The 72,089-nt window shown below is 40.1% G+C and overlaps 1 protein-coding gene and 1 pseudogene across 1 annotated transcript; both read left to right on the forward strand.

Annotated features, from left to right (window-relative positions):
• The first annotated feature begins 16,814 nt into the window (after window positions 1-16,814).
• On the forward strand, window positions 16,815-19,989 carry LOC120566558 (annotated as a pseudogene).
• A 5,724-nt stretch (window positions 19,990-25,713) lies between these two features.
• Window positions 25,714-28,161, forward strand: nanos1 (nanos homolog 1). Its single transcript, XM_039812847.1, has one exon. The coding sequence runs from the start codon at window positions 25,837-25,839 to the stop codon at window positions 26,542-26,544; it is 708 nt and encodes a 235-aa protein (XP_039668781.1). The 5' UTR covers window positions 25,714-25,836; the 3' UTR covers window positions 26,545-28,161.
• Window positions 28,162-72,089: the final 43,928 nt, after the last annotated feature.

Here is a 72,089-nt window from a genome sequence, read left to right on the forward strand (position 1 = left end):
ATAGCAGCCTCTCCTGCAAGCTGCACCTACAGCAGTTTCTTGGCTTTGGCAGCTGGTGGGGAGGGCGAGGGAAGCAGAGAGCCAGCAACAGATGATTAAAGCTTGACAAAAGGTTAGGAGACGTGACAACACGGCTGCAAGTCAATCAGCAGGGCGCAATATGAGCACCTTTCCCAGATTCCAGGTAATGGAGAGGAGGAGAGGGGGAGGAGGTATGGAGGGGGTGTGGGGGGAGGACGGGAGGCATTGTGGAATGATGTTGCACAAAACGATCAACTTTCAAGATCCCTTTGAAGTCCAGAGTCAAAATTTACTCCCCCAGAAAAAGAACCGTGGGCATTTTCGCTGGACAACATTGGTGATTAAATGGTATTAGAGGGTTTTCCCCCTGAAGCACTTGAATAACAACAGGTCAAATCAAGCATTCACAATGAGTAAACATGTCTGGCTAAAAACTCCCAAGGTTTGGAGGGCCTGTAGCGATGGCAGGTGGTAGTTAACATTTCAAAGTGTAAGCCCTCCTGAATTCCTACAATTTTCTTTTTTTTTTTTAAGGGGAGCATGAGTGGAAAATAAAGAAAAAGAAGAGCGCAGATAGACAAAGACTTCACCTGAATGGACAGTGTTGTGGTTACAGACGGAGGGAGAGAAGGAGGAGCTCAAAGGAAGAAGAATGTCTGAGCTGTCACATGTTACGTTAGGGTGCAAAAACAGCTCACTGTTATCACAAGGGCATTTTGTCATTGACGCATTCGCTACGGCTAGATTTATAGTGGTTGAGTCGAGAGCCAGCTATTACCATTGATAATTGATGGACTGTAGGTGTGTGTGTGTGTGTGTGTGTGTGTGTATGTATGCATGAGGGTGAAAATGGGATGGTGAATATGTGGGTGAGTGGATGTACTCATATGTGTGTTTGTGTGTGTGTGTGTGTGTGTGTGTGTGTGTGTGTGTGTGTGTGTGTGTGTGTGTGTGTGTGTGTGTGTGTGTGTGCGCTCATGTTCATGCATGTATATGAAGTGTATGTCAATGTGGCTGCATCCACCCCCAACACCTTCCCTCAGTACCAACACCCACCTCACCCTCACCCTCCCCCATCCCTGCCTGTCAGTGGTATGGGCTTCTGATTGGGGGCCCTGGGCTCAGTCGCCACGGAAACTGCACCAAAGCAAACAAAGGGGTGGAACGGAGCCGAGGGAATACGGTGACACAAAGGGGCTACCTAGCACAGTGGAAGATTTCAGGAGAGACTCACACAAAGCCGAGCCGCCGCTTAGCAGCAAAAGCTGAAGTAGACGTCGCTTGTTGTGCCTCTCATTAACAACAACGCCGCATCTTAACACTCGGGGCTGAAATCTGCAGTTTGCTGCTGTGCACGAGCTTTGAGATTTCAAATTAATTCCCTGTCTTTCTCTCTTCCCAGCTTTGGAATTGCTTTATTAACATATGCAAATGACAACATTGGAGATGTGATTAGTCAAATTGCACAAATGTTGTGATTTTCCATGCACATGCATAAATGGAGCCGGTCCAAAGTAATTTCAATTCATCCTCTGCTTATCGCTGTGCATTTTGTCAATCAAACTGCAGTGGCTGGCTATAAACCGACAACGCTTTTAAAGCGCTTTAATTCCCGTTTAAGCTGCGGTAGCGAGCGGCATTAGAAGATGAATTCACACCAGCCATAACAATAACAACAAAACAATAGATTAGCTATTGTCAATAAACATTAAACCGATTATGGCAAATTAAACTCCAGAAGCCTAGAATAATATAAAATCCATTAATAAGATGAAGGTTTTAAATATGTAACATTTAAATCATTCAATATTTCCTCAACCAAAGGGCAGTAATGCTGACTGATGAGGAAGAGAAACAGACATAGGGACATACAGGAAGTCATTGTCCTAAAGCAGGGGATTACATTTTCTTAGGGGCCTGTGGTTGGTCCTGTCCACTGAGACTCATTAAGAATGGCCTTGACATTAAGGGCCGTCTCTCTTTCAACCTGTTTGCGGCCATGATGCTGAGATCAAACGGAGTGCTATAGGTGAGGGCACTCTCAATGGCCTAAAGCTGGTCATTCATCCTTTTTAAAGACAGGAAATCAGGCTAAATGGAGGCCCGACTCCTCCTTCTCCCTGCTAAAGTGGCTTCAGAGGCTGCAGAGTCTTTGCAGTAAAGAATTTCAAGTGGCCATGGGCCTTTGAGGGGGAGTGCAGAACCAATAAAACCCAGGATTACTTGTGTCAAAGAAACACACCTGCATTTCATACATTGTCAGTGCTTTCTCCTAATCACTAACTCCAGGCAAGCTGAAATGAAATGCCTCTTTTCCAGAAGAAACCACAAAAAATGTTGTTTTAGAATATTTTTCACAAGTTTTTACTTGTCCAGTATGCATTTTCCATTGTTTATGCATCTGCGGTTGAAATACCACAGAGGAAATAAAGGCCTTTTGTTTGACTGAGTTGACACATCTTTGACTTTTTAGCCTCAAAGTCAGTGTACTGTGGTTTTCATCTTGTGTTTCTATTCTTCACTGCACATAAAAAAAACCTTTTACTTCCACAAATAATAGGCCTACCAGTGTATTACAGCTACATTGTGTTGCCATATCTTCACAATGCATTAGTTACATGAATGGGTCAGGGAATACAGTTACATTTGGAGCACTATGCCAGACAGAGATAAAGTCTGTGTTGTGGACTTTAAATTGCTTAATATGAGTAGTTGCTACCAGTGCAGATGTTTATAGAATAAGGCCATTGATTACCTTACTTTATAGCTTGTGTCAGTTTTAATGTCTTAAATTTGATTTCGTTTTCGTTTTGTGTTTTGTTGTTATTTCTTAGAATTCCTCATGGGCAGAAATTACGCACTATAGCTTTAAGACACTTAACACCCTCAACACCACTTGAGGGGAAAACATTGTAATTGGTTAAATCAATTCATTAAAATCTAGGATGATAATAAATAGTTAGATATGTTTTCTTACATGTTAGTTTGGACATTTATGAGAGGGCATGATCGGCCTCCCCTTAAACTTAAAATGATGTTACATACCTGCCTAATACTCTAGCAGTTCAGGAGGTACAACCTAACTCAGAACAGTATCAGTATCCAGTATCTGGCCTCAGGGCTCGACATTAGGAGGTTCTGCACAGCCCTCATGGCTCAGTAACTCTCTCCCTCTATTTCACTCTGTTTTTCCCCTCTCCTTCTCTCTCTGTCCAAGACAGATGTGTGATTGATACCCGTGGTGCTGGGTGATATGCTGTTTCTAATTTTAGCCTCGCTCACTTGGGGACTCTCATAGCAACAGGTAAATTGGACGCCGAACCCAGAGTCCATACTGTAAATAGGCAATGATAAATTATGTTCCATGACAGCCGTAGCTATGAATTATGTAGCATGTGCTGCTCACAGAATGGCACAAACAATCTATAAGAGCACTGTATTTATGTACGTGAGTGCTTGTACTTGTTTGCACACTCCTACACATCCTCAACAATATGTAGCGTTCTTTCCCCCCCAGTGGCATTTACATGTGTTTGTGTAATGGGAGTGGAACAATAGTATTTCTTGCAGTGATTAGCAGAGAATGAAATATCACTCATAAAAACATTTACTGGCAGCAGAAATGATCTTGAAAGGAGCACGTAACATTTGCCTGATGACCAAATAACATTAGCCTGATGTTCTGTGCAACGGGAAGACATCAAAGAAAACAAAACTAATGGCATGAAGCCTACAGCGTTTGTTATTAACAATAAAAATACAGCAATGGCAGATGGAGATCTTTAGGTTGCTCAGTATAAATTATTATTATTATTATTGAAAATGGGTCCATCTTTTTAAAATTTGTCGGTGCACTGAAATTTTACTCCAAAAAACGGTTAATTGGCTCCAAGCTCATACGTTTAACTCAACCAGTGAGATTATCTTTCCTCCAGATGGGCTCAAATATTAGTATAAAGCAACAGAAGCTTCAATGAATGAAACATCCAGTCACAGCATCACTCAATGACATTTGCTCAATAGTGAATTGCACTCGACATAACACCTGCAGCATGGTCCATGCAGCCTTTGAGCTTTTAGTTTTTGCACTGAATTATACAATCAATTACAACGATTTATTTACTTTTTACATTTCATATTGACTGCAGGGAGGTTTTTAGTATGAATAAAGCATTCCCCTCTTGTAATACGTAAAATATTCATATCTGTAAAACATTGCCTGCAGAGAGAAACAACCTCAAATCACAGGGACACAAAGTACCTTCGGGCTTTTTCACACTTCACTATCTCAAAATGTAATTTGCTTTTTTGAGAATAAACTTTCTTTTTTTTTTTTGTTCAGGTCACACAGCAACTAGGAAACTGGGTCATTTTAATCATTTGAATCTCATAAAGAAACCAGGCCAGCAATCTACCAGGTACTAGGTCAGAGTCCAACTTGGCTCCCGTGTGGTTTCTGACCGCAGCTTTCCCTCGACTGTCACTCGTGATTAATCTGTTAATGTCCACATGCAAATTTTCCAAATAGGCCTCATCGGTGTGACTGCACGCCTAATAGGTGTCATCAGAGACTGTTTTGCCATGTCATGCATATGTATGAGCTTGTATATTTAGCAGCCAAGTTGCTTTTGATCACCGTGTGGAGAATGAGTGGGCTGAGATGAATGGTGGTCCAAAGATGGGGCACATTAGCAGCTGACCACCTGCCTTTTACTGCAAGCCGAAATAACAGATGGGACCACATGTTACCACAAATGTATAGTAGGGATGCAGTTAGTTGAATGCTTAATTAAGCAAAAATACTCTATGTTATGACAAGAAAAGGGTCACATGCAATATTTCAGGATTGCAGTAGTTTAAATACATCACTCCCTCCAGGGGATTTTAGATCTTAGATTTTAGAGGAAGTGGAATGAAATACACTTGAATACACAAAATAGTTTGTTAATCGGCACTTTTGTACCAAGATGAGACTATTCTCCCAAGAAAGAAGACAGCATCCAAGTGTCTGTAAAAATGCCTCAAAAAGCCACATTTTTATTTTTATCTTGCTTGCAAGGATCACTTGGGGTCGTGTGAATTATTTTTGGAAGGCACTGACAAACTATATCAACCTACCAAAAGGGCCACCACATCACGAAACACTCATACAGTTCTTATTGTCTCATATCATACCGTTTTTGTATGCCTTCATTTAATAGTTGAAAGTAGAGAGATGACAGAAAATGGGTAAAGACAAAGGTCCACAGCTGGACACAAACTGGGGACAAAAAGCTGGAAAACGTCAGACAGCTCAGATAACAAGTCAGCTACCGCAGCTATTTGTTAAGAACTGAAATTGTATGTTCACAGTGTTCTTAACTGAGCTCGATTGATGATCCTCGTCTCAAGTAAATATTTCATAGCAAGTTTGTTTTTACAGTACCTTTCTACAACAAGGCAATTCAAAGTGCTTTACATAAGACAAAAAAGGCATTAAGAAAATACAATATAAAAAGGCACATTTAAATAGCATTTAAGAGTAAAATAAAATTAAAGATTACAAAAAGATGAGCTAAAATAGAATAAAACAGATAAAACGGGAGAATAAAAATGACAATGTTAGTAAAAAGGCAGTCTTAAGCCCTGATTTAAAAAAAACAAAAAAACAGACATGGAGCAGAGCTGCAGTTTTCTGGGATCATGTCCAGATTTGTGTTGCAAAGCATTGGTATATACTGTATGGAAGTGGGATGCACTGCTGGTTTAATCATTTCAGCTTTAACTTTATTCCTTATCATCAAGCTTTACATTCTTCCAGAAATCATTTTGTACAAGTAGATGACAGTGTTTTGTGATAGTAATTTTGCAGTAGAGGAATGAGGGAACAGAATAATTAAAAACATGAATGCATCTACACATTCATTAACTTAGAATTTAAATTTGGAACATATTCTCCATGCTTCTTTGCAAGTCTCCAAACAAAAATAAGCTTTAGTGTTTCTGGGGACGCTGGGACACATCTGGTGCTGCTGTGTGCCTGGTCTGGTATTTAGCAGATTGTGCCAATGAAGAAATCTTTCGATTAGAACTAGGAAATTGCTTCTGTCAAGACCACTCAATGAAGGAAGATAGCTCTTGCTTGAATTGTGTCTCAATTTAAAGAAAAGGAGTAATCTGATGTGGCATCTTGATAACATGTATCGTGGAAAAGAAAGAAAGGATATGTCCCGGTGCCGGAGGACTTTGTGTTTCTTTGGGCTAAGTACAGACATGTTCCTAATGTGTTTAAAGCTGCCGAAGACACCTTTTGTAGTTTCACCGTTCTGGATCATACAAAGTACGATTGCCACCAGCCACTGTTAACTCTGATTTACTAAATAAAATCAAAGCTTTCTCAGCTGCACCATTTGGGGGAAAACCCCATTATCACAGTAGAGCGGATGCAGCCTGCACAAGCTCCAATTAGGCTCCCTAAATGTCTAATAAGTACAATCAATGTGCAGAATGAAATCTGCCACATGGGGCTTCAGACTGAGTTGAAAGGAGTGTAACTCACTCTGTGGGTTACCTTTACCTTATAGAAAAAAAAATTCTTTGTAAAGGACTCAGGCATTCCTTTGGTAACCATTTTAATGGCCAAAGCCTTCTGGTCAAGAGGTGGTCACTGAATGGACTAATTCAGCAGGATTAGTCCTCTGTGGTGGTGATCCAGCCAGCCAAACAAATGTGACCTTACGGTGGAGAATCTGTGCATGCACAACTATCCATTGACTCCATAGGAGGGGGCAGCTCAGTCAAGGGATTAGTGGGAATCAACTATTCAGGCATACCCCACCGTTTTCAGATTCTTTTTCTTGACTTTGAAAGACTTTAACAAAAATTACAACGCAGAAGGGGGGAACCAGTGGCAACAGAAGCAAAAGCCAGCCAAATGAGAAGAGAGGCAATTGAAGATAAGGTAAGCCTATAGGCAGGAGAGCTAAGCAAACTCATAACATCAACAGTTTGTGCTCCGGGGATGTGTTTTCAGCCTCCAGGGGCCTAAAAGAGAGTGCTGGGGGATAAAACCACAGAGAGCTGGACATGCTAGAGCTGGAATACACAAAACACAGGCTTCACATGTGTCAGGCGACCTTTTGTTCCCAACAGAGCTCAGTTCTGCAGGACTGCACAGCCAAATAAACAGTAAATGTTCCAGAGGATGGCCTGGTCTATGGGCTTAAGTAGCATCTGACAGACGATACTCAACGGAAGATAATGTAGCTGCAATGTCTCCTGCTCTGTCTCACTGACTAACACAACATGGTAATCCATCCTGTGTCCATAAAAGACTTAAAAGTGGGGGCTGTTTCTTAACACTTTCTAGTAGACATTTCCCTGAAACATTCTCTAGTAAACAGGAAGCAGTGCCATTTGTGAAGCATTGTACATTTCTTGCAGTAACTTAAATGCCAGCCGTTTTTTTTGTAGGCGCTGGAGCGGAAAAGATGGGGGTAGGGGGTGAATGATTGGAGGTAATGAAACTACATTGATTTTGACATCTCCGCCTGGTGCATGAGTGCACATTGTATTTCCCTGCTGCAGGGTTCTGTACAACTGAACAGTGCATAGTGTGATTTCCCTGAGCAGCGTGCATGGGAAAATAAAGTATTTAAACGTAAACAAACCCACCAACCATTCAATAAACACAGCAAGCCCTGAGGTGACACTGTGCGACTAATAAACAGAGCAAAAACGAGGGAGATAGCACGAAGAGAAAAGAGCACCTCTGTCAGAATCTCAAACACTACTAACAGAAGAGCCACAGGAAGATGTCACAGAGCTGCTGTGACTGTTTTATGGATACGTCCTCTCTAAGTGCAGAACAGAGACACCACAGCAAGACTTGAAAGACATGAGGAGGTCAAGGATTAAAGCCGTTATATACTAGACGCATCCAAGGTGGCGCGCGACATCGTGACGTCAAAATGATGTAATATCCGGCCAGCGCGTCCGATTAACCCCACAGTCACATTAGCTACAAAAGAGAGCGACATGCACTCGCTTGTGGGCACTCCTGGGCGTGCCTAGCCTACTCCTGGTTGCTTGCCAACAGTAAACAGAAATTCTCCAGTGCTACCTTCAAGCACGTCTTAAAAGTTACTTCAGAGGTATTGTTAAGTCACAAGAACGATGTTTTTGGATTTAAAAGTATTTATTTCTCGATAAAAGTAACAAAATATATGAGATAAAATGCCAAACATATCAGATATGTACAGAAATACGATGTCCTAAAGCGTTTTCCGCCATCTTGAATTATTTTCTTCGACTCGAGCCACTGACCTACGTCACGCTGCCCCTTCACTCCGATTGGCTGTCGCTCTGTGGCTCTTTTTTTTTCAGCGGTGCGCGACAAAGCGGAAACAGGAGGCCTGAATGAGTTCGCCGACAACCGGATGCCAGGACTCTCTGAGTGATTGCAAGTCTCTCTGGTAAACTTACTGGGTTAAGATGAGTTCTTTTATGGTGAATGAAAGGCGTGATCCGACGAATTAGGTTATTGAATCAAATCGAAGCATTGACGGCAATGCTGCTGCCAGTTCTGCCGTTGTTTACCTTTTTCTTCTTCTTCTAGTCCGTAGAAAGGGCAACGTCGGTAGCCTTTGCTCATTAGCGCCACCGCTGTTCAGGAGAAGACTGCAGCTAGTGCCACGACCACCACGCGCAAGTATAAATAGTCACGGAGATTTCATGACGTCACATTTACATGTGCCAGCTCGGCTGCGGTTACTGTAAAACGGGCTTTACTGCTTCAGTGGACATATGATTTCACATCAGTGCTTTTACTCTAAGATTGTTATATGACACTCGTCTACAGTTCTGCTTTAATTTGGTACTTTGTACACAAAGCAAATTGCCAAAGCACTCAGATCGTGCATACCTGCACAGTCTAAATGTGTTATTTTAATGACAGAAAAACAGTTTAGGACATTTTAATCTGTATCTAGATTCGAGCATGGATCAAAACACGTTAGTTGCTGGCAAGATTTGAAAGTAACATCTCCTCGGGGCTCCATCTAACCAGTGGTGGAAGAAGTATTCAGATACTTTACTTAAGTAAAAGTACCGCACTGTAAAAATACTCTGTTACAAGTAAAAGTCCTGCATTGAAAACGTTACTTAAGTAAAAGCATGTAAGTATAATCAGGAAAATGTACTTAAAAGTATTTAACGTAAAAGTACTGAATGCAGAACAATCCTCACATTTTAGAAACTGGAAACGATCCAAACAGTTCTGTCAATCAACTAAGTGTTTAACCTGCTAATCATTTCAGCTGGACTTGTAGGCCGTTATATTGTTGGGTAGTTTATTAGCAACAAAGGGCACTGTATTATTGGATCATTATTATAGATGCATTAACATGTAAATAATATAATAGCTGATCAAGCTGGATTTTTACTGCTACTAATTAGTAGTTTACTTTAGGGGTGGCAGTAGTTCGGTCAGCAGGGAGTTGGTGGTTCAAGTCCCTATACAGACCAAAAGTACAATGGTGGACTGGTAGCTGGAGAGGTGCCAGTTCACCTCCTGGGCACTGCCAAGGTGCTCTTGAGTGGGCATCCTTTCCATGGGCAGCTCCCTCACTCAGACATCTATCATATCATATTTGAGCCCCATCATTTCTAAAGTGATCATTGTAGTCAAAATATTAATGTGTAAAGTAACCAGTAACTAAAGCTGTCAGAGGAATGTAGTGGAGTAAAAAGTATAATATTCCTCTCTGAAATGTAGTGGAGTAGAAGTAGAATGTGGCATGAACAGAAAAGACTCAAGTACAGTAGAAGTACCTCATATTTGTACTTAAGTACAGTACTTGAGTAAAGACCATGTCAAACAATATGTAAAAAAAAGTCTATATTATATATCTATAAGAAGAATTTGTGCAAAAATCCAATGACACAGTCACAATTACAATAATTTGGCAAGCAATTCTATATTCTCTGACAGTCTGACCACATGGATGCATTTGATTTACCATCAGTACCTTCAGTCTTCCTATCTGCTTAACCTTCCTTATCTCCCCTCACTTCTCATGAACCACAGGCGCTGTTAACAGTATCGGCTTTATGATCATTGGGATTCCTCTGAGCCCACATTCCTCAGGTTTAAGTCCTCTGACCATATGCTAATGCTCTCTCTATTAAAAAGCATTTACTGTATGACTGCGATGACTTGATGAACTTAACAAGTCTGTCATCGCTGTAGCTTTGTTGGCATCAGTTGAGCCAATCGAATGTGAAATGGCTTGCTGGGTGACGAAACCCCCGACGGTGAACTTTGAGGCTGAGGGATTTGGTCCGGGAGGACAGGTGGTTCCACTGGAGAGGCAGGAGCTCGGTACGGAGCCTTTGAAATCTTCTCAACTGGAAAATGTGGTCGCTTTTGAGACGACAAGAGGTCTACGCTACAAACCAAGCCATTTAATCTACTGCAGGGTCTTAAAATCATCTTTTTGTAGAACAAATAGGGTTAATTAGTGCTTTATAGTAAAAAAGAAAAAAAGTAAATCACATCCAAAACATAAAATATAAAACAAGATAAAAAAAAGAAAAAAAGAAAGAAAAAGAAAAAAGAGCAAATACCAAAGCCATAAGAGAAAACTGAGTAAACAAGTACTGTATTAAACATTGTGCAACACAATGAAATCAATTCCCTTGTTTCCCAGTATATTTTTCAATTAAATTAAATTATACTTAGTCTTTTTTTAAGACAATGTCACCTTGAAGTAAGTTTGAATGCACTTTTGAGGCAAATTAAATGATCTTAAATTCAATGCTTGTTCTTTTTTTTTTTATAATATAATGATGAAACCAGTCGCAAAGTTGCACACATGTTGCACTTTGCATTTCCTCCCAAATTACTTTGGCTTTGTTCGGCTCTGCAGTTGTTCCTTTTGTTAGAAAGTGCTGCGGTTGATTTCCAACCAATGAAATAGATTTCTAATCAAAGTTTACAGCATGATGTCTTATGATGTAGAGTACTTCCAGTTCAAACAGGGACATAAAACAACAGGGGAATTAAAAAAAAAAAACAGAAATTATGTGCATACATTCTTCAAAATGAATAAATAGCAGCCACTGGGGATGCATCCACAGTGTTTAAGAAACATGCTTTCACGCTTTCAAAAATGAACAGCCATAACAGCTGCATTTGTTCATCAATATTGGACGATTCTGCAAAATATGCTCCTTTTTATTACTAATGCCGTTGTTTTTAAAGTTAGCTTTTTAAAACATCTGCACATGACAACTGTAGTACAGTTAGCGAAAGGTTGATCTATGGCTAGAGTTAGAGTTAGAGTTAGTTAGAGTTTGGCAACTAAAACACTTAAGATTAGGCAAAGCAGGTCTGCGAAGGGACCATAGACTGTTAATATTAATGGACAAAACATCCGGTTCAGCGAAGTGCTGCAAATGCAGAAGTGCCTTAAACCTGCATTCTATCTGAATTCCAGCAGAGGGCGACATGTGCGGTTGCAAAAGGAGGTCGGTTTCTGTAGAAGTCTAGGAGAAAGTGACCTACTTCTCGCTTGATTTCTTACCTCAGTAAACATTTTCATAATGTGTTTATGGTCTCAATTTCTTTTTGAATTATGGTTTCGTTGATTTTAAAATCGACAATAAAGGAGGGGGTGTTTTAGGGCATGGCTATGATGTGATTGACAATTCGCAGCCTGTCTAATATGTAATATGACAAAGATATATTTAAAACCTAGCCAAGCTAAATCTTACCTCAAATTATCTAGGCTAGCTTTCAGCAGCAGTTGCATCCAGATTGCCAGTGAAAGTGTGTAATGTAACCTAGAGTGTAAGCAGCGTTGCCAACTCTCAGCTAACGTCACAGTCAGATATCGCACAACAGTCTATGGCTCCTCCCTCACATCTAAAATGTTCACATCCGCAACCAAGATGGCTGCGCCCGTAACGCCAAACTCGACGACTCATAGCAGATTGTTATGGAGTGACAGCACACACGCACTTGGATTATTATGACGCTACAATTTTGACAGGCAATCTGATACACATGAAGACAATCAGAAAAATACAAGAGACATCTTGGAGTCATCTCACCTCCTCCTCCCTGTATGACTTTCACCCCCCAGTTACATCTTAACTGGCATGGGAAAACATGAGATAGTTTTAGGGTGACCTTGTACCTTTATCGGTTCAGGCTAACAGTGCTCACATAATGTTCCAGACTGGGTGTCTCACAAAGTTAGAATCAAAATCTGCATGTGGGAAATGAGATAGACTCTTCCAGCATTTCTGAGAGGAGTAAAGTACGAATTAAACATAAAAATATAAGGAATTGTGCTTAAATGTAATTTTCCCATTACAAGAACTCCACAAACCAATGGGTGACGTCACATATGCTCTGTCCATTAATATTTACAGTCAATGGAAGGGACGCAAACCACCCAACCTCCACAGCCATACTACAGTTTTTAACCTCGCTACTAGTCTGGCTATCACCACACCAAGCTCAATCTTTTAAGACTGAACATTAGTGTGGGGAGTCTGCTCTGTATTTTCTACTGCACAAGAGGCGTGATCAACGGGCATAGTTCAAATGACTCTGTACGCAATTGGATAGTCCTTCAACCAATCAGACCAACGATCCGGGTAACGAAGCAGCGACAGCGGCATCAACGGGTTGCTGCGCTTTGGTGGCCGCCATGTTGAATGTAAACAAGAAGCTGCTTGGTCGCTTCTCTATCGTCATCGTGTTAAACCCGCCAATAGCGCGCCAGGTGGATAAGCCAGTTTGTGATTGGTCCCCGCAAAATTGTAACGGAAGCAGGATAGATAAATGTACAGGTTTCCAGCCTGAGCTGCAGGGCGAAATCAAATCGCCGGCAGACCGGGCTGGGTTTACCCAGTCTACCTCACTTCCTCTTGCATATATGGCCTATATGGATGTAATTCCAAAGATACTGGGCTGGTAGGTCTCAGTCAATGTAGAAAAGGGGTGAACTATTGAAATATGGTAGGATTATTAGTTGGAATCTTTATTTTTGCCTAAACTAAAACCACTGAAAACAAGCATTTTGGAAGCAAAGGTTAAATAAATACATGTGATGATATGGAAAATGAACTACAACACAAATAACAGGCAGGTTTCATTTAAATCTGACTTTAAACATTGGGTTACACCTGTCTCTCTTCTCTAGCAATACATGTGAAAAAAAATTGATTTGAGATGCCTGTATAAGCCTGCCTCTGGCTGCTGCATTGAGTGAACTCTCCAGTTATCTGACATTCACTCCTTCATGACAGCTGACAGGTGAGAGCAGAATATGTGGGGGCGAGATATCTTCCCGAGGAAATGTCAGAGAAACTGACCTCTAAGTTTCACACGGCTCAGTGAGCACGGATATTATCTACCCCACATGGGCGCGCAAACACACACTCACACGCACACACTTACCAAAAGTCATGGGCTCCCACATAACGCACACAATACGCTCTCACATACACAGAACAATCACCTTGTGAGTGCACAAATGATGTTGTTGACATTAATGAGGAAGGGGACACGCTTGTGAAGGCAGCTAACGATGCCAATCATGGAAATATCACACGGATAGCTCCCGTAACAAGGCCTCATGTCAGTGAATGAGTCATCGATTAACTTGGATCTAACGTGTTTTTTTTGTTTTTTATTTACGTGGAGCATTTCCTGATTTAAAAGTTGCTCTAAGCGATGTTGTGCATCAATGGAAAGATACCTTACAAGGCCAAATGTATGTGGACATCCTTATGTAAGAGTTCCTCCGAAAGAAGACAGCAGCCAGAAATGGCAGAAGTACTCACTTCTCGTACTCAAGTAGAAGTACAGATACTTGTGTTAAAAAATACTCTGGTAAAAGTAGAAGTACTGATTTAACTTCTTTACTCAAGTAAAAGTAACAAAGTACAGGCTTGGAAATTTACTTAAAGTATAAAAGTAAAAGTAGCCTTGCGAATGACAACCATTTCTTTATGCAAAGCTACCGGGACCACACAAATGTTACTAGGCCTGTTGCAATAGTCAATATATCGACTTATCGCACGATATATGGAAATGAGCTCGTAGCTTTGGGTGACGCAATATATTGCAATTGATAATTTTTATAATTTAAAATAAAGAGTATATTCATTATGATATACAAAAGAATGTTACCAACATTTCAGTCGATCGCGGGGCTCAGTCAGCGTCCAGACACACACACACACACACACACACAACACACACATACAGAGCGGATAGCGACAGGTTGAGAGAAGACGTGGACTCACTGCCTTATAGGCCCTATAGTGTTTCTGTGACATCTACAGCCAGTTAGGAAGAATAAGTCCCAATGGACTTCAGCTCTGGTGTGGGAACATTTGGGCTTTAAGCAGACTGAGAGAGGAGAGCCAATTAACGTGGACGAGCCGGTACGTTGACTTTGTTTAAAAACAGTGGCAGCGAAAAGAGGCAACACAACTAACCTAAAATCTCACCTAAAACATAACCATCCCACCCAGTTTTTCAACCTGGGAACAACAAGTTTTATTTATTTAGGATATGTTTTTTTTACATTCTGATTCCAATGTCTAAATATTCTTAAGAATTAAACCTTCTTTGATCTTTCAAAGAGTGTGCTTGCATTATTATGCTATAATTATGTCACATTGTCATTATGTAATCAGTGGCATAAAACGGTCTTAAAATGGCAATAATATCGTTTATCTCAACAAAAAGGAATTATCGTGACAGTCCTAGCCTATACTTTTTGAAAGACTGAACATCCAATGATCTCAAGATCTTATAAACAACCTCTAAACTCCTGCTACAGTATATCAGCCCCCACTCTTCTGGTTTCAGGCTTTTCACAAACCATGCTAGACAGCCCCAGGCCAAAAAGTACAAAAAAAAGATGAGGAATCCACATACATACATACATACATACATACATACAATAGTGTAGTGTATTTCAGATTGTGCTCTATCATGATGAGAAGACATTTATTTTGGCTGATAAATGGTGAATATCCTGAGTCGTGATAACCGAGAGGGTCTCACTATAACTAAAGAGACATACATATACATTTATATGTGAGAAGAAAAAAATGCTAATTGGAAAAAAGAGTCAAATTTATTTACATTGCTGTCTTTGGTTTCCAGCTCACTGGCAGCTTTAATTATCACTTACCATCCTCCAGCTGATTGCAAATGTGAGATCTGGTTTCCTTTCCATATCTAAATATTAATAGTCTCCATTACAAGAAAATTACTTTCATCTCCGACTCACATGGAGGGATTAGATTTTAATCAAGGCATTAAATATGGTTTTCTATTCCTGCAGATGGGAGAGGATGGCAGGCAGTCAATTAGTATCATGCTCTGTTTGCAGTCTCACAGTAAGGCCTGATAAAGTCTTTGTTATCACAGAGGCTGGAAGAGCACAAACAAAAAGACAAAATAAAGTGTGGGAATGAGGCAACATAATGATGAATGCATCAATATAACTTTAAAAAGCGCTTTTGAGAAGATATTTTTTGAATTAATTGATTGAAAGTCTCAACCTCAAAACTGCATTTACGGAGTAAATTATGCTCTTCAACTCACCCTACTAAAGATTTAAACTGGTTACATATCTGAAGCTTAGTCTTCAAATGCAGCTCCAAAATATGAATGTCCTCAGAGTCAAAAGTGTTCCATTTTGAATTCCATTGTTCATCAAAATGGAAAGATGCTTTAAAGCATATCAGTGACCAAAATGTGTTTCCTTTGCTCCACTTCACTTGGCTTGTCAAGGGAAACTTACTTTGCAGCAGCCATTAAAACTACTAACAGAAGACATGCAACATTACATGTATACACAATATTAACGATGGCCAAAAACACAGCATAATCAAAAACAACTGAAAATGAAATTCTAATTAAAAGCTTTGCAAATGTAAAAACACTAAAGCTTCAGGTCCAATTTAATCTGTTGCTGTTTTATTGGGGACAGTTTAAGCCTTCGCCTCAAACCATAACTCTTCTCTTAAAAAATGCTTTTGACTGTCTGCAATGCACCTGACTTTGCACAGCACCTGTCAAAAATGACATTGTTCAGACTCTGACCTCACTGTGTCTGGTTTAATCTGTATTTACTCAGTTATTTACCTCTTGTACAGTACTGGTTGTTTTTTTTCTTCTCTTCTCTTTCATACTTCTTTGATCTCAGTTATAAGACAATGCAGCATCTGTTGTTCGCTTTGGGTGGGATTTTTCTGTTGTATGTTTTTGTGTGTATATATATGTGTAAAGTGTATATATACCTTTTTTGTTGTTGTTGTACTTGTTAAACTCAAAATTCAATAAAAAAAAAAAAATGACATTGTTCACCCACTATCTTGCCTTTTTTACATGTAAAATGTTAAATCGAGAGATTCATTCAAGAGATTAAACGATCATATTCCTGAAAAACATAATTTAAAACAATTGTTTTCGCAGCTATGAGCTTAAGGGAACATTTCATTGTTTTACAGCATAGCGTATTGCAAGTCAAGTTTGGTCTACAAGAACAGTCAACATCAGTCATTAACGGCTAAATCAAAAGAATAGTATCTTCACTAAATCAAAGCAAATCCCAGTTGAGATCAATAAAGGCTGATTAGCTTGATAAATCGCAGCTGGTTTGCTCGCTTCCTCTGTTGGTTGGTCCAGTGGGGCTATTTATGCAAAACCAAAGTGATGTGTAGCTTGTTGGTTGATGCTCAGTGGCTCAACATGTCTCATTTTGTCTTTTTCATTTTTTATGCTCATGACACTTGCTGTTGCAGCAAAACACTTTTTTAGCGATAGTCCAAGTTGTTACCATCCAGAAAACATGATTTTGGGGTGAAGTAAGAAAACCTGAGTTTTACTTTTTGGCTGTAGCTTTCTGCGTTTCTCATCATTTCTACATCTATATCCAGCTAGCTGTGAGGTTCGTTAGGGTCTAAAGGAATAATTGTTCCAAAAAAGCCTTCTCTGTATTTGAAAGTATTTTGGAAAGTTTCCAAAAAAATCTCTTTAGATGCTTGTTCTGATGAGGATACAGCCACGTACGCTGCTGTAAATGGATTTAAAAAAAGGTTTCCAAATGATACCCAAGTTAATTCTTAATGGAGTTTTTGCCCTTTGCACAATTGATCTCAGAGTCAAGACAATGGCTGTTACCCATCAAGTTCTTGGCTCTTTCAATGTTCAATCTCTGCTTGGTTTGCCTGGAGCCTTGTTAATTATAACGGCATCAAATGATTTGGTTTGGAATGTTTGTCTGACTTTATTTAATGCCCTACCTTCAGTAGTTAGCTGAGATTCATTTTGGAGTTGGTTGAAACCTGCTTACTTGACCAAATTCCTCAGTCTCTACTGATTTGTGATGTTTGTCAAACCACAGTGTGTATGCCTGCTGTGACTTTTGCCTAACCTTTCTGCAGTGTATGATGTGTGTGTTCAGAAATCAACAGGGAGGCAGTGTCACTAAACTTGCTGCCTGGAATATCACTGCTTTATATGACAACGACAACCTTCTGTCTCTCACAGAACCACAGCTTGTCCTCATGAATTTCTGAACAACGTTCATCTGCCAAAGACCTGGGACTGGAGGAACGTAAACGGCATTAACTACGCCTCTATAACGCGTAACCAGCACATCCCTCAGTATTGTGGCTGCTGCTGGGCTCATGGCAGCACTATAGTGCAATGGCAGGTTAGATTACTTGGCTCTCAACATGCCTAGCCCTGACCTTACTGTAGTCTAAGCTGTTGCATACAGTGAACCCAAAGTTCTGGTGCAAAATCTCACGTGCTGACTTAAATTTGGCGCTTGCCCATTTGGACATGGAATCGTGGAAATCAATTTTCTCAACACAATCTTGTGAAAGAAAATAACAGATGGGATCCTCAGTCATTTCAATGAACTTAAGAGATTTGCCAAAACAAATATTGCATTTGTGGGAACCTTTTCTCTGCCTTGTTAAGATTGCATCAACATCAAGCGGAAAGGAGTGTGGCCATCTGCTTATCTGTCTGTCCAACACGTGGTCAACTGCACTGAGTCTGGCACCTGTCAGGGAGGGAACCATGGAGGGGTGTGGGACTATGCCCACAAACATGGTGTCCCTGATGAGACCTGTAACAATTACCAGGCAGAACTCGGCAGTAATGTGCACTTGGTACTATAGTTTTGTTCAGTTTTCCTCCATGAGCCTTAAAGTGCTCATTTTCAGGTTCATAATTGTATTTAGAGGTTATATCAGAACAGGTTTACATGGTTTAATTTTCAAAAAACACCATATTTTTGTTGTACTTTACATTGCTGCAGCTCCTCTTTCACCCTGTGTGTTGAGCTCTCTGTTTTAGCTACAGAGTGAGGCATCTCACTTCTATCCTAGCTAGGTAAGGACTACTAGCCAGTCAGAAGCAGAGTATGAGGGCGTGCCACGCTAGTAGCTAGGCGAGCATTATAACGTGTGTTACAAAGTGACGCACGTTTGTGACGGACGTAAAGGCTGGACTACAATAGAGCTGTTTGGTAGCCTAGAAATCTAGACGCACCCTAGTGGCAGCAAATGTAATTTGCAGCCAGGGTCAGTTTAGCAACTCTCCGTTGGCTTACGAGCTGGAAAAACCAAATTCTGGTCAGGCCAATCGCATCGTGTATAGAGTCGGTGGGCGGGCTTAACATAAGGACGGCAGAGTTGCGACGGTTCCGCGTGAATTCCCTGCTACTTGAAAACAAAGAAGATGGCTGCTGCTGCTGGCGAACAGCGGTCTTTCGAATCGGCTTTGGCCGCGACTCTGGAAGACTTGGAGTTAAGCACTGAAGTCATTCTTAAAAAAGGAAGATGTGTTCAGAGTTTTGCTGACCGGATACAGCAAAGGTTTAATCTATCAACTAGCGTTGCTCAGGTTGGCTATAAGTGCAGAGGGAATATGAAAGACAACCGTTTATCCCGCCCCTCGGTTTGAGCCCTGCCAATGGTGAGTTCCCAGACCCAACATCTTGATGTGGGACTGGCTTGTCAGGCTAGCTGTTTGGAGCAGTTTGTGAACACTGTTTTCTGTTGGAGATGGTAAGTCCCTTTGGGGTGGACTTTTGGCTTGTTCACTTTGTAAACCTATAACGTGCACAAAAAAAACAAAACACAATAAAAGGAAAGGGAAAAAGCCAAAAAGCATAATATGAGCACTTTAAGATTTTCTTTTTTTCCTCTCAGAATGCAAACCATTCAATGCATGTGGAACTTGCACAGCTTTTGGGAAGTGCAACTCTGCAGAATTACACTTTATGGAAAGTAGGGGACTTTGGAGCCATCAGTGGAAGGGATAAAATGATGGCAGAAATCTACGCTGCAGGGCCAATCAGGTTTAGTGTTTTGTACTGGTTTTACAGGAGGTTGCAAGAATGCTGCCTTTGAAATGAAATTGATTTATTTGAAAGTTCCCTGCAGTTTGATGGTATGGCTAATCACTTCAAACTTTCTACCACTTTCCTTTCTGCTCAAATCACATCAATTGAATCCCTCTTCCCTCAGCTGTGGCATTATGGCCACAGAGAAACGGGATGCGCACACCGGGGGCCTGTACACCGAGTACGTTGAGTCACCTGGCATCAACCACATCGTGTCAGTAGCAGGCTGGGGGATAGAAAATGGTATTGAATACTGGATTGTGCACAACTCCTGGAGAGAGCCACGGGTGAGTCATCACACAGTTACTTAAGAGCCTCGGTTTTTAAACTTGACATTTAAATATTGTTAGAATGAAATGCAGTGGGTGTACTTTATGTAGCCTAATATCTAAGTGACTTTAAGGGTGAGAAAGGCTGGCTCAAGATTATGAAAAGCGCCTACAAAGGAGGAAGTGGAAGCAAATACAATCTTGCTTTGGAGGAAGATTGTTGTGATTGCACCCTCAAGCTACCTGTAAAAGTTGAACCATGAGTAATTGCACTGTACAGAATATACATTAATCCTGATTCACTGTATTATGTAACATCCTGTATTGTGTATGTCTTTTTACATGTAGTCTTGTCTAGAACTATTTTTCAGTGCTGACTCAGCTCAAAACCTTGTGTTGTATGTGGGCCAAATTAGAATAACTGGAATTGTCATGTCTGATTGTTCAAGCCAGTGAAATTAAATGACTGCGTTGGCATTCCACTTTATCCAGAGTTTGTACTGTTTTGACTTTGAACTCGGAAGGTGCAGTAGAATCCATTAGCTTTGAGGGTTTCCTCTAGAACAAAGCTAAAATGCAAAAGGCTCTGACATGTTGCAGGAAGCTCCTACATGGTCAGTTTTTTGTTTGTTTGTTTTAAACGGTGAAGGGGCTTTTTGTAAAGGAGTAGTTGCATGTGTGTAGATTGCTCATAGAACATTTTGCCACCATGATTAAACACTGGCACTAAAGGGGTGATCCAGTGGTTTAGTATTGCAATTATAACATTGAGGTAATGTTAAAAATCAATGCAGTAGAGACATCACCAGTATGGGTCAAGATTTCCATAAAGTACTTAAAAGGTGCACTATGAGTTCCTGCATGGTTTCAGCACGATTTCATTTTTGTCTCAATTCGTAGGCATCTCTCCTTGATCCGCTAGCTGCCTGCCCCCTGAATACACCGTGAAAAAGCCAGGTCTCGGGAGACAACACAGGGGTCGTGAACGTCAAACAAACACTAGGGGCGCAGGCTGTACACCGAAATATAACAAACCAGCCATCGAGCAGCTACTCTCAGATACAACTCACGCTACTCAATCAACTCTGCTCACTGTCTCCCGTAAGGCTTGCTACATCTGAGACTATATGCCCAACAAACCTGCATTTATTTATTTTTGAAGTTACTGCCCTATGCACTCAGCTTCTGGTATTTGTACTGCACTTACAGTATACTGATTCAGAAATGTATTTTTCTGCAGTTGAGGCAAACCATATAGTGCAAGTAATTTGCTTCTGCCTAGGCTTGCATGTAGATTGATACAAGGTCAAGTTGTAAGGGTGTAAACACAAAATTGTCAAGGCTTAATATCTCTACTCTTGCAGCGATGGTTCCTGAGACTGTTATTACATACAACAGCTCTCCTGTCATTAACATCAGGTCACAGGGTGACTAAACCGAGCCACTCTTTCAAAAGCTGAACGACTTTGTTCTACATCTCTGAGCTTGATAAACAGATGCCACCTCCCTTATTGACTGACATGCTATATTAGTTTCAATACTGTCATGCTCCTGGAGTTACATTCCGTTTAATCACCAGTTATCTGCAGTGGTGCACACACAACAGTACAATGGCATCTTCTGAGTTTATGTGCAATTATAAAGAGCCCATTTTCTTGCTGTTCAGCTGGGGAACAAAAGAAAACTGATCACTTAGATATTTGGTTCAGGGGACGCAACAATAATAAGAATGCATAAAAACAGGCTGCTGTGCTTTGCTGCTGATATGGAAATGCTTCCCATTAACTGCAGTTTCCATTCAGCATCTCTGGGGAGAACAAAGGATAATCAAACCTTATGCAGCACTGTTAACTTGAAGCCTCCAAACCAAGGCGAACCATAAGCCTATAAAGCTGTGGCGTGTCCAAGTAGAGGCCCACTGTGAAAACAAATATTGAACATAATTTGGTTGCTCAATATTATGCTTTCAAGCTCCCACCCTCGAGCAATTTTTCACATTAAATCAAATTTGCGTTCTGATTAAATTTCCTGCATGTTTTCTCATTTGCATAATCACAAGCAGAGCTCTAATGGCTGTGAATGAAAACACATGGTAATCTTTGGGTCTGAGGCTCAAATAGAAAGAGCCGTCTTTCTGGTATGACAAAAAAAAAGGTCTGAAAAATGCAGGTTGCAAAAGCCCATGGGCTATTTTCATACTCAGTGATTCAGCATTCATCTTCATTATAGCAATCAATGGATTTTTCAGCAATTCCTGCAAACCCATTATGTATTGTTTCGTGATCAATATGTAGCTCGGTAAACACGAAATGGAGGGGGTGGTTGTTATGAGAAAAACATTATTACTGAGGCCCTTTGGTGGTGCCGAGGCCTAGATTATCAGCTTAAATAGAGTCACTTCACTATCTTTGAGCAAGGCATTGTAATGACCTATACAGGGCAGCAGAGTAGGAATACGCAGAAAGCTTTCCTGTGTGTGTTTGTGCTTTGTGTAATCCCTCCCAATGCATTCACCTATCCAAGGCCACTGCTGAAACTTGCCTCATGAAATAAGCAACAGAGAACGAAGGATAACCAGACAGCCACAAAAACACATTCTGGTATTTCACAGAAAAATGTGTTCTCTGATTTAGCCTAAGAGGTTACAGACACCATATCTGATGTTAATGATTCAAAACATGCCCAAATGAAACATTTAAATTATTACTAGCAGTATGAGCAGATGCAATAACGGTGAAAAAAAGAGATCAGATTTCTTAATGCATTCCACGATACCATCAGTCATTCATTTATCGTGTCAAATATGAATTGAGCAGAGTTTTCACCCCAAATCCCGTTCTGTTTGCCAAAACACAAGGCCTGGATCACAGCACAGAATGGTCATTATCATAATGCACGAAGCAGATTAGATCTACTGGATGCTATTAATCACACATTATCATACCCCTGACTTCAGCAAAAGGCATGTCTGAAGTGATTTGCATTGCGTAATACATCTTAAGCACAAACAGCAAAAAATTGGAGATGTCTCTTATTGCTAATGAGCTCACGCAGGAAATATGATTTGGTCATTAAAAACAAAGTGTCTTCCTCAGCCAGCCACCACTCTCCCTGATGACCTGTGTTTTTTCCCTCCTGTCAAGCAAAAAATACTTACACAACAATCACTTAGTCAGTGTGATTCCTAAATCGATTTACAGGCCACAGCCACCCCGCTGATGTTATGCATCATTCCACTGCTAATCTCACTTCCTTGTCCAATATACTCATGCAACCTCGAGGCAGCCTCAGAATTAGCTTTAGTTAATGGATGAGTATTAATCCCTCTTAGTCATAACAAAATTAAGAAATAATATGGCCATGAATATTTCAGTTGCACTGCAGCAACACAGGAATCTGCTCGCACAATCTGCCTTGGCTTGCAAAAAAAGAAATGGCGATTACATACATTATTAATGCTTCATCATAAAATTCATATTTTGCACCAGCTGAATGGGGCTATGGGGTTAAAATCCAATGAACAGTCAATACTAGTTCAAACTAACTTGCTGAACACATGGCTTCTAAAACATCAGCGCTCATTGGACCGTGCCTCTGAAGGTAGTGCATTCTCATTAGATCCCTTAAAAATAGACGTGAACCTTCCAAGTCAGTGAGTTCTTGCAGCCTCCCCCTGGAAGTTTTAATTAGAACACCAGTCACTCGTGTTATCATTGTTTCAAGAGGGCCACTTCCACATTCCTGAGCTGCCCACCTCATCACAGGATCAGAGGCTCACAGTGAGCAGACTGTTTGTGACAGCGGCCTCATATTCCCTCTGGAGAATCAGAATCTGGATCACTTCTATCACTCATGGAGAGCCAATGTGATCTAATGTGATGGACAGGAATATTATATTTCTAATGAAAACAAATGGTGCAAGAGCACAAGATGATACACATCCCTCTACATGCAATGAGCTTTGCAGATATGTGCATATAACAAGAATAGAACTGGACAAGAAGAGCCCAAATACTGTTTTGGGTGCAGAAGAACACCCTCTTCCTGCCATATTGTAGATCCATGGCACTTAGAATGACCCTCACAGTCTTCCGTGTTGTTCTTTCAGACTGATGATTACTATACCTCAAGCAACAATTTAGAGCTTTTCAAGTAAAACTATAGCTAAAGGCGACATGGTCCATTTTGTCAAAGTAACCTTCAGTAGAAGATTTTTCTTTACAAACTCTTGCAAACCCAACAGATGTGTCTGTTTACAATGTGGAAAAGTATCTTAAGATGTGGGTCTCAGACATGATCATGACCTAAATTACTGAATGAGTCAGTTCTTTGAGGATCCGACTACTTGAGAACCGACTACCAAATATCAGCCTATTTTTCGGCTTTTCATACAATACTGAAGAAAGTGATTCTTGCATCCCACCCCCTTCCCATGTTTTGGGATATAAGTGCTTTTTATTTACTATGTTACTTCTTTACTATCTTATTTAATTTTAGCTGTCAGTTTGACATAAAAAAGCAAGCAAAAATCTAGACCTCTCACTTAACAGTTTTCTTGGGAACTGCTTTCTAGCAAAGAAGTACAAACTTGACAGTGTGTTCTGTGGATTAACCAGATTAATGGGCCTGTTGCTGCTATAATTTGTCAGTACTGCAAAATTCTGGCTAGATCCCATTCAAGGTAAGTGAGAAGATATATTGTTTTGTAATTTGGGTGAACGGACCCTTTACATCACTAAATGCCCTTACACATATACTGGTGTTTTGTTATGTAGCTTCAAATTACCTGTACAGATTCCTCATAAGACCTTCACCAAGATATATATTATTCAGTTCATGAGTATGTCATTGAACTGTGCAGTTTAGTTTTGTGTTCCTCTTTGTAAATGACCATTGTTGCCTCGGTGGAATCAGAATATACTAATGACATCTGTGGAACATCGTGGGTGACTTTCATCCTCCAGCTAGTGGCCATCATTACTATAGGTTTTGTTTGGCACTCTCATTCATTCAAAGAAGAGAGGGAGGGGTCTTTTGGTTGAAATGAACTGACCTGTAACTGCACTATGCTGCCCCCTGTTGAAGAACTGTTCTGCATGTTGTGTTTACATCATGACTGAGTGGACTGATGTGGTGTTTGGTCTGGATGTTATGAGGTTTTAATGCCAGGACTGACAGCATGAGTTTAATACACACCGAGACGTCATACAGGGTTGTTTACTTCTATTAAGTTCACAATTCTGGAAGTAAACAGACCTTTGATTCTAAATATGTTATACAATTTATACAATACAGATACTCTTTTGCTTCATTGTGAAAAAATTTAAAAAAACAACAGCAACTATTTACTACCCTATCATAATCAAAGTTGGTTATTTGAAATGAAAATCACCCTGTGCAGATTAGTCTGTACAGTAAATGGATCCGTAAACCTTTTCAGGTTTGGTTAATAGGTTTGCCTCATACTGGTTCAATTTTAACATACCAGGATGCATCAACACAGGACTGAGAGAGGTTGGCTGCTACATGGAACAAAGGGTCTCTGCTCCTGGAACACAAGGGGTTAAGGTGTGTGAGTTGGCGTTGATGGTATTCCTGCACAATGATTAACGATATTGATTCACGAAACCTGCGGAATTGTAACGTTTTAGTACCAAGGGCGAACAAAGAGCCGAGCTATCCTCCTCTAATTGATCGGTACTGGCGCCGAAATAATGTCATTAACTACAGTAAGGCTTTGTGCGCGAAATTATTTCTCTGCGCACTTGCCCAAATCATTAACTATTAAAAACTTTTTTTTTCCTTCATGAAAATGCCCGAAATCTCCAAACGCCAGAACAATGATCGATGTCGACAAAGCCCCTGCCCGCAAGAAAACAAATCTGTCTAAATGTGGCTCTGAAGAAAGGGAGGCTGCTTTCAACCTGATCACAAACTTGGTTTTGAAGGGAATAGCGCCCCGCCCTCCTGGTCCTTATAACCAGAAAGCCTGTTTGCAGGACGCTCAAACATAACAGGAACACTGGAGACCACATCGCTGTGCATGAACCGTTCCTGGAGACGAACTCTGGCTACAAAGACTTTACGGATTACTCTGGTTGTTTCACCTTATGATCGCAAGCAAACGACCAGAAGTGGCCATGGATTTTCTCAATCACAACTATTTGAATGCGCGCAGCCCATATGACTATACTTTTAATTTCTGGAACGACTATCTCGGGCTGACGACGTTGGTTACCAAAAATAATAAACTCAGCATGCCCCAGAACCCCAACTCCATCACCGAGTCCCTGAAAGCGACCCTGGGCTTGGACGATTCCCCGGCGTGTCCGTGCGTAATCGCAGGCGGCGTTGGAGAGAGCGGGCATCTGGACTGCTGCTGCCCGTCCGGGAGCCCCCCGCCGGCCTCCATCCTGGACTTGAAAGAGCGTTTCTCTATACTGAGCCCTTTCCAGAACCAGCTCGGCGTCCAGCTGCCGGAGAGAGAGGTGGGCTTCGGAGGGTTCGCGGGGTTCGATCTGTTCGGCATGGAGAGGAAGATGCGCAAACCCGCTTCCAGGAGCAAGCAGGAGCCCAAAATCTGCGTCTTCTGCCGAAATAACGGAGCGCCTGAGGAGGTGTACGGCTCTCACGTCCTGAAGACTCCGGACGGCAGGGTTGTGTGCCCGATTCTGAGGGCTTACACCTGCCCTCTTTGCAGTGCCAACGGGGACAATGCCCATACGATAAAATACTGTCCACTGTCAAAAGACCAGCCATCCCAGCGACCATTAAAGGGAGGGAGGGCTGTGGGTGGTAAGAGGATGAAAATATTCTAAACAGACATGACTATAAAGTAAATTGAATTGCACTGAACAATTTCCAGATGACTGTTTTGATTTCGGCTCTAGCCTTTATCCCAGTTTCATAAACATATTGATTTTATCTTTTTTTTCCCTCTAAGATCTCTTATATTTTTATAGTTCTTTTATCCACATAGAATAATTTTATGCTTTATACATTGGATTTATTTTTCTTGCTAGTTTATAGTCATTTGAGCGTGTGCATATAAATACATGTATCAATAATCACAAAGTGTGAATACATTTTAAGAAAAGTATTTTGGTCATGTAGGGAAACACACTGACATTGGCAAAGGGGATGAATGTCATATTTCTACCAAGTATTTTTGTACGGTGAGCTAAACTCGCTGCGATTTTCTTTCTCGTCTTAGAAAACCAAAGTTATGTTTGCCATTAAAGAAGCTCAAGAATGTGTCATTAATGAGTACTTGTGTGCGTCTGACTGGAGAAGGACCTCTTTGATCCCATCTGCCTGCCTGAAAACTCCACAACATATTTTCCAAGTTGCTCTAAAAGTTGACATTCAATCTGCAAGGCAGGAAGAAAAAAAAAAAAAGACACAATGTGGCCTCTGTTTAGGGCTCATGCTCTCTGGGGAACATTATAATCAATTGTTGCCAAGCCAAACCTCTCCAATCCTATGTGATGAGAACGTTATTTGACTTCACAAGCAGTCAGAAATGAGAGATACTAGCCTACATTTCTTCATGTTTACATTCCCAAATAAGGGTGACACACTGGATTTCTTTTCTCTGCCCCGTCTCTCTTTCTCTTTGGTGTTTCTTTTTGTTTTGGTTTGCCCTGACAATGTATCCACCAGAGAGTCTCATCATGGGCAGGTCTGCTCTGTGAGTCACATTTACCTTTCACTCTAAACATGGGGTGAAAAAGAGCAAATGAATGTTAGAAAACAACATCATGTTATTCCATTATTTCTTTCCTGAAGAATCCAAAAAAAAAAAGATGCAAAAATGTTGTGAATGTATGATTGAAAGTGTCACTTGCAGGACTGCACATTTCTGACAGTTTTGTTTACCAAAGGAATACAATTGCATTGAAGAAAGAAGAGAGATTTGCTGTATTGTATATAAAGTGATGTTTATTCAGTATTTTAGCATTACAAGTGACTTCAGAGGGCGCTACCTCAACAGGATTTTGTACTTACATGTAAAATGTCAACAGCAGTTTATTGATATAGTGCTGCCATTTATAATAAGGGTTTTGATAGTATTTTTGATCTTTGTATAACATAATTGTATTTTCATTTTGTTGCATTTAACATGATGGAAGTGAATTTCCAAGAAGCTATAAGCATTGCTCACCAAAAGGTGATTGTCTGTAAATAATGATTATACCCATACTTTTTAAAGTTTAGTTGTTCAATGTTACATTCTTGAGAGTGTGTAAGAAAGTGGATATTGAAAAAGGCTGACAAAATTTGCCACTTTTAACAGAGTTTTTTTTGATTAAATGAATAATAGAAAAAGCAACACTGTTGAACTTTGTTATTTATATTTTACCACGATTTCCTGTATGCTGCTGTGCAGATTAACAACGTATGAATCCACTAGAGAAATAAAAACCTATCAAATATTTGGAGCTATGTGGTCGTGTTCTTCAGTTGGTTTACTCAACATCTGACTGAGTGGGTATATAAACCCTTTTTTAAACAGAAAAGTTGTCTAAGAGTCTAGAATTACTGGTTTACTGACTGATTTAGTCATTTGCAGATGGTCTGATTAAATCAAGCAGGAAAGTCGACTAAAAACACATTAACGAGAACGGCCCTGCTTGCCCTAATTGGCCTGTTAACTGCCTCAAACACAGATTGTATGTGGTTCCATGTAAGTGTTGAGCCCTCATGCACACACAACACATTTAACAGAAAAAACGTCCCTTTAACCTTTTCTTTTGGACAAACTCAAACTGATCTGCTGCTCTGGTATTCTAAAGATTTGTCTCTGAAGAGCAAACACAGTGCCACGGTTGTTCGCGGTTGTTTAGGGAGGTCTGCCCACACAAGAATGTCTTGGCTTATGCCTCGCCATTCAAACGGATCATGTTTGCACTGAAGTGGACTGAATAGTTGGCCCTCCCGGCCTTCTCCGCCTGCCATCTGTGGAATGGCTGCTGCAGACATATTAAGGGGCTCAAAACAGGCAGGAAGCTTTGCTGCTGCTGTTTCTTGTTTTAGTGGAAAGAGCTGGACACAGTTGTGCAGCTGGGAGTGCTTGGGTTTTTTTGGTTTCTTACAAATGTCCTATCAATGAGAGAACAATAAATAGAGTAAAGCCATAAAGGGTTCATGAATGGCTTTACAGTCTGTGGCTTGACTCACCAGCAAAACAACCTCAGACATTCATAATTGCTGCTGTCGCTGAACACACAGTAAAAAATAAAACCACATCAAGAAGACTGTACATACATTAGCCTGAGGCATCCGGCTGGTGTCATCCACACCTTGGCTGTTCCTCCCTCCCTCCTCCCTGTTCCCCCTCCTCTCCAGCTGAGGCTGCGCCATTAAAAATGGATGACTACTAAGTGCAACAGGGATTTATATCTGTGAGAACAGTGGTGAAAAAGCCTGGTGGGCTAGCATTTCATGCACACAGTAAGCTAAAAGGTCTTATTCCCTCTACGCCACAGCCTCCATTAGCCACTCAGCAGACAGGGCCCATGTAATCTATTTAATTGCGCCATTTATGAGATATGTATCTTTCATGATCATATAATATGTCTTAGATGGCTGGTTTGTATGCGATATGTGTTAGCACAGGAAATCTCTCCGCACAACATATGAGGTATATTTGTTTTAAGGTTTAAAGACAAGATGTAGTGCACCAGTTCTGCCATGTACTGAATATTCGTTTTTAAAAATGGGAGCTGAGTGTGGAAAATGTTTTAATCAAAGGGACGCGTTATCGGTCAGGTGTTGACTCAGAGTAGTTATCACCAAGAATGAGGCAACAGGATCCCCTCTGGCAGGTGATTACGATTTAGCTAATGCTCTACTGCATTAGTTAGTCTTTGCTGTTGATGCGATTTACAGGATTCATTTATTCACGCAGCTCATCATCATGGTGGCTAGATGGAATGTTTCCTGTTTAACGTGCTGTAGTTACTTTAGATTAGTGGTTCCCAACCTTTTATACTGGTGTACCAGCCCAATCAGACGGGCTCAGGCACTCCTTCATAATAACCGTGTGATAGATGGGAGGGCTTCATGGAACTGCCCGATAGAAAACACAGTGGCTGCGGTTGCCCCATGGCTGTGAATCCATTTACAATGAAGTTATCCTGGAGCTGTGGTCTCTTTTTTCTTTTCTTTTTTTCAGCAAGTTAGGTTAAGTTTGCATTTGTGTATCTTCTGGTAGTCAATTGGAATAGAAGCATTTGGATGTTTCAACCACCTATCTATTACTTTCAGCTTTTTTGTTTGTTGTATGGCTATTTGCTAGGTAGCATGATAGCATGATAGCATAGTTAATAGATTTTTGTGACAATAAATATAGTATCAGTATCACAGCAATTTTAAATCTAATCTTAAACACAAATATTTGTTTATATATATTATCAAATATTTGTTTTAACTTAGCTGAGCCAATCATTATGCCCCTGGTTGGGAATTAATGCAGTAGATTTCCAGATGAGTTTATAGTCTATTATAGTATATTATGGCTGAGACTTTCATTTATTGACCTTTTATTGAACTCAGGGGTCAACTTTTATATTTAAGAATTAAATCGTTCGCATTTCTCATACTGTGAGGTGTCGCAGTGATCTGTGTTTGCTGTATGCTTTCCTCTAGTACACTATATTGCCATCCTAAAATGACAAATTAAAAACAATGGACCATTTTATAACCGTCCTTCTTCTCCACCGACCCATATAAAAAATGTTGAAGGCAAATAATAAGTTTTAGATCTGGAGAATTCATCTATTGGTTCCATCAGCTCCCAGAACATCCTTGCCATAATAATGATGTACAGCCCTCTTTCTTGTTGCAGTAATCATAGCCTCTCAGTTGGCTGTATGCTGCCAGGTTGGCTGCAGAAATAAATAAAAATATTCTTGAATTCATTCAATTCAATTTTATTTATGGTGTCAAATTATAACAGAAGTTATCTCAGGAGACTTTATAGGTCTAGACTACACTATAATTGATATCTCCCCAAGAGCAAGCATTTGGTGCGGCAGAAACAGGCAGAAACCTCGGTCAGAACCTGGCTCTAGGTGGGCGGCCATCTGACACGACCAGTTGGGAGGGAGAGAGGGAGGTGGAGAGAGAGAGAGAGAGAGAGAGAGGAGAGAGAGAGAGAGAGACACACACACAGAGAGACAGAGACAGAGAGAGACAGAGAGACAGACACAATGTGCTTTCTAATGATGCGGACTGAAAAACTACATCAAAATACCATAGTTCACATACCAATTCTCATAACACTGGTGCAATAGAGCTGTAATATTCAAACCTAATCTGTCTGGTTCTCCAGGCAGGACAAAGCAAATACTGAAATGGCTCTGCTAAATGACCTAATGGCCCATCTGCATAGCATCCTTCTCTTTCATTGACCCTCATGACAACAGTGTGGAAGGCTGATAAGTCTCAGATCCGCAGAATTCATTTATGAGTCCCATCATTTCCCAGAATACACTTGTAATAAGGATGCTCCTGTCGCCTAGCAACTCCTAGAGATAAAATTGGACAGCAGCTGAGCATGAAAGTCATTCCATAGAGCGAGGCAAAGAGGATACCACCTTTAGCCTTCACATTGAATGGCTTATTGGTGATTTGGTGCTGGTTTGATTTTAAAATTGGAATAAAAAAATAAAAAAAAAGGTTTTGGGCTTGGACGTCCTTTCAACACATTACCACCCCCTGTGGTGATGAAAGGTATTCGAAAAAATTAATAACTGTTCTGTGACACCTTCTATATTCAGTGTTTTTTCAAAATCACTGAGGTATAGGAGATCATAATGACAAGTATAATGTTATTTAATTCTCTGTCAACATCACTGAGCTGACCATTCGCAGCACTCTGCGATAACAACTCTGTCCCTCTGAGGGCAGATTACAGCTTTGAGGCCGTAATTGAAATTTCACAAAGGATTTATTTGAAACCAAAATCCGTTGCCATTTAAGTGAGGCAGACAGGTTATTAAGTTTCTTTCACAGCATGATCAGCTTATTTCTCAGTGGTTGTTTCACTGGTACAGATGTACTGTCAGTTGAAATAATCCTCCAAGTCACTGGTGTGCCATAGAAGATCTGCACAGAAGATCTGCACAGCAAAAGTCGCATCAAGTAATCTTAACGCTTATTCAGTGAGTACTTTTTTCAGAATTTTCTTAAAAAGTTGTTCTGCATTTGAAACAAATACTCCTCTATCCTGCTTCAGTCACGGCTTGGCTCTGGGCACTTTCAGCTAATCCACTATTAATGGCATATGCATAGACAGTCAACAATAATAAAAACAAGACAGCGGGGGACTTGTTTACTGTTCTTATCTCTGCCTCATCTTCATAAATAGTTTCGAAAATCAGGAATTTAATTTCCTTCCCAGGTCTTATGTGGATGACAGCTTTCTGCAGACTGTCATGATGAATCCAACTGAAAGACGAAATTATTGTTTATTTTACTAATAGCATTCTCATTTAAAAGATGCTTGTTGCCACTCATTCAAAGTAGCAGTATTTCTATGTGCAACGCTGCCATTCAGCTTGTTCCAGTGTTACGTACGGCTGCATCCCACTAAGACCTCTTATCAGCAGAGATAATCAAGGCTTCTTAACATAACAGGAGAATCAACCCTGGTTAGAGCCTAAACTTGTCAATAAACTAGCTGACCAAGCCCATTTTTGGTACATACCAACATCTAGTATTGTTTTTGAGTTAGGTCTTCAAAGATATAATTTCCTGTTTTGTTTTTTCTTTTCCTTTTTGGTGGGATTCATTCTTAATTATGTTGCACTCATGTGTACAAACAAAATGAAAGAGAGGTTGAGAGATAAGTTTCAACCCGGTCTGCTTTTTCACTTCTGCACACCTGGCCAATCACTGCACGAAATGCCCGTGCGTGTCAGATTGTAGCGTTTGGTGTCAACTGCTCACAGCTGAAAGAAGAAAACAAAAATCCATGAAGTTTATATATAATTTTGTTTTCCCTTGGTGTGATTCATCATCTGGATGTGATGTCACTAAATGATCTCAGTATAACAGGCCAGTAGGTTTACTGGGAAGTCTACAGTGCCAGTTAGAGGTCTAGATCCTAAACATGCAAATGTGCTCCAGCTGAAATTATAAGCATTATTCTGATGATGGTAAAGATGGTATTATTTCTTGAAAATCTGATGACGATCATCTGCACAGCTGCAGCTCTGCAGAGCTTGGTTGGAGAAGAAAACATTCTGCCATTCGTCACAGAGTTTATCTTGAAATAAAAAGTGGAGATCATTGAGGAAAACATGTTTTAATTAAAGGGCAGCCTTATCAGTCAGGTGGTGCCTCGGAGAAATTATCACCAAGAAGGAGGCAGCAGGATCCCCTCTAGCAGGTGATAAAGATAAAGTGAATGCTCTGTAGCTTTGCTGTTGCTGTGACTTAGAGGATTTATTAATTCCCCAACATCATGGCTGTTATAAATACTCCCTGTTTAAACTTCCGAAGTTAGTGCACGTTAGGTGAACTAAAATAACTTGAAATTTTAACATTCAAGATTTAAGTCATCTTTCTCATCCCATCAACACACTGCTTTGTGACTGTCTGCTGTCTCATGGTATACTACTGTGCACTAAAAACGGTCCATTTTCACACCAACCCTGCGTTTTCATTGACCCATTTGATAACAACGTTGAAAGCAGATAATAAGTTACAGATCAGCAGAATTCATTTATTGGTTCCATCATTTCCCAGAATACACTTGTGCAATGAGGATGTTCCTGTCGCCTAGCAACTCCTGGAGATAAAATTGGACGGCAGCCAAGCATGAAAGTCATTCCACGAAGGAGGCAAAGAGGATAGCATTTTTAGCCATCACATTATGGCCTGGTGGGGATTTGAAGCCATTTATCAAAACAAGTTGATCTGCGTGTAAATATTATTTAGAGACTGATAATAAAGATACCAGTAAAGGACTGATATGGATATTTAGTTACAGTGTTGGAAAAAGGGTCCAAGTGTAAGAGATGGATTGCTTCTGTTATGTGAACTGAGCACAAGGTGTGAGTTCAACATCAGTTCAATGCTTTCACTCTATCCTCCACTTCTTGGACTGTGCAATAAACATATTCTTATGTTATTTTTCTTATGCACAAACAGCCATATAAGCAGCAGATAGACATAACAAATTTGTCATATGGGTGAGGTGTACTGTATTAAAGCTGTGACATAGACAGACTACACTTGACTGACATTGACATTTAAACTCACCTGTTTTGTTTGGTTTTTGGGAGATAATAGGTAGTTAGTGTGTTCGCACTGGAAAAGGGAATAAAGTAAGTATTGTCAAAAAATAAATAAAATGCTATATACTATTGTGTGAAAATGAAATGCACAAGGGAAATAGAGGAGTAACTGACAGTTGCCAACATTTTACATAATTCGTAGGTACAGAAAAATCTACAAAAACCTAAAAATTAATAAATAAATATTTTGCTCTTCTTTTGTCAGTATGCAAATTGGGACATTGTAACAGTTATTATTTGACAGCACAGACACTGCATCTTTTCCTGTTAGTACAAGAGCATAAAACAGAACACTTTACTTGAAGGTATATAAGAGTGACATGACACTGTCATGACACAGTCATGACACATGAACCCTAACTTTTCCCATTGTGCCCCTCGCAGCGCCCATCCCGGGCGTTGTGTTTTAAACCAAACCTAACCCTAACCATAACTTGTCATGACAAAAACATGTTTATGACACGTTCATGACAGTGTCATGTCACTCTTATGTAGATACCTTCAAGTAAAGTGTAACCGATTTTTGTATACTAACTGCAAATCTGTGACAATCCATGACAATTAGTATACTGTGTGGGTTGCTATCTAGTATGGAAGTGTACAATGCACATAGTGTATACTACATGACATTGGGAGAAAGATACACTTTTAAGATCCTTTTGAGCATATCGAGCTTGGTGACCTCCCAGAATAACTCAGCCAGAGTGACTGTAAACACCTGTGACAGTTCATGAGATAGTTTCAGAGGGGTAACGTACTAAATACCAGTATATTTGTTTTCAAGCACTTACTATTTAATGCACCACAATTTGTTTTCATTCATACTGTATCTACTTAATTCTAGTAGACAAAATGTTCATTAAAAATGGCCTAGGGTTGTTTTGATGTGATCGTGTTGCTACATTGATCACCGTCCAAGTGGTAAATTGATCTGTTTTCTATCTTCTCTTCTTTAATAATGCAGTGGATTAAAACCGCCAGAGGGTGGTATTTTCCGCTCATTTGAGATTGTTTCTGGGTGAAACCGATGGAAATGTTACAATATAGGTTTCAGGGAAACTTACAAGATTTATTTCTCTGTAGGTGGGAGCAATCAATAGTAGTTTGGCTTTTGGTTTTAGATTTAAACTGGACTTGATCCAGCTGTTTTTTTTTTCTTTGCAAATTATGGCTCTAATGCTTAGAAGAAGATCTATGCAATATGTCAGCACTACCAAACTATCATGATACAGGAAACGGAAGATGACACTGTTGTGAGTCACTGAGTTCTGTGACTTTCCAGGAATAAGAGAAATAACTTTTTTGTTGGATGATGGGTGGGTGATGCAATCTGGAACTTCTCTACATGCTTTTAAATGTTTTGGTATGCCCAATTTTTGCAGTATTTTCTCAAAGACTGAAGTTAAAGCTGAGTGATTAACACTGTGCATTTTCTGAGAGGAGAAACAGTGTTACCGTTGCATTATCCGTCTCTGAATTTGAACATACCGTAGATTAAGCACCACCACTGGCGGTTTGGCAAAGTGTCATAAAGTAGGCTGCAACTATAGAGCTGAGACATGAAAGACACACAAATAAAAGCCAGTACAACTCAAACATCAACAACAAGACAGAGGAACGTCTCTTGAAATACAAAATAATCAATGGGCGTTACAATTTGACATATGTAATAAAGAAGAGGGGCAGATTTGGACAGACGCTGTACTTCATTTGTTCCCATAAACACACGATAGGTGCTGGTAAGAAGAGACTCATTCATCGAAGGGATCACAGCAACAGCTCGGCCCAACGATCCACTCAGTTCTTAGCTCTGTACAGTTAATGTGTTTTGTCAGTGGGAAAATTCCAGCGCAGTACCAGGTCCCATGTGGTTGTGGTTTGGGTGAGAGGCACAGTAATGCGTTTTGTGACGCAAGAGGGAGGAAATTGCAGAAGCTTCCTGCACAACTGTGCTTTTGTACCACTTCCAGGTGGATACCGGGCCAGTCTGTGGGCAAACAAGACCTCAGCGACTTGGGACTGGAGTGAAGGAAGATGGTGCAACAGCACAACCCAAAGACTAGAAGAGGTACTTCATCTGCGAATATAAAACCTCTAATTCAACTGCACCTTTAGATGGATGTTTTGAGGTGTAGAACACACACACACAATGTTTGTGAAGCCGAAGACCGTCTGTATTCAGAGGAATGATTATGAGCAAGGAAGATCTGGGGGCGAGTATTTCAAAGTCTAAGTGAAATCTAAAGGTTATTTTGTACAACTGAGTGCTGCTGATGAGGGTTCACAAGAGACTTCGTAGCATCGGAGAATACAACAAAATGCTAAAGATACGCAGAGTCTTAAATCCTGCCACTTTGAGTAATTTCCACGCAGCTTTGTTTCAATCCTTTTTGCTGACTTTAGCTCGGTCTTCAACACAATTCCGTGCAACCAGATGATCGAGAAACTTCACCATCTCAACATCCCTCTACTCCTCATCCACAGGGTTCACAATCTCCTCGGCAACAGACTACAGGCTACAGTAAAATCACCAACCATCAACACCAACACCAGAGCGCCTCAGGGCTAGTCCATTTCTTTAAATTACGCCCTTTACACAAATGACTGCACCTTCACCCATCACCATATACTTTAAATACTTTGATGACAATGCCATACTCTCACTACTCTTTTCTACCAACAATAACTTATGCCATCAGAATAATATAAGGATACTATCACATAAAAATCCTACACATAGTGGCTTTAAGTAAAACTCTGAAACTAGTGAATTATTCGCCTGATTGTGAGAGTTTTGGCTGTCAAAGCGCAATTTCTATGATGTAGATGAACAGTGATGTTGAAATCGATCAGGGTGCAAAGAACATGCAGCTCAAATCAAATGAAGTGAAGCCTTCACATTAAAATTCTATTCACATTTTGTGATACATTTTTCTTCAGGAGAGGGAAAGTTATGCACATTAAAGACATTTCACACAAAAGAACTGAACCAATAACATTAACTTAGACTTTTTCTGTAAATGGAACCTCAACTGATTATGGAGTTTGCTGTACCTACCTCTACCTAACTATGGATACTATGTGTAATTGTAATTGAAAGAATAAAGTTGCCTGAAGTGTACGACAACAGCAGGTGACCCACATACTGTAAGGTAGATAGATTGGCTGTCTATGTAACCATGCAGGGATAAGATACTTGAAGTCATTGAACTCACTGAAGATCCATCACTAATCAAAGGGTTAGGGTTAGGGTAGGGGTATTTCCAACATTGGCCAACACTGAAATTCTAGTTTGGAATGCACTCACAGATTGGCCTTGACCAACTGCCACTTTGCTTGTTTGAAAGCCATGATGTTTCTCTCTCATGGGTGGGCCAAATTCTCTGGGCGGGCAAAGCAGAGAAAGGGGAGGTAACCTTGCTCCTTATGACCTCATAAGGAGCAAGATTCCAAATCGGCCCATCTGAGCTTTCATTTTCTCAAAGGCAGAGCAGGATACCCAGGGCTCGGTTTACACCTATCACCATTTCTAGCCACTGGGGGACCATAGGCAGGCTGGGGGAACACATATCAATGTTAAAAAACCTCATTAAGTGAAATTTTCATGCCGTGGGACCTTTAATATCCAATTATAATGCAATAGGATTTGCAATAGGATTTCTCTTGTTTCGAGTAGTTCCTCAATGGGAAACAAATGTCAAACCACTGTTAATACCATGCATTCTCCCAACCAGCAGAAAACAAAAACAAACTACAACATTCTTCTTTTCTCTTCATTTGGTTTTAATCATAGGGGAGTTTTGGTCAGTAATAATAGCCATTTACAATCTGCCATCTGCCCTATACTTTAGTGTAAATTGTGCTTTTTCTTCATAATTAACAACATTTCCCATCTGGCACAGCCACAGCAAACATCTCCCATCTGCTACAATATATTTTAAATTGTATTTGTCCACTAATATCTTGTACAAACGACCTTAATGGCCTCTCTGTGCCCATAACAGGATCTTTTCTTTGAAACTCGTTCACAGTTAACCCCTAACGTATAATGTAAATAAGATATTCAGCCAGTTTACAACATTATGATGAAGTGAAGCTTTCTCAGGTGTTTACATTAGCAAAAAAGGTGTAGAGTGTGATGCTCAATAAAATACAAAAAATTGAGAAAGTATAAAATCTAGACTGTGACTGACCTGCCGGATTAGTAATGCTGTAACCTCCCTGATTTGGTTTAACAGAACCAAGTTTCTACAAGTTACATCACCTCATATAGATGTGCTTTGCCTGAAGTGCGGACATGTTGTGTGGTGCAATAAATAAAAAATGCATTGAACACAATACAACAGTTTACAGAAGGTTATGGAGTTATTAAAACAGGCGCAAAAGTATACAATAAAAGTTCAGTTCATTGGAGAGTGATTCATAAACCCATATGGTGGGCCTGCGTTGTCATTCAAGAGGAGACAAGGTATATCTTTAACCTCTAGCACCATCTAGTGTTTCATTGTTAATTTTAATAAATTTGTGACCTTAGAGTTTGACCTCACTGCAGTATTAACAAGTTGTTTCATGAAAATTAGAATAGTTGGTTGGATTTACTGAATTTCTATTATGGCTATAAGGAAAATATGCAATATGCGATGATGTTGTTGAATATCGTGTGTGGTATCTTTAATACTTCACGTGATAACAATATTACTTGTGATAAATAAATTAAAATGTACTCAGTTCTGCATTTCTGCTGCTTTCAGTATTCTGCTTGAATACAACAAATTGCTTGTTTAATTTAAAACAAATGAAAGGAAATCATTTCCAACACTCTTTTATTGAACGTTGAATTGATAATATTGTAAGGCACCACTAAAAAAAAGAATGAGTTACATTTTTAAAGTTACATTTTCTTCCAACTAACACAAAACATCTCTGAGTGTCTTTTGCGATATGTCGCATCCTTTCGCAATGTTTATTGATATCGCCATGCCAATAAAAACACAATATATTGTGCAGCCCCAATTTCCATTGGACCAATTTTAATCATACTTTTCATCATCAACATCAATGTGTTTGTAATGGTTATGTTCCAGCCTGCAGCTCATTTGGCACTAGCAGCCATCTAGATGGGCTAGATCATCTACTGAGCTGAGCTTTTTTTAGATTTTTTGGAAAGTTGTAGTCCAGTGTTCAGTGTCACTGAGATGAGATGAGAAATCCTTATCTGAAGGGATTAGACACAGATGTCTTTGTGTTGAGTTGTAATAGACTCATGAAGGTGGATATAGTCTATAGTAAAAAAGAAAGTGAAATAGCCAAAATTATGGACAGATAAGAACTAGGCTAAGTAAAGGGTAGTCTATATCCACGACGTTGCCGTCGGAAATTCTGCCGGATTTCACTCTTTTCAGCCAGATGTCCGTTACCTTCCGCTTTGTTTGTGTTAGATTTTTAAACTCCAGTGGATTTCTGAGGACTATGGTTAACTGCTCCTCAGAGGTCTGTTCCAGGAAGGAGGTTTAACAAACTCTGAGTCTAACCCTGATCTCGGAGTTGATTTACCCTGAGATGGGAAACTCTGAGTTTTCGGTTCCAGAACAGCTGATTTGAGTTGGTTCAATCAACTCGGAGTATGTTCACTCAGGGTTACGCGCGTGCACAAGAGGCAGTATGAATGGAGCCATGATTCTACGATTCACCATGGTAACAACCACAAACAAACGGGTCGGCGGAAATACTCATGCGCAAAAAAAGCGAGTTTTAACGTTTGAACATGCATTTCGTTAAAAAAGCAAGACAGAGAGAGAATTGGTGTGGGAGAAAATTGCTGCTCGAGTCAATGCGTACGCATTAACAGTGTATTAATTTCATATTTAATCCCAGTTAACTTAAAATATTACTGGTGAAAACTGGAATTGTATTACACCTATAATTTCATTTAGGTGCAATCCTGCGGGCGAAAAAGTAAACTATAGCCTAATAATCCCATTCGGAGGCTGCAGCACCATGATCATTAACAGAACTATAATGTAATCATTCATTTCTTTTTAATGGCTCTCACTGGTTTGTGTCCAGGGAACACGTTTAAAAAACGTTTCAGAGCGAGTCACACTTTTCTGATGGCTCTAGAGTGGCTTTACTATTACAGTATGATCCGCTACACTGTTATAAAGAAAACTGCCGTTTGCGAAAAACGTAATGCGACACAAAGAATCTGCTGGGATGTTAAAACCTGTCCACGATGGTGGATGTTAGTGATATGAGGACGGATAAGGTATCTACATATCTGATAGACTGTGATAAAAAAATACCTCTCAAATCGGTTATGTGGAAATGAAAATACATCTATAGTCGGGACTCAGTATCATCTCCCGACGTAAACTCTCTGTGAATTAATACAGCTTTTTCATCAACGGGATCGTCGACAAAAGGACATGACATGTTTGAGAAAAAAACGTTTTATAGTATGCCTAACATAAACCAATACGTTTTTTTATTCATGCAGATAACAAACTGCATTAAAATGCGCCTGATACAGACTGACTGAATGAATGAATGAGGAAATGAGTTTCTCCTGCCTCTGAGAGGGAGGAGACTGAGAGAAACTCGAGGTTTCTTGAAGAAAACCTGCTCCCGACCAGGTTAGGTTCACAGGCTCAGTTACCATAGTAACTGACTCCGGGGTTAAGTTACCTCTCTTTCTGAAACGGAAAACCCAGAGTTTCCCTCATCTCAGGGTTAACAAACTCAGATTTTTCACTAAACCTGCTTTCTGGAACGGGCCTCAGATCTCTGCAGGGTAAATCCAGACAGCTAGCTAGACTATCTGTTCAATCTGAGTTTTCCGTTGCACGACTAAATCAACTTTTAAATGTACACGTTCCACCAAAACAAGTTCCTTCCAAAGGCTATTTTGCAGCGACACCGTGGCTTTTCACGTTGCTTAGCGCTGCCCAAGACGGTTGTGATTGGTTTTAAGCAATGCCAATAAACCAGAGCACCTTTGTCTCCCATCCCGGAATGGTATGTGGACTAGCCAGACGCTCCTCAGCAGCGCTGTGGATGAAGGTCTGGCAATGCGAGACTAAGTAAAGAGTGACATTTTCCCTCTCCTTCAACAAAAACACTGACAAAAGCGCGATCAGTAAGCAACTGCTGATATCCCAACCACCCCAGGTGTGAATAGGTAAAAAGAAGGCGCATGCTTAGTTGATCGGTAACTTTAAAAAAATGTCTAAGCTGAAAAATGGCTGTTAATGTAATGGCTGTTAATTAAAACCACCATCAGGGACTGTTTGAAATAAAACAGCTGTCTGGAATATACACAAGGAAGGAAATCAGACTTTCATTTGTTTCCCAGCCAAATTCTGACATCTGAAAGAAGCAGGCCAATAGCTTCCCAGCATTAATGATGTGTGTGTGTGTGTGTGTGTGTGTGTGTGTGTGTGTGTGTGTGTGTGTGTGTGTGTGTGTGTGTGTGTGTGTGTGTGTCACCATGATCACTGTGTGATTCATAAAATATTGACAATATCTTGTTACCACTGCTTTGTTGTTGCCCTTAAGCTACTGAGTGTAAACAATGGCAGTTAAATATTCAGGAATATTTTGATTTATTCATTGTACTCCTGAGCTTAACCTGCTGTTGAACTCTGTAGATATTCTCCTATAGCAACAGCTTCCAAACACCAAAAGCATGAAAACTGATGCAATATTAGCCTACAGTCATAAATCAGAACTCATCACCATACTTGTTCTACTTTTGATTAGCCATTTCTTGCTATTCCACCAGGGTTGGAAAAAGTACCTGGGACATTATACTCAAGTAAAAGTTATGTTACTTTAGTAAAGTTTAAAGTTTTTTTTGTTCAAATACAAGTATAGGCGTATTGTTAAAATGTATTTAGATAAAAGTAAAAATGAGGTCAATTAAAATCCTACTCTTAGTAAATATTAGGCTACATTTTAAAAAGGGAACATAAGGGTGGTAATAGGTATACCCTCATAAGGGAGGGTATAGAAAATTGTAGGCCTATATGATGATGATGATGATGTTATATGATAGACCTATTAGTAAAGAACACAAGGCTACACAATACAGTGTAATGCCAACGTATAGGATACATATCACACCAAAGAGCCTTCATGTCCAATTCACAGCCTGTGCTTACAACTGATTATCAGTTACACAACCACCTTTCTCAGTCGGGCCTAACTAGATTTTACCAGAAAAGAGACAAAACCAGGCAATTAAATAGGAAACCGACAATAACTAAAAAGAGGACACACTACGGTAGGTGGGTGCAACAAGGTCTATTAAACTAAAGAAACATTTCGTGTGGAATCAACAGCCAAAACAAAACAACCAAGGCAGACAACACAGACAGGTGGTAAACAATATTCATTCAACAGAGGCTGCAGCCACAAACCTATACTGTCTATGCCACAAACACATAGAGAGCTGCACAGTTTTTAAACAACTTGTAGTAGGCTAGTAGTGCCCACACATGCGCGGTGCGCACACAACGCTACGTTGCCTAGCAACATTGATGTTATCCTCAACCATCGTAGTTAGTAGCTAGCTAGGTGTGTTGCTGTTTCTGTACTCACCTTTTTTAAATGGTAGTGTGAGTCTTGTGCAAAGCGAAGTCCTCCTAATCCTGCTCCAGGAACAATGAAAATCCGACTTTTAAATGGAACGCATTCAACGCGGGTATGACGTCATTCCCAGCTCCGGCTTCCGAGGTAAATGGAACGCGGCATAACTTCTCTGTTCGTTCATTCTCACAGCACAAACCAGTCCTCTCAGCCTCTCTGTCCCAGTACAACCAGTCCCCTCAGCCTATCCGTCCCACTGAGCTTCTAAAGGTGTTCAAACATGTTGAGCTGAGGAAGACTGCAGTCACAAACAGCAGAAAGTCCTCACGCACCTCAATGAAGGTAGCTAAGAGTTCCTCAGTGAGCACTCTCTTAATACATCCATGTGAGCACTACGTAGCTTTTTTTTAGCATGCTAGCCATCTATGCTAGCCACACCCGGCATGCACCTGTTGGTGACGCAACACCGTGGGTTTGTTTGATTTGTGTCACTTATTAGCATGGTGCATTGAATCGCTGCTTAATTGAAATCACACATATATCTATAAATTGCAGGAACGTCTTTCTGTCTGTCTGCCTGTCTGCCTGTGTGGTTGTTATGCGCATATCTCTCGAACCGTTAGTCCGATGGATTTCAAACTTGACAGGTGTGCTACGGGCACGAGTAGGTGCAGTGTTTGACGTTGTTTGGATTAGAAAAGCAAAAGATATCGTTAAATATATAGGTAAAAGAAGCACACGTTGGCTTTTGCCGCTCTAGCCGCTGGCCACTCCATCTGGCTCTCACCCTGGGGACCAGAGACAGAGAGCAGCTGAGTTTTGGCAGCTAAAATGTGACATAGGCTACACCTCAGACCCACAAAAATGTGCAAAGTAGCACTACTTTGGACTGTCTTTGACTTTGAATAAACAAACGACAATTCCCGAGTTTAAGGACGTTTCAGAATCCCACACATGCAAAGCACAACCAGACAACAAGTGCAGACAGAGCGTGATGCCACTTATAGGCAGGCTATCTATCTTATAAAGCGAGACGTATCTGTATGTGTGTCGTGTTTGGGGGGAAGGTAACCTGCACATCAGTAGACACCACATACAGAATGCTTTAGAACAGCAGGGGGACTCTTTTCCTGCTATTGTATTAAATTGCTGTGAGCTGGCAGAACATTTAACGTAATCTCTGAGATTATTCCTTCAGAGCGCTGTGCAATGCGATAAAATCTCAGAGTTGAATCGGGCAGACACATCAGTTTTCATCAGACTCACCCTGGGTCGGGTTAATTAAGTCGCCAAAATACCCCCGCAAATCCCCTACTTCACCGTTAACCGTCAAGCCACTAAATCTGTATGGAAATGAACACCTTTGCTGAAATGTTCAATTTGTTAACGATCCGATACGAGACAACACCATGTCTCTCTCTCTCTCTCTCTCTCTCTCTCTCTCTCTCTCACACACACACACACACACACACACACAAACACACGGTCCGGTTCTGGTGGTTGATGAACACAGATAGGTGTTGATTAGCTCTCATAATGGGCCGGGTGGGTAGTGCACTGCCATGAGTCCTTGACGCTAATGTCTGATTACTCCACATTTTCAATGTGATATTTTGTGATTACATTCTGAATCTGCAGCATTCTCTGTCAGGTAAATACAGTAGTACAACATCTTCCTCTGATGTAGAAGTAGCCTACACTGTAAGTTAGTAGTAGGCTATAGAGTGGAGTTGCATATTCAGTGGTTTGGGGTCCTTCTGTAAGTCATTTTGGGGTACAATTTGGTTTTGATGAATTCTACAAGCAGCAATAGGCTACCACAGGCCAAGCAATCGCCCGTTCCAAACAGGCACATTTTCAACGGGCACTGCACTAGTTTATCAAATTACTAAAAAAATGTAGGCCTACATTTAACCTACACAAAAAGTACGAGTGAGGAGAGTATTATGTAATTTGTTACTTCCGCCCCTGCCGCACTGTGTTTTGAAGTATTGATTGATTTTTTTAGTTTGATTTTTTGTGTAAGGAATCACAGCAAGCTGTAATCTCACTGACTGCCACAAGATGTCAGTCTTCTACAACCTATTAAGTAAAATATTTGTCCATGACAAGACAACAATGGGTGTTCAGGAAAACAGCTGAGGAGAGGAGAGAAGAGAGCATCAGTGGGACAGCTGCAGATGTGTGTTGTCAATCTGTTACACAATAACACACACACACACACACACTCAGTTATCAGCCTGATCACCACTGCTACATATTAGATAGCATATTGGGCTGTAACTATCATTACACAATTGTTTATCCGAAACAATAATTGCAAACAATTTCACTTGGTTTTAATTTTGATTCCAGTCAATCTGTGAAAATAAATCCTCATGTTTTCTTTCTTTAAATGTTTATGAACATTTTAAAAGTGTGAATGTCATTTTTTTCGTCAGACCGAAACAAAAACTTTAGTGTAACTGTCCCGAATAAGTAAAAAAAAAGATGAATTGTTATTGACATATATAGTCCAGAGTAGGAGGAAGGTCTGGCAATGCGAGACAAAGTACAGAGAAACAAGCCGAGCTCAGAAAGAAGAACATGATGAACATATTTTTACATGTTGAAACCAGTCTGAAGTGAATTTTTGTTGCCTTGTCAGTAAAAAAAAACTAGAAAGGTATTTACACAATTATGTAATTATCCTGATAGCTAACAGTAACTATCTGCAAGCTGCCTATAATAAACCCCAATATTACCTTCCCTGAATCCATCCGGTGGTTGGATTTGTTTGTCATGTTTCCCTAACCTGATTAAACCTGATGTTTATAATTGTCTGCACTTTTCAAACGCTTCATTCAGGAAATTAACATTATGCACTGTAGATTTTACATTTATTTGTGAACTCATGGTCTCTTATACTGTTTATTTAACCATAAACCAAGGATAGCATCGGAAATATCTTCTATATAAATAAATCATTAACTCAAATTCCAATTCTTAAAAATCGGTTACTCCTCCAGCTACTCCTTTGAATTTTTGTAAAGCTTCTTATTTCCTTGTCGGATATTATTTGTTGAAATAAAGTTGACTATTTACATGCTTTTTTACAGAGAGGGGTCTACAGTACATATCATCTTTAACATATAAACCAACTGCAGTTTTATGTAAGCATATTTGCTCTAGAAATCAATAAAGTCTAATCTGTGGATATTAGTGGCAAATCTTATACTTCTGGGGAAACATATTTAGGAAATTTCCTTTCAGACATCTAGATAAAATGAACATGGACAAAAGCAAAATAGTCCACAGTGACATTCAACCAAATGCAGTGAAAATTCTTAAATATAGGCCTATTCATGTCATAGTCCTCATTATGTAATATCCAGACACATAAAGCTGCTAAATGCTGTTGGACTACATATTAATAAATGTGGATGAAGTCAAAATAAAATGTGTGAAGATCTCACTGACTGAATCCTCAGTCCAAACCAACTGTTCCCTTCTGTTTTGCTCCTCCTTTAACTCGCCACAGTTAACTCAGCGCAGCCAGGAGAATCCATATCATTTCTAAAGGAATGTAACCATTCAGACTCAAAAAACTCCACCTACCTCTAAATTATATCTCTTTTTTTTATAGCCCCACTTACTCACCCACACACACACACACACACACACACACACACACACCCTTCAATGAATCTTAATGCAATATGGTCGCAGCCTGGCCAGGGGTGGGGATTGACTTGTTTCCAAACACTTAACTCAATTTGTCATCGCCATTCAGGGAGGCTCAAGTGGTCTAATTTGTGTTAATGAGGGGTAATAAAGTCATAGTCCCCTATATTACTGCCAGGGGGGCGTAAGAGAGTGTGTGTAAAGTGTGTGTGTGTGTGTGTGTGTGTGTCTGTGTGTGTGTAGGGATGGGGGTTGTAGGTACGCTTTTGACTTGCTTTGGTCTCAGGCGGCCTGTCTGGCTGTTCTCCTTCTTGCGTGCCGTCCATCAGGACACTGCCACCCCTCCTTTCTCTCTATTGTACCCCTAATTAGATAGCCTTTGTTGAGCTAATGCTGCCGCCATCTGGTCGGCCGTCCGGGGGTGTCGGCCGCAGGGTTAAGGTGGGGGGACCCAGAAGGAAGGTTCTCTTTGGTGGGGAGGCCCTTCTCCTCCCATCCTCCTCTCTTCCCTCCCCTCATTCAATACCTCTGGCCAGGACCATCTTCCCCCTTTGGCTGACACCACAAGGACCCTTTCACACTTGAAGGAATTAGTGAAAGATTGATGTCACCCTCTGTCAGTGTGAGAGGGCGTAGAAACATAGCAGTGAGACTTTCTCCCAGCAGCCATCGTATTGTGTTCCCCCATCCAAACTGCAGGAGTGCAGGTTTCTGTGGGCAGATAAAATATCAGTCTGGAACGTTATGAGTTGTTTGAGCCGCTTGGTTGTAAAATAGCCAATAGTAGAAGGTCGGGGTCACAATGGGCATCTTCCAGGTATAAGTGAATGTGTTGCAGTTGGCGTTGAAAATGTAAAGTGAATTTTCAGGTGGTTTAAAAATGCATCAGATGTTTTTTTGGGGCTTTTATCCACATCTCATCCAACAGGAGAAACAACAAGCATCACACGGTGGCTTTAGTTAATGCTGTCACTTCAGAACATGATGGTTTTGGTGTTAGATCTCATCTGCTGTTCTAAAACAAGGCAAAGGTAAAAGACACGCATGATACTTCAGTCATTTTCATTAACCATAGCTCTGCCAACAGCACTCCTAAATGGCTGGGATAGGTTAAATGTAAAGGTTGAATTTCCCCACAATGATCAATAAAGTACTTTTACTCTAATATTTGCAGACTGGGTTTCTGCATGTGTTGCTGCAACAGAGACCTGCTGATGTTAACATCAGCAAACAAATACTAGAGCAACAGCACTTCTTGGCCTCTTTGGTTACAGGAGGACCTGTGACTCTGCGGAGGATAAGCAGGTATAGATAATGGACTGATGGATGAGTTTCAGAAGGAGAAAATTGTCCTCTTTTGCTGTGCAATACAAAAATGTGATTAGTTGGTGAAAGTGGAGAAGAAAAAGTGTCTAAAAAGTCCAGTGGGCTTGGACTTTTGGAAGACAGACTAAAGAAACACATGGTGGAACATCTTCCATCTCCTCCTTCATTGATTATTATTCTTTTGCGTGATATGTTATGGTCATTTGGCACTGTGGGACATCAAAAATACACTTTTTTTGCTGAATAATCCAAGGGGAGCGGTGACACAGAACTGTTTTGACTGACAAGTGATCTCTACTGTGCTAAACAGATAAATATAATAGAAAGAAGAAAAAAACTCAAAAAACAACAAGGCCATTTTCTCAGTGACACCCGACTTGTCTTGTCAATCAGTGTGTTTGTTTTGTTAATAATGTTTGTGTTAGGGACTATGCACGTGCGAACGTGTGTGTTTGTGTTTGTGTGTGTGTGTGTGTGTGTGTGTGATGGAGGTGGTTGTTAAGATTCTGTTTGTGATGTCTTAAGTCATCCTGCTTCTCTCTCTTTCAAGCGGAGAGCACAACCCTTACATGACCCTGAGCAGTTGGCTGACTGCGCCTCCTTCACGCCTCTTTCATCCCACCCAGAACAACATCGTCCATCTGCCCCGGACACTGTCTGCCATGTGCCTACAGAGACACATATACTCAAGTTTGTGGGTACAGGAGTTTTGGGACAGAGACTCTGGGTAGGTTATAATGTTGTTGCCTGCCACAAGTATTACAACCGTGAAAGACATTTTGCTACATGACACAGCAAAAAACACAAAATGCATCAGGATATTTCGAAGTCCGGTCGGACTTCAAGATGCATTTCAAGTTTTTTGTCTGCTTTGTAAAAGCAGTAGAAGAAGCAGTGATAGTTAGCATCGATGAACAGATAAAAGAGCTGTGTACAGAAGCTCAAATGACATGAACAGTCTAAAGTCTAAAGAAGAAGACATCACAGTACTGCTCAAACTAGTTGGCAAGTAAAAAGAAAAGTGGTAAATTCCAAAGAAAAAGGGATTTTGACAGCCATAACTGTTAATGAATGTTAAAAAAAAGCCAAACAACAAAGTATCAAATGGCTTTTAACCCAATGTTTGTCAAATATACATGCCAGCTATATATCTATATTCAGATTTTTTTTTTATCCAACACAGGTCAGATTTTGCTGTTTTTATTTGCAAAAGTCAGCATCAATTTCAACAGTCAACAGTTTGTTCTAACAAGAGTCGAAAAACATTATTGAAAAAATCTAAACATGTTAAGAACACTGCAAGCTACCAGCTACTTTTTATACATTAATATATTTGCATATGTTATTAACTTCAATAGAGGCAGAATTGCCTAAGACAATACATAACTTAGTATTCCTGTCTGGATCTACAATACATATTATAAAACAACCACAATATATGCAAGGAAAGCAGCACATTCCAAACATGCTTTGCAGACTTTGAGCCTCATTCCAGCCATATTTTTTTGGTGTGCGCCGTGTTGAAATTCACAAAACACAGCAGACTGAAGCTCCACCAGCAAGCAGCTTTGAAATGTATTATTTTAGCTGGGAAAGTTTTTCTTGGAATTATAAACTGTGCATAACTTCAGAGTGGCTCGAGCCTAAATTCTCTAATCCTGAAAGTCAAACTTCATTAAAGCATTCGATTTATCTTCCAAATGTTCGGTCAAGTTCTTTTTTTTCAGCCACATGTTGAGCACACCCTTCGTGTAATGGTCTTATTAAGAGGGAGTTGGTTTCCAGGCAAACTGGCCCGTGTCTCCGATAGCAAAATTAGGCTTGAATGAAATCAGATACAATTAAGGAACTTATTAGTTCTTGTCATGTTCTTGTGGGTGATACAATAAACACGGCTCTCCAATAATCACAACCATCAGGGCTGCAATCATACTAACAATTGAATTCCCCTGAATACCCACATCACACCCACAGTGTCTTGGCTCGGCTTGATTCAGTGTTATTTTAGGTGTCTTTAAAGCCTACACCCTTTGTTCCAAAGGTGTTAAGTAAGACATCAGCACTGTAAAAACATTTTCATAGCCTCTGTGCAAATGGCCTTTTTATATATAAACACAATGTCACTAGTGAGCAAAGAGTTGTCAACTATGCTAAATGCACACAAGTACCGTATAACAATGAGAAGAACTTTTATCAGGGTTTGGTAATATAGATTTACTGTATATAGTATTGTCTCGAGTAGTGAAAGAACCATTTAGGCGTCAGACTAAAAAGTGCCAATACTGTAGCAGTTGGCGTGCCTTTCTGTGTGACACTCTGGCTTTTGTAAAAGCAGCACTAGGTGTCGCCAAAGTCAGAAATTATTCAATCATACACAGAGGGGCTTCAAGTATCAAGTATCAAGAGGTATAGTATGTATATTACTATATACTATAGTAGGTATACCATTATAGATAAACTTTATTATAGGATTCTAATTAGACATGTATCAATGTGTAAGCAATATCACAGTGTTGTATCTGATCGACATGCCGACCATGGTCGGCGAGCTAATATGACATACTTTTGGGCTACTTTTTATTAGGGTAATTTTCTTCTGTTAATTAGTTTATGGTTTATGAAATTACCCATCACAGGTTCAAAAAATAAATGGGACTTCTTCAAAATACTTAATTTTCTTTGACCAATAGTACAAAACCCAAAGTTTTTTTTTTTTTTCATTTACAATGATAAAAACAGATCATTTTTGCTTGACAAAGACTGTAAAAGATTTAGCGATTATCTGAATGGTTGTCTATTAATTTATGTTGATGGACTAATTGGTTAACTGACTTGTTTTTGTCAGCACATTACACACTGTTCGGTACTTGTATCTGTAAAATGCAGAATGCCTTATTACAATAAATGATCATATGTTTTTTCAGCAAATTGTCAAGTAAATGTATTGAAGGAAGCGAGTACATTTACCTTTAAAATGTAGTGGTGTAGAAGTATAAAGTACCTGAGTAATTTCATTTCATAAAAAATAAAATACACATTTAATCTATGGGCCAAACACAAAAGTATAGTTACGTGTGGCATGGTTACCAAGAATCAGAACAAAAAAAGCCTTTGCCATTACACTCCATAGCGGCTTGAGCCACTACGTCCTCAGTTAAACAAGGACCTCACCCTTCCCTCACCCTTGAACACACACACACAGACACACAGATACACACACACACTCTCTATCTCCAGGCCTTTACGCTCCTGCGACGCTCGTAGGGTTAAAATAAACGTTACTGCTGAACCATATTGTGCCCTCCCTCCTCTCTCCATATCCTTTATTCACAGGCGCGTAATTGGTAGTCAATTTGAGCTCCCCCTTTGCCTATTGTGGGCACATTTTGCTCTGACAGAGTGCGGAAGATTAATGGCTACGAGCAGCCAAGGGAGGCTCGCCTCAGCAAGCATGAGCGCCCTAAATTCATTACACCAATTTCCCCCTGTCCTGCGCTCCCCTACTCGCACCCACAAGAGAGAAAAAAAGGGGGAAAACAAGAATGAAAAGGGATAAAAGCAAAATAGTCAGATGGTGGTGGTGAAAGAAAGACAGAAAGAGGTGAAGAAACAAAGGATTAAAGAGATGGCTGCACGTTAGTGGTGTTTCTGAGGTCGCACACACAGTCTGGCACAGAGGAGTCGAAAGAAAGAGCTAATGTTTTTTTGAAGGCAGAACGTCGTCCGTTTAAATTTCAGTCTGTGTTGACTGCTGGAGTAGTTACAGGGACTGGCAAGGCACCAGCTCACACATTCACACATACTCACTTAAATATACACACATGCATTGATACTGTACAGTACGCACAATATATTTTTCTCCTCACCCTATACCTATTTTTCACTTTTTATATCTTAATACACACATGCACATACACAAAGACATAAACTGCAATCCCAAACTGTACAATATTTTAAAAAGATTTTTTTTTACTGTAAATCCTACCTTTACCAGAGCATCCCAGCTAGCTTTAAACATCCACCAGCTAGGAGCTACTACAAATATCATCTAAATGTTCATATTGTTGCTATACTTCATTATTTCAACATTGCCGTATCAACACCTCTTCAACGTTAAAAAAAAAAAAAAACACCTCTTCAACGTTAAAATGCCTGCTGGGAAGTCAGGAACCAGCTTTCTGCTTGTGCCAAGCGTTTCACAAGCATCCAGGGCACATTTAGATCTCACTGGCCATGGGTCTGTTGGCAACAAGGCCTGGCTGGCTCGGATGAGCAGGAAACACCTTGAACTTGGAATGATAAGGGTGACCTGTCCCCATTTACTTGGGCCGGCCCATAATTGTGATGATTTATTTCTCCTGTCAAAGCCAAAGGGAATGCCCCCAGCCTCCCCTCTGCATTTAGTATCCCAGTTTCTCCCCTATTTTCTCCTCTCTGGCACACATTCTCCCTGTTTTTACCTCTTTGTTGTGGTGTTCGCTCTCTGGTTTGACAAATAAATTTGGAGTTTGTGTGTGCGTTTGCATATGTGACATGCATTTCTCTGTGTGTGCTTGTAAATGCTCCAGTATGCACGTGTGCAGCTTTCTGGCCTCAACAAGCTATCAACACGGCCGTGTGTTTGACAGTCAGATGCTCCGTGCCCCCGGCGATGGCTCCACGCCCCCAAAGGCCTCGCACAGACCACTTGAAGAAGATCAGTCTTGTGCCGGAGCCCAGTCCATTGTCTCACAGTGACAGGCCTCGTGGACGGTGCCATGAGGGACGCCACTGGGAGCCCGGCTAGGCCCGACTCCTGTAGCTCCACAATAAACCTGTCCGTCACACGTCGCCTCCCCCCGGCTGTCCTGCCACGCACCACAGCCAAGAATGCCCCACCCCCAAATGTTACTGACACTTCCTGTCTGTTGTTGGGACCACTAATAGATGGAAGTGCTGCAGAAGGCTTTCAAGTGGGCAAACATATACTCTCTGGAGACCTGGCCATGTTGGAGATCCTTGCCAAGAGGCAATAGACAGACAATAGCTGAAAATAGCTGACTGTGTTTCCACATGTCCAATATGAGCACTATCTGTGGTGTTTTTAAAAGGAATTGCATACTGGCACATGAATTGTATAATAGCATTGGTAAGCCAACTCGCTATCCAAATTGAATTGCACACTAGCATAACTAGTTGAGTGGGACATTTTGGGAAATATGCTTATTTGCTTTCTTTTCGAGAGTGAAATGAGAAGATTGATTCCACTTTTCATGAGGTATGTATGGAGCTGGAGCCAGAAATTGATTAGCTTAGCATAAAAGCAGGGGGAAGCAGCTTACCAATTCAATTCCATGGTGTAACTTCATGACATACAGGTACATCACTTTTTTCCATCTGCAAACAGAAGTGCCTGAGAATCCACAGGTAACTGGAATGGGGAATAAAAAGGGTGCAGACAGACAAACCGCTAGAGATAGAAGGGTTTGGGTTAAGAGTCCAAGCTACAGAGTACAGAAACAAGAAAACAAAGGCATGAAGCAACTTTGACAATCTTGAAGAGGGAAAGTGGAAACAGGTGAGGTTCTTTATCCTTGATGTTCCACTTCCGGGATTGCACTGTTGCCGTTAGCTAGCAGCTGGAGTAAACACGGTGTTAAAATGCTGTGTGTTAAAAGTGTGACTGTATTTCACTGGAGAGGATTGTAACACCAGACTGTAGCTGCCCTTGTCTGAAAAACACAGAGGAGATGTGTCACCTTTTTCAGCCCTTCTGAGTTTGCATGTATGATTTTAATATAACATTATTATAGTCATTATGGTCATTATGGTGAAATGCCAATAAACCAGAGCACGTTTTCCTCCCATCCCCGAATGCTATGTGGAGTACCCAGACTGTCCTCCAGCGCGCTTTGGAGGAGGGTCTGGCAATAATCGCAGACAAGGGAAAGGAGAGAAAAAAAAAAAAAAAAAAAAAGGGGGGGGGGGAGGGGGGGGGAGAGAAAAAAAAAAAAAAAGAAAAAAAAAAAAGGGCACAACCTAGAGGGCATTGGGGGAAAAAAAAAAAAAAAAAAAAAAAAAGGGGGGGGAAAAAAAAAAAAGGAGGGGGAAAAAAAAAAAAAAAAAAAAAAAAAAAAAAAAAAAAAAAAAAAGGGGGGGGTGGTTTTTTTTTTTTTTTTTTTTTTTTTTTAAAAAATGGGTGTTTTTTTTTTTTTTTTTTTTAATATAAAAAAAAAAAATTTTTTTTTTTTTTTTTTTTTTTTTAACAAAAACAAAAGTTGAATAATACACTTCTAGAGACAATATACAATGAAACATTTCTAAAAACTAATTGTTTTCTAAAAAGAATGCAAATCACATGTCAGTCAGTCTGGCATTTATTTCATTAGTAAAGAAGTACATAACATGTATTTTCTGCATTTTCTCCTTTCAGTCTGTTTTGCTGGAAACTGATATGATGTAGTCAGCATTACCGTATAAACTGAAAAAATATGAAGGTGACTCATTGGTAAAAAAAATAAAAAGAATTGTTTCTGGGAATAAAAATCTACAAAATCAACAACCATACACACATGAATCAATTATTTTCCCACCTCTAATAGCTATTCTCCAGAGAACAACAAGGCAGTTGCAGTAAGAATATGTTTATACAGTTCCCAAAAGTCAAGACTGAACCATGCTCAAAGTTGCAGAGTTGTTTAGAATAAACTACAGTGGACATGTTCCTCAACAAATTCTGTTTGTTTAATAGTTTTTGGAGAGAGGTGGAGTTACGGAGACACAAGCTGTGGCCACACAGACAATACTTAGCAGGATTAATTCATTGACAAACGAGAAGAATACAGCCTGGTGACAGTGCATTTCCTTATCAGACTGTTCACTTTATGTAATAAACCTGAATGAAAATCCACAACACTTCTACAACAAAAATCTGCTCACATGTTTTTTTTCATGTTGAGCGGTTACATATGGCTGTAGCTCATAAAGGCCTAAATCAACCAAACACATGTGCCCATTTGATAACCCCAGTGCCATAGTTGCAGTTACATAAAATGTGACATTTAAATGGTGAGTGGTCCAGTTACACCTTGACATTTGTAAACATGAAAGAGTGAACAAAGGATTGCCTTGTTTTTCATTTTCAGTACTCCTTTTCTCTATTTTGGCATGCCAGAGGTAACAAAATCCCAGGGGTTCTGAAACCATAAATTACCATGTATAAAATTTTACTTGAAGCAAGAAAGAGGAACATTTGAGTCACGTGTAAATGAATGCATGGTCATGGCATCCTCATTGCTGTTGTTTTATCTTAACCAAACTTAGTCATCATCTTTCTTCAGGAAATATTTCGGGACAGTCTTTTGTAGTGGAGATACTTTACATAATATTCAGACTGACGCTTCTGCTTCGACTATAAATCTTCTGTACAGTGAACATGGCTGATACTGGATATTTGTTAAGTCGCATGTTCTGTAGCAACATAACAGCTGATGTATCATTTAGGAAATTCAGTAATTATGTGCTGAGCATTCATCCACTTCCATGGAGAGTGCCAGACTTTTAGTTGAGCCCAGTACAACCACTCCATTACACTGTACTGCTGGACAGCAGCTATGCTATATTAATAAGATCTTGTTGCTCATTGGTTAGACATGACAATAACACCTAACAGGGTCGGGGTTTGGTTTCTTCTTGGGTCAGAAGAAATGCACACAGTGAAATGTGCATGGAAAATCCTGATGCCACGTGTAGGCAATCAAATGAACTCTAAGAGGAAAATTCTAGTTCACATGTAATTAGACACCATGGTATTTCAGAATTTGGTAAATGGCTTTAGCTTTCACTGCAACATCACATTTTAGGCATACAGTAAATTTAAGGTTGATTCTTATAGTGTGTCTTGTGGGTTCAACCTTCCTCCACGGTGACATTCCAATATAAAATTGCTCCATTTTCAGAATATTAATAACAATCCTTAGATTCTGCAGAGATACAGCCAAAGGTCTGTCACAAGACTACGCTTATGGTTCTGATCAGATCTTTGAGTGAACATTACGGAGAGTCTTTGCAGCACAGTCAGAGTTACAATCTTTGATGGTGGCAGTTCAGTCCAGAGGAAGACTTTTTCTTCTCTTCCCAGGGTGAATTCACTTGTCCTGGCCTTCAAAGCTCTTGGCAGATTAACACAGCAACAGTGCTGTGTGATTTGGCCGGCCATGTAATTTATGTACCTTCTCTGGCTCACGGTTTCCACTCTGCACCTGTTCAGAGCCTACAATAAGTACTGTTTCCATGACAGGGCCGCTTTGTAGAGATGGTGACAGTGGAGGTGGGTGCACCGGTCAGAGCTTTAAAAAAAAAATAAAAAAACTGCACACCATTCTCTTATTTTATTCTCCTTTCGACTTGTACAAGAAAGGGAGAACTTTAGGGGGTCGGAGGCTTTGGGGTGCACTTCCAGGCCAACCAATAAATCAGTGTAGGCGAGATAGATTCATCGATAGGAGAAAAAACATAAAAGCCCTCCATTGTAGTAATGTAGACAAGGTGTGCAGGTTCGTTCCTCTGCTGCTCACAACTCTCTCAAGATGGATACCCAGCAAGCTTGCAAGGTTCCACTTAGCAGCACCTTCCGCTGAGACATGGAATCGGAAGACACTCCAAATGTTTCGCATTAAGGTTTCACCATCGCTGGAGCTGTGGAGTTGGGAACCAGGGGTGAGTGGGGGACAGTTAAGGGTGTGGGTTGTGGGATTTATTGCAAGAGGTACGGCCAGAATGGCGGTGGGTGCTGCGATGGGTGAGACCAAGTGTTCATAAAGATGTCACAAGAAAACTTCAGGAGACACAAAGTCTCAATTTCAGCCAAGGTGCTGCCAGCCAGATGTGAAGGCACAAAGCAGCAACTGGATCACAACCTGTCCGTCCTCCGTGCCAAATCTGAAGCTAACAGGCAGAACCTTGGAGTTCTTTTGAAGTGGGTGCCAGAAAGGTGTCCAGACCCTTAACGACCTGCAATTTATTACATCACCATCCAGCTAGGAGTGAAAGGTTGAAGTTTGTCCAGTGAAACGTCTCTTCATCCCCTCTTTTGTCTCAGTGCCTCCCTTTACTCAGTTTTATTCCTCCCATTCTCTTCTTTCCCTGCACCTGTTTAACACCTTGACTTCATTAATGACCTTTGCCAATCTGCTGTTGAGTGTCTTATGTCACTGTTGCCTTCAGAGGGATGCAGCTGGCCGAGCAAACAAGGGTTGCATGCGATCTTGGGGCCCACTGGACCTCTTTCACGCTCCCAGAACACTTTCCTCCTAATAAACAGTGTCAGAATCAGACATTCATAGATTAGAGCGAGAGCCAAACAGATATCAAGAATTTAATATGGTAGTTAGCATGATACAGGAAGACTACAGCTGTGGATGGGGTGTATGTAAATTCACTAGTGTGAGATTTATGGAGCAAAACCAGAATAGAGAGGGTAAAGTCATTTATATTATATTATGTAATATTAATCGTGTAATGGATAGTATTTAATCATGAAATGGCTAAAGAGTGTGGTACACTTGTTAACTTTTAGATTTATAACTGGGATAAAGGCCTGCATTATTTAAATGGTAGATTAAATACATTTCTGTAACATTTAAAAGACTGAAAAGAAAGCTTATCCCAGTTGGAGATGTGATAACATATGGGATTATTAGCTTACACATATCTGTTATCACACCATTTTATATTTTGAAATGTTCCCTGCACTCCACGCCTCAAGTAGAAAAAAAAATAATCCCTTTCAGTTGATGTTAAGTGAAAGTACTGTTTGACCTGGGAGTGACTCAGGCCAAGACCAGATGGCCTGGTAAATTAATAAAAAAAAAGCAAAGCCATGTGAAACAAAGCATATGGACTGGAAACAGCAAATTCCAAGGGGATTCCCCCGCCTTTTATTGAGACAAGTGTGCGGCAACATTTAACTGAAACAAAATGTGAGCAAATTTGTACCCGTAAACGTGAAATTACTTTAGCTCATTTTAATGCCCCTGTCTCTTCAATGCTGCCAAATAAGTCTTTGAGGCTTTGCACAGTCATGCGCAAAAGAAACAGTGTGATGTATACGGAGAGGGAGGTGGGAGGGGGGGGGGAGAATCAAAGAAAATATCCGGCAAGATTTACAACTCTGGTGAAACATTTCCACTGCTGCTCAAGCAGAAGCAGCAGCAGTAGGCCTAAGTGTTTCAAACCAGAGGTCTGACAGCGCAGGAAAGGTGGCAGGGCGGTGGGGAGGGGGTGGGGGACGCCTCAAAAATGGCTTTATGACTCTTGTTATCAGGTCTAAATAAATCAATAAAATTCCCACTTAAGGGAGGCTAACATATTTCATTCTTCAGCTGTTATTGATAACTCCAGGCCATTTGGCCCGCCTGGAGTTTTATTTTTTAAAAGTCATGATGCTTCAATTTGTATAGATATGCAGCTTGATGTACTGCAGGTGTGAGGTTTTGATGTTTGAAGAGCATAAACCTGCGGCGTGAACCGCACGGAAAACTCCACAGCCCCCTGTAGCATTATTTAATCTGTAAACCAGATTTAGCAACAGTGTTGTTTCAGTATTACATAATATTGTATTATGAAGACATCAAGTAAAATAATAAAAGGCAGGAGCAGAAAAAAAAGGCCAATAGATTCATTTCACAAGTGCTTTATTTTGCACGATTCACCTACTGTGTTCTAGACTGACAAATAATGTGCTGAACTCAAACGTAGCACTTGGTGAACACATTTTTGGCTTGACGATTAAACATGTTTTCTGTTGTTACACATGTAAAGAGGATTTAGTGTAGACACACAGATCTGTCTGTTGTGCCCACTTGGTGTACAGGCTTGATGATGTGTCTGGTCATTTCCCAGATTTTGATTCTCTACATTTTAAATCAACAGAAGTGTTTGAACAGGCTGAACTTTTTTGGAACAGGTGGAAATGTTGCATCCATTTAGCTATTCCTTACAAAGAAGGAAGTGTTTATTGTGTCAATGGAATTTCAAAAATAAACTGAGATAGACAAGGAAATCCTTCCAGCCTGTGCTGTTCATCCCAACTTACAAACTAAAACAAAATGCTTGCCTGTAACATCTGTCTCCACATGTTTGTCTTTGTTCCTTATAAGTCACAGAGGCATTTCACAAGCTCTGAAAAACCGGATGAGTCTTCCTATTTCCTTTGTTAATTAATTTCAAGGCCCAGTCTTTGTGTTTGTTAAAAGTATTCGCAGGCTGTAAATTATGATCCTACATTTTAGTGAGCTCAATTTCATTTTAAAACTGTCAAAAATGTAATTGCTTGAGTGTCATGAATGTAATTAGAACAACCTCCGAAGTAAAGAAAATATATACAGATATACAGTCTTATTTGTGTTCATTAAGCTTGTCTAATAATGTTTTTTATGAAAACAAAAACATGATTGCGCAATTTGATAATCAGGAAACTATCAAATGAGCTGCTAGATGGATGTTTGGGACTATGTTTACATGTGTTTGATGTGTGTGAGTGCATTGAAAGTGTGTCTGAATGTGTGTAATGTGAAGGGGAAGTCCCGTCTTAGTATACTGTAAATTACAGCGTGTAGTTGTGTTAGGACATACTTTGGTACTAGAAACAAGATAACTGGAATATGGGAGTTGGGGGAGGGTGCCATGCTTCCCACTCATGCTTCCCGCTCCCCATGCCTCGCACGGCGGGGGGCTCCTGGATGGCACTGTCGCCCATATGGTCAATCACTCAAGCAGGGCCGAGGTGTTTTCAAAGGGACCTTGACCTAGCAACTTGATGCGGGACTGTCTCCACAGGGGTCAGCGGCCGTCTGGGCAGGAGAGGCCAATCTCCTTTGAGAGAGAGATATATCCACTCTTGAGTTATAAGCTCTCCCCCCCCACACACACACACACACACACACACACACACACACCACCCTCAACCATTTCCATGTATAGCAAACAGGGCTGCTAATGGGCCAGAGACCATGACCCTGAGAGACGGACAAACAAACGAGGAGGGAGCTCGACATGAGACGAAGTTGACTAACCAGCCTCTTATTTACGACTTTGTTTCTACTTCTTTTTTTTTTTTTTCAGACATTTAGCTGTAATGTAAGTAAATACTGTCTCAAACTGTAGCATGGCTCCTGTAACTTTAAAAAGGAATATATACTGTATAATAAAACACAGTTTTATGAATAATTTATCCATTAACTGAGGTTCCATTCAGCCCAAGATTATTTGTTCTAGGAGATTGATCAGTCCTTAGCGGAATAGATTAAGCACATAAGAAGTTGGGTAGTTTAATGATAGCCAGACAGATTATTTCGAGAGGATGAGGACGGAGGAATAAATGGTGGCTGGCAGTTCAAGAGTGGGCTCTGTGAGATGGCTAGGGTGGCTGCGTTTGAAAAGATGTCATACCAATGGTTTGCCATATTGGATGTCTACACGGGAAAATGGGGAGGGTACTTGAGTTTTCTGGAGGGCTCCTAAGAAGCTTTGTGCTGGGGCGAGACGTGATGGGCTTATGGTGTTTATTTGGTCTATAGTTTATTGTCTATTTTGTTATTATTTTGTTGTATTGTCTTGAATATTGTAGTTGTTGTGTCATCTTTTCTTGTTTTTTGTCTGGGTGGGTGGTGATGACAAAGGGGGGTGGGTATATTCATGTTGCAAGTTGTATGTTTTGTGTGTTGTGTTAAAAATGAAATATACATTGTTAATCACAAAAATACAATTCAAACGTACAAATAGATGGTGATTTACTTTATTTTGTACTTATTGGTGGTAGCGGGCTAGCTAAAAAGGTAATTAGCTTATGCCATAGGATAGTACGGCTACTAAAAAATAGCTGACCTAAACATTGCTTTCAACAGACCAAATACAAACGGTCACAGCAAGATGAACACCTTGACATGTACATAAACCCGTACAATTTTAATTAAAATATAATATTTTTCACTAGAGCAATAACGAATGAAGCCATACGATTAAACAAAGTCAACTAACAAGGGATCCTGAAAGTCAAATTTCATTTACATTTGGTAAATTACGATGTTACGACGATAACATGATCATATTTTCAGCCCAGTCCATATTGATAGCTGAAGAATTTCTTGGGGTTGGGAAGGTCAAGGGAAGAACCCCGTCGAGAATGCAAGGGAGTGACTATAGATTCAATTTCTCAGTCTCAAGACGGCGTTTACGAGTCTGTGACATTATCCACAGCGACAAAGTCTCACATCTGCACAGATTTTCAGCTGTTAGAGTCATTCACAGAGGCTGCAGACGGGAACGGGTGCGGCCTCGCGTTATCAGTGAAATGCAGGACGGGAACTGAAAACAACACAATGCTAAAACACTGCCATATTGGATGAACTAATAAACATTTCTAAAATTAAATACTTTGATTCATTTTGGTAACTCATTTGGTTTGAAAATATGAGAAATGCTTTTGCAGTTAAAATGTCAAGGGAAATTAATAAGCAGTATTTGTAAATCTCAAGCTTTTCCTGCTCATGAGATTTGATGGATTGATGGATCAGGATTTAGCAGACTTTTCCTCCCTCCTTCCAGAATTCAGTTCCTCTGACAGAAATCTAACAGTTTCCCAAGACAAAAAACATAAACCCAGGGTTTTACAAGGATAACACGGTTCATGGCAAATATGTCCTTTACTCAGATGTCTGGCTCTATACCACACATGGAATAAAAACCTGGTCTGATTTGACTGAATGCCAAGCCTGGCTGGGCTCACTTTTTCTTCTCTTTTTTTCATTTTTAGCATTACAGAATCCTTTCCAATTGCACACTTGCTTACAATTGAATATATTTTTTAGAATACTATTAACACTTCTAATATAAAACCAAATATTAATAAAAATGAAGTTGCAATTTTATTAGAGCAGACAAACCTCTAATTTTCTCATCTGTCCAGTACTCTACTAAGGCAAGTAAGTAATGGGAACGGTTTGACTGTCAAAAGCAGAAATTCATAGTGATTGCATGATTCATTGTTTGCTTTAACAACGTGATGGGTGTACGGTTTATCACAACAGAGTAGTTCAAGAGCCATACAGTGCTTGTTGATAAATGTGGTCATTTAAAGCACTGATATATCTGTGTCAATTATTGGATTGTCATACCAAAAAATAAAATCACAAATCATGGTATAATGCAACTTTAAACTCACACGAAATACTCCTCATAGTGCACTGAGTGTGTTCAATACTGCACACAGGGACCTGCAGAGGCACCATTTTAAAAACAATATAGTGCATACATACAGTACACAAATAAAGAAAAATTCCATTGGTCTTTAGAGTAGCAAGCAACAAACAGAAAGCTTTTCAGCTAACTGGAAATGCATTAAATGTTCATATTTGTGAAGGTAAAGAGTTGAAATGCCTTCTCAGACTCACAGATATCACTGCTGCTGGATTCAGGCTTCAGAACTGTAACATCAGTACAGTATTTGTTTTGCTGCAGCTTGAAGCTGAAGACATTTGTACTTGGCAATGACTTTCCTATTTGATTTCATAATACTATTTTTGTGGCACTGACTGCAGTTTTTGATTTGCATTCAATACAAAACCTCTGTTTCTCAAGCAAGTCCAAAAACAGTGAATGGATCACTGTTAGCTGCAGGGTGCATCTGTCTGTACTGCGGCTGACCCCGAGCTCTGACTTTTCTCTGGAGGGCGTTCAGTGAAAAGAGATTTTCCCCACCGGGATCAATAAAGTCCTACATTATTGTTATGTACTCTGGAAGATCTAACAAACAGGAGAGAAGCCCAGCTAGAAGTCTCCACTGCTATACATGGCTGCGGACTGCTGTTGTCAGCATTTTCCTTCTGGTCTCCTCTTTCAGCTGCCCAGTCGCTCAGCGCGCCCTCCTTTTGGGGTTGATCATGAATCATGGAAATTGATTATGCTGTCACATGTCAAATCCCCCTGCCCAGGGCTTGACCGCAGAGTGTGTGACTGCAGGTCGGTCAAGCCTGCTTAAGGGATGCACTGCTGGCTGCCCTGGAGAAGGGCCAGTCCGCTGGACTGCCCCTGCAGGGTCACACAGCATCCTACCGTAGCAAATGGAAGAGTATCACTCACGTCGGCGGGAAGGAATGAAGATGTCCTGCTTAAAATACCAGAGTCCAGCCATCACCGCCCGTCCTGCTCCTGACTGTTTTCAACCGGTCCAGCTTCTCGTCACCACTTTCCTTGTGTCATCTGTCTCTATCAGTGCGCTATGCTAATGATTAAAGACCATTCCTCACCGACTTCTAGTCAAATTCTTGGAGAAGTCTTGAATGACATCATGAGATGCCAGAGGACATCTTGGGGTTTTGAATATCTTTGTCTCATCACATGTAAGAAACACACAAGAGTGATTGAGTGAAACATGAGGAGGACACTGATCCCCTCAAAATGAAGCATACACTATAAATTGCTCTTCCTAGAACTTAAATTTGCAGAATCAGTGCAGCGACAAAATCAATTTAATTCAGAAAGACTAAAGATATGCAACTGTAAACCAGAAAAAAAGACAACTGTCCACACTCTTTTTTCTGGTTATGATGCAAAAAAAATAAATAAAAAAGAAACACACAATTCACACTGCAACACTGCTACAGAAAATAAAGCTTATCACAATCAGATATTTACATCATTAACTTGGACCAAACTTCCTTTCCTTTTGGGACTATTTCTCTGTGCAAACAGTAAAACTATGCAGGATATTTAGTCATTCATTGAGAAAAGAAATACTTTTCAAGACGGATGTTTTTTAACTTAACTTCCAAGTGTTTGTACTTTATCACATCAAGGTTATTTTTCAGCTGCTTCTGGCACACCTTTGCCTTTAACCCAGAGTTTCCTACAGACTCCCCTTAATGATTCCTGCAGATTGTTGTTCTTTTTTATTGTGAAGATAAATCTGCTGTAACAAGCTGAAAACACTCATAAATCTGGGCCTTGGCTCAGGTTGCAACGAGACTTTAAGGGTCAGTGTTGCTATGGCGACGCATCAATCCTTCAAGGGGCCGAGGCGTGCACTATAAAAGAGGTGAGTGTCTGTGACAGTGTTACTGTTGTTATTGTGGGCTCGCCATTAAAGCCTTTTTAAACGACGCAGACTGAAGGGCCACTTAACCTCTCTCAGGCATGTCTGCACCTCAGACCTTTCTGGATCATTGTTGAATCAGCAAATTTCCAATTCTGCTTGTTACTGTACTAAACCTTTCCAACATTTGATTCAAACATTATTTATGCAGGGAGGGATTTGCAGAGGATGTACGTAGTTTTTAAGGAATGCCCTGCTTCACTTTCATACTTTAACCTCTGGGAGCTGCTCTGTCCTTCCCAGTTCTTTCCAGATAAAGGTTTAACACCTTGCTCAAGGGACTCTGAACACAAGCTCACAAGGAAAGGGAGAGTGCCATTCACTTACACCTGCCAAGATCATCCTAGCTGGAGTTTCCAATTCGGCGCCCTCCACTAAAAAGCCTTGATTCTTAATTTTTAGGATGCTTTCCAACACTTTGTTTTTGGAAGCCTGCAAACTGGCAGTTCAGTCAGAATGTGGGTACTCCACCTAAAAACATTTTTCTGCAGACCAAGAAAGTGCAACAGGACAAGGTACTCCGTTTTAGTTGAATGGGGTAAAGTCAAAGTCAAAATGCAATGGCGAAATGCAAAGAATCCACGTGAACACTTAATGATAATACCAGAAATGTCATTCTTGTGTTTTAGCAAGAAAAAAGAGGAGATCAAGTACCTCACAGATACAAGAGCAGAAAATAACATGAGTAATATTCAGCAGTCATTCGACAATTGTACTAGGAATTAAAGAAAAAACAGTAAATGAATGTTGACACTGAATGCAAATGCATAATCGTCCAATATGAACATTGTGTTTGTCCAGTGGTTTTTAAATTAAACTTAATTTGCCATTAGAGACAAATGACAGACCAAGCATGTATCAGCAGATCAAAGACAAACACTCTGTCATCATTTGGTCTGCTGCTCGTTGTTTCTTGAGCTTCCAGCGGCAACATCCGTCCGATGGAGTGCACTCCCAACAAGGTGTCCCAGCAAAGAGCCAGACTACGTGCTGAAAGACGCATCTCACGCTCAACCTTCACTCTGTCCCAAACAAAGCAATCTCTTGTTCATTTATCTTTCCAGGGACGGTTCCCTCTCCACCATATTAATGAATGCCAGTTGTTAGTGTGCTTCACAATCAGGAACTTCAAATTTGGCCAGGGATCAATTGGATTCAAAATGCTTTTCAGGACCCTGTTATGTGTGCTGATCAATCATTCGACCCTCTCTTTATTCTTTTATATCGACTGTTTGGTAACAAATAAAGGCATTCATCACACTGTTTTTATGTGATGAAGACACACAGCAGGGTGTAGCATTGGTTTTGTATAAAACCATTGAGAGTATTATACAAAACATATTTTTTAAAGTTTTAAAAGCTTTTCAAACAGACATTATGAGATATTCATTCATTTAATTATATCTGAGATTTATTTAATCGTCTTCCTTGGGTAGATAAGGGTTTATATAGTGTATACAGCATATGTACCGCTTGAAAAATGGTCTGTTTTTCTTTTTCCACAAACCCTGCAGAGGTTCTTCACACTTTTCCTTCTTCTTCTATAATTGAACTGTGCAACATGCTGTAGGCTAATCACAACTATGGTATATTCAGATAAATATCTTCTATCTACTATGATTTCCTCATTTTTTTATTAAAAGCCAAGGAAACTTTTGTTTTTCATCTACTGCAGGTCTCATGTGTTCTTCTTCACTTTGTGTTGCATTGCTTTCACTGATTAGAGGCTATTGGGTTCAGGCTCAAGACATTTTCTGTCCACTCCCCGCAAAAAGGTTTCGACGAATTACACCACAACCAAAACCCTTCATTTTGGACGTCAATATTTTAGATCCTAAGCAGCTAGCCACAAAAAAATATGAGTTCTTTTCAAATACTTCGACCCAACGATGGGGTTGCCATGAGACAACAAACCTTTGACAGAGTTGCTGGAGTCTGAGTAAACAGGCAGATTAAATGCACTTCAAATCCTCTATCAACATCTCCATGCATAATGACAGCTAAACGAAATACACATTTCCTTGTATTAGGGGGAAAAGAGAAAGAAATAATGAATTCAAAATAGCTGTGGTTGTGTGCTTTCCTAGAGCATCTGTTTAAGATCTGTTTCCATTTTTGCTCATTAAACCCTTCTTCACTCTTAAGATCAGGATGGTCTTCAATATAAGCTCATGACTGCTGCAGAATGCTACACGATACGTTGATTCTTCTGACGGCTGCCAAAGCTGGTTATTACTCCAATCAAGCTTTCATCAATTACTTAGCTCTTCCTTGCCATGCAGATCAAACAGCGCTGGTCACATTTCATTCTGGACCATTCTGGCTGCGACAGGAATAAGAAACCAGTGAGGAAGAAAGAAAGAAAGAAGTGGATATTGCAGATTAATAGAAACCATTCAAAAATGCAGTCATAAATTGTAATCACATGTGAAATGTCTTTGTCTTAATGTTACTGAGAAGAAACATACATAAACTAGTTCACAGAAAGGCAAAATATGCATGTCCATTTTTTATTCTCTTATTTTTTAAGAATTATTTAGAGTAGGCAGTAACTTTGTATCCCATTATTTTATATTTTGTACACTAAAATGTGCCATGTTTGCCTGAAAGTTTCCGCTGCATAATGTCATTAGATTATATGCCAGACCTCTGAAACGTTCAGTTTAAGAAAGCCATTGTTGTCTTTTAGGATTCTCCCCAAGTCTCCCAGTTCTTGATACATCTACCAACATTTGTCAAACACTACACATTGGATCTTTCAGGCAGTAAAGTGTAATAATGTCCTGTAATTTCCACAATATGCCTCTAATCTTAGCTAATGAAATTGTCATCTGACACTGTATTGTTTGAGTAGCGTGTGAGGAAGAGACAATTTGTAATCGCCTGCAATGAAATGGTTTCCCAAGAGGCCTATCCATCACATAATCTTATTGTCTGGAAGATGAGAAATGCATTTAGCTATCTTGTCATTTTCCCTCCAAAAAATGTCTCTGTAAGCATGCAAATGTCCCTTGTCAGCTGCGGTTGAGGCTATAGCAGGAGGTAAATAAGCATAACACTGTGCTGATTTGTTGTTTAATAAAAGAGGGATTAAAAACAAATTTGGATCAGATTCCCAAGTGGGTGTCTGCGTTGTTGATCTGATTACCATACCATGATTGTTCACAGACAAGTATTGAGGTACAATGGGTGTTGTACAAATGTATGTGTCCCACAGTGAAATTGTTTCCGCTGCCGCATCTTTGTTAATCATCAACGGACGAGTCTCGTCTTTTCTCATCTTTTTGTTTATTTCATTTGTTTTGTGTCTTTCTTTTCTTGCCACTGTGGCTATGACTGCTCTTTTTGAGTAGCCAGTTTATCTACAATTTATTCCAAACAAAGCCATGTTCATGCTGCCAAAACATGAAATGCTTGACTTCCTGTGTATGAGAGGATTGTTTCCTGGAAAGACTCAACCTACACTGAATATGTAAAACAACTTTTATGATCTGTAGGTTAAATTACCATTGTGTTAAATCAAAGGATAATATAAAAGGTAATGTTTTTTCTTGAAAATGTCTGATAATTACTTTTAGTTTTCACTGTAACAAAAGTCAGCCCTTGACCTTCAAGCCATTAGCAAAGCTGGAAAACTACTCTTTATTAGTAAAGTATGTCTGCTCCCACTTCAGGCCCGTCCCGCTGTGGAAGCCTAGAATTTATGTTCCGCGGGGAGCACACTGGTGAACAGACGACTCACATGTGTCTTTGCACTGCTTCCCTGCGGTCTCCTTTAAAAGCATTCTGAACTGATTTGGGGGGATATCGTAAAGCAAATGATAAATTTGTACCCCTGTCAAGTGCGACTGTGCACTGACGATTTGCTCCAGGAATCATGTAGGAATGCTATATATCCCGACTGATTGCTGCTCCCCGCTAGCTGATGGCAAAATGCATTACATCATTAAAGGTATCGGAGAAAATAACTTAGGCTTTGTTCCTGCTGTTGTTCTGACATCGAACAGACCGTTTGATGTAATAAAGATCTATGCTGAGAGACAGACACTGAACATGTGTCTCCCTGCTAAAAACAAATGCATTTTCATCTTCTCCCTGCTTCTCTCTGTTTTCCTCTAACGTCTCAACATCTTGCAAATGGTTCCTGGCAAGTGCAGATACCATATCTGCCATTGTGCATCGGCCTGCTATTGCATTTTACATTCTTCTTGTTTAATTTCCTCCTTTGCATGTCTTTGATTTTACTTCTACCATACAGAGGACATTGTTTTACCACCAAATTATACATTTCATTAAAAGACAAAACCTTTTTGCCTTGAGAAACAACACAAGGAAGGTAACTTTTGATATATATTATAAATGGAGTAAATAGTGAACTATTTTTCCAATTGCAAAATATGTCATTGCCCCATGGAACAATTAATCAATTAACTATTTGAACAGGCCACTTGAGGAGTAATTGGCATTTGAACTGTATACCACCCTGAATCCCTTTGTATTTGGAAAGTATACAGGAGGAGCGCGTGCTTTCAGATTAGTGGCGTGAAATGGCGCGTTAAAGGCGGGCGTGCGCCGCATGCCGCCGCCTCGGCTGCCCCATCCCTGCCTCAGTGGTGGCTGGTAATCCCCCTGGGCAGAGGCAATAAAACTCCAATTTCTACTGTACCTGCCAGCTGGGCGCCTTAGTCAGTTCGAAACACAGGGAGCATGAAATTCCTCAGGAGCCATATCAAAGCGCCAGCCCCCTTCATTATGACATCAGAACCTTCTGAAGTCAACAAGCATGAAGGCAGACTGGAGCGCTGCGTGGGTTCACAGCCTTGAAGGGGGATCCGTCGCTATTAAGGGCTGTGCAGGGGCATAGCGAACAGAGGGCAAGGGGGGAGAGAGGGATTACATCTATCACCATGTATATGTGCTTCCATCTAAAAGGCTTGCCTGCCATTTTCTGCCCCCAGCAAGTCCCCCAACTGTTATGATAGCCGAGACAGTAATAAAGGCTTTGGCGGTATCATAAACACAGCATGATGTTGGGTATCAAATACTTAAGGGCCTGTGAGGAAGATCTAAAGAGAAGCCCAGAATGCGGGTAGAAATGTAAACATAGTAATGGTGATAATTACAGCTGGTTGTGGCCACGATCCATTTGTCATCTTAATAAACGCCTCTTAAAGCCATAAAGTAAAGCTGAAGTGCAAGCAGACCTATAAAGTCATAACGACCATATTTTAACACTAAAGTGATTGGGAGTCACAACTATTAATGTACTAATGTAAATACAGCAATCAGATGCAAAACTGGAGGAAGCCACACTAGATTTAGCAAATGACTGTTAAATATTTCAAAAACATTTGAAAAAGTGATAAAACATATACGATCCTCCTCAGGATATCAGGCCATTTCAGGAGCAAATGGCTATAAGATAAAACAAAGAAGAGACAAAAAGAAGAAGAACAAAAAAGAACATTTTGCACAATAATTGTGGGGTAATCTAAGGAAAATATATACTTAACTAATACTTTTTCCCAGCTTGAACCTGGACAACCTGGGCTCTGATCCCAACTCATGTCAACAGTTTTTTCTACTAAACCAAACAAACAAATCTTTCCCCATAGCCTTATTGTCTAACCTGCATTGGTGGTATAAAAATTGTCACTTTATGTTGTATGTAACAATACAACGCAATACAAAATACAAATACAAAAAAACTGCTGTGCATGTCAAAATATAAGTTACATTTATCATCATGATCTTAACAAACGAGAATCTGAAATGTATTCAAGTCCCACTCGTGTTCATTCTGCTCTGTTAACTCATTCAGAGTGTAGTTTTCCTAACTCCATAGTAGTTACACTATCTCGCAGATATCCTACACACTCACACTGTTCTAGAAGTGTTGAAAGAGGCCGTCTCCATGCATGGCAACCATTACAGTCAAGCCCAATGAGATGGTCCATTGGAAATGAACAGATCTGTTTTGTTAAGTGATCATCAGTGAGTGCAATTAATCATTTGGGCAATTATTAATCCTGGGGGTTTCCTGGTACTGTTTCACAGAGAAGGTAATCTCAGGCAGGGGACTCTGTTGGCTCTTCACAGTGATGTGTATACAGCACTACTGTGTAGTGTTAAATTTTACTTGTGAATAAAGTTTCACAATTGTGCGCTGGTCGACTTAACTTCACAGTTACACCAGGGTAAAGAATAAGCCTGCGATGCATGATTGTATAAAGCTTTTAAAGACCTAAAATACTGAAAAACTAAACTACAATGAGCATTATACATTATCTGGTTTGTTTTTTGTCAGTCTGGACTTTGATACTGAGTTTAAAATGTTTTTTTCGTGTGGACGTTTGGACAAAAATGGAATAAAATGCTAGTTTTCAAAGGAATGTGTTCCTTGACAAATATGATAATTTGTTAGAGCACTCATCAAAGCTGAACGATCCATTTCTTCTGTGAGCTGGAGTGAGTGGACACACATGTTAATAATCCAAACTGTTTCCACAATTGTTTAAAAGGGAATATTGGAGACATTTAAAACCAGGATCTAGTCTGGAGTGGAATGTGCTTTAATTGCCGTCCTTGGCAAAAGAAGCAAGCTTGAGTATTTGATCTTGCCCAGTGTTGGCACCGTTCTGGGGAACACGCCTCCATTTTAAACATGGCCAGTCACTTTCTTCCTGCCAAATCAATAAAAAACAATAATTGTTGATGATAACAATGACTGAGCACATTCAGTCCATGGTCCAATCTGGCCAAATTCTGATCATTTCTGTGGCTTCCAAAACAACACGTAGCCCACATTAAAAGCAAAATGAAATTTCTCATGATGGATGACTTTAGGAGGCCTCTGAACAGGAATGGCCATCCAAAACGCTGGGATGCGATCCAAAATCTTTGCATAATGGCTTCAGCTGCCTTGTCAGTCACCTGAGCCCACTCCGCTTTTTAATCGAACCGCCAGTAATGAGTCGGTCAAATGTGACCTGACAAATTGATTTGGATTCCCATCTGATGAGTCCTTCCACGAAACAGTCCCTCTGTACATTGGGCCAAACGTTGTCACGGAAAGAAATGAAATGAAGAAATGCAATAAGCAGAGATGCAATAAAAGTTCCAGACAGGCCTTTGATCAATAAAAGATAAATGAATGTGAACTGTCTGATTTAAAGGGACAGGTGATGAAATTTAGCTGCAGTGTTAAAAAAACAAAAAAAACAATAGTGTTGTATTTGATTGGACTTTACATGAGCATACAGCACAACTGCACTGCAGCTGCCTTATTTACCTCAAACTAATATTCATACACATGCATCTGTGATTTCAGCCTCATGCATGTGCAAACACAGTCATCAAGCACACATGTTCTCTTGCACACATGCAGTGTAAACAGAACACCTAAAGTATTGCTATGGACAAATTATGTTTTCTTACTTGGTTTTGTGAGATATTATTCTAATGATAAATGCACATAACATTTTACATAATTAAAAAAGGCTTAAATTAAACCTCTCAGCCATCCCAACTTTTTAAAATTTGCTGAAGACAATGCTTAATTTGCTGAAGACAATGCTTAATATTTTTTTTTAAATAGCAGGGAGCATATAAGGCTCCCAAACTGTATTCCGGAGTTTGGGGAGTCAGTGGGCCTAGCACAGGGATTCACTTGGGAGGCATTTCGCTGTCACTTACATGCAGACTCTTTATCAAATTGTGTCCGACAAACACATCTCACATTCTGCTTCTCCGTGCTCTGCAGACTCCCAGGAGGAAATGTCTCAATGTCCTATCTGCCTGCCTGAATGATGATATCTAAATCTCTGAGCAGCTGCTCTGCCAAAAACAATGAGGAGAGTGAAGGGGATCAGGAGTAGTCGGAGACATGTTGGGACACTCTAGAGACCTTTACAAGGCCCGTTCCGAGAGGGGGGGGAGGACAGTGGGGAAAACTGGACCATACTTTAAAAGCATACTGTACTTTTGCCTCAATGGAGTTTAGTTAGATTATTGGGAAAATAAAAGTTGGACTTAAATTTGGGATGGCCTTGAAGTTTTGGATGCCTTCTTCAACAAAAGAATTGATCGCACAACATTAAACCAATTTATGTACTTTATAAAACCTAATATCGTCACCTTCCTAAAATAATGGCCTAAGTGGCCTATGGTTAGGGTTAGGGTTAGGTGCCTTGAAAGCAGATATACAGTATATTTATTAATGCTTTCACTCAAAAATGTTATGACAATAGATGATTGTTGACATAGTAATATCAATGTCTGTCAATTATGCAACATAAGAGGAATAAATGCCTTTGTGACTTAGGCAATTTTAAACCTTCAACTCTGTCAACAA

Source organism: Perca fluviatilis, chromosome 10 (genome assembly GCF_010015445.1).
Source record: "Perca fluviatilis chromosome 10, GENO_Pfluv_1.0, whole genome shotgun sequence".
Lineage (NCBI taxonomy): Eukaryota > Metazoa > Chordata > Actinopteri > Perciformes > Percidae > Perca > Perca fluviatilis.

Coding starts and splice junctions, on each gene's coding strand:
- nanos1 (XM_039812847.1), top strand. CDS start 25,837: ATGATCGCAAGCAAACGACCAGAAGTGGCCATGGATTTTCTCAATCAC.